This window comes from Eucyclogobius newberryi, unplaced genomic scaffold (genome assembly GCF_026437365.1).
Source record: "Eucyclogobius newberryi isolate DKJ021-1_F unplaced genomic scaffold, fEucNew1.0.hap1 SCAF_240, whole genome shotgun sequence".
Lineage (NCBI taxonomy): Eukaryota > Metazoa > Chordata > Actinopteri > Gobiiformes > Gobiidae > Eucyclogobius > Eucyclogobius newberryi.
In genome coordinates, this window is record NW_027315880.1 from 64,816 (window position 1) to 124,839 (window position 60,024).

The 60,024-nt window shown below is 40.4% G+C and overlaps 2 protein-coding genes across 10 annotated transcripts; both read right to left on the minus strand.

Annotated features, from left to right (window-relative positions):
- Nucleotides 1-8,119: 8,119 nt before the first annotated feature.
- Nucleotides 8,120-13,595, minus strand: LOC140372513 (gap junction beta-2 protein-like). Its single transcript, XM_072459627.1, has 2 exons — nt 13,171-13,595; nt 8,120-9,247 (listed from the first exon to the last, which is right to left on the minus strand). Exons 1-2 carry the CDS (start codon nt 13,243-13,245, stop codon nt 8,207-8,209), a joined length of 1,116 nt encoding a protein of 371 aa, XP_072315728.1. The 5' UTR covers nt 13,246-13,595; the 3' UTR covers nt 8,120-8,206.
- A 3,477-nt stretch (nt 13,596-17,072) lies between these two features.
- LOC140372514 (cyclin-Y-like) lies at nt 17,073-55,352 on the minus strand. 9 transcript variants are annotated; one of them, XM_072459630.1, is made up of 12 exons: nt 55,045-55,352; nt 27,942-28,016; nt 26,745-26,765; nt 24,706-24,740; nt 24,606-24,629; nt 23,409-23,509; nt 22,927-22,962; nt 21,824-21,881; nt 21,556-21,672; nt 21,223-21,389; nt 17,982-18,144; nt 17,073-17,453 (listed from the first exon to the last, which is right to left on the minus strand). In XM_072459630.1, the coding sequence occupies exons 1-12, from the start codon at nt 55,205-55,207 to the stop codon at nt 17,343-17,345; spliced, it is 1,071 nt and encodes a 356-aa protein (XP_072315731.1). In that variant the 5' UTR covers nt 55,208-55,352; the 3' UTR covers nt 17,073-17,342. The 9 variants fall into 9 exon arrangements, with proteins under 9 accessions (XP_072315731.1, XP_072315730.1, XP_072315729.1 ...); XM_072459629.1 differs by having other exon boundaries at nt 17,076-17,453; nt 21,556-21,675; nt 23,409-23,506; nt 55,045-55,351; XM_072459628.1 differs by having other exon boundaries at nt 17,076-17,453; nt 21,556-21,675; nt 55,045-55,351.
- Nucleotides 55,353-60,024: the final 4,672 nt, after the last annotated feature.

Genomic DNA, 60,024 nt, shown 5'->3' on the forward strand with positions numbered 1-60,024 from the left:
TTTTGAAATAACCAATCTGCCAAATGCCTATTATTTTGCAACATGTCAAATATATTCAGATTGTGGCAAAGTGGACCAATGCGTCCACTATTTTACTCCATGTTCACAGTTTGCACTCACATTTCCAACAACGCCACCTGAGATTCTGGCTCAGGACCAATCTAATCGAAGACACGCAAGTTCGTCGTTGGAACAACAGAGGCATGGTTTAAGTTATTGATACATTTATTAATACAAATCGTCGATGTTCACAGTCCGTTGTCTTCATAGGAGACAGGTTGTCATACGAGCGTTCACAAAAAGCGTTCAGTTAAAGTGTCCCAGACAAAAGGCAAGACAGGGTCCTCTCCGGGCACCTGGAACAGGATGGCTGCAGCACGGCGCAGCTAGCGCATGAGGCTTTACGCCGCATAGCCGCCCGGCCAACCGAACGCCGCACATCCCGGAGGTCGCACACCACGCGGGCCCATGGCAGCACCGCGGCACACTGAATGACACTTGTTAGACATACAATATTTTCTTATTCACATACAACTCAAAATACCTGGACTGAGGAGCGAGGTGCAGCACCCAGCAACCAGGAAGTGTGTGAGGTCAGAGGCCGACTGACGTCACCAGACAGCAATTTATGGACGTAGCTTGATCGATTCACCTATCAGGGGCGTCTAAGCAGTGGCAGGGGCCCGTCTGCAGGCTGTCCTGCCACAAGATGACAAGGTTATTTATTTACATGCGAAACATGCTAAAAGACATCAAACGGATTTAGGCTACTTGGATCATTTGCTTGTCTACATAGTCAATAAAGCTAAAGTTTGTTAATATAAGCAAGCAGCTGCTTGAAATGTGTTTTCACTCTGGTTTCCAGTTCTTTGTTTTATGGCGGTTGTAACATTACCGCCACCTACTGTAGTTGTACGTCTTGGACGTTTTTTTTTTTTTTTTACAATAAAGCGTAAAACACATACACATACACCTACAGTAGGTGGCGGTAAATGTACCTTTCCAGTTGGCTGCCAAACGCCATTAAGAAAATGCGCCGGTAACACGTTAAGTAATTGAGCTACTGTGTTATAAAAGTAACGAGTTAGAGTACTCAATCACCAGATTTGGGGGGTCACTAACATTTTCTCGACCACAGTCTCACAATAGCCTCTCTCTATTGGATTGTACAGCCAACAACGACCCTAAAACTGAACTATTAAAACATACTAAGCACTTACAAACATAATATGTTATGGAGTGAAAATCAGGCGTAATAAAAGATTGAAACTCAGTGAAGAAGCTGCGTCTCTCCCTAATGGCGGTGGCAGGAGTTTCTGCTCCACTTCACATCAAACTAGCAGGTTTTGTCCGAGTCTGACTGTTTTTAGACAGAACATGTCCTCACAGTTCCATGGCCCACATGCTAATAATAAGTAATTGGTTAGAGTAATATTTGCCATGGCTCTGGCAATAAATAAGGATAATGTGGAGCTGCGTTTAACATTGGAGTCATAAGTGGCCCGTTTATCTGCTCACTTTTATATTTTTCTTCCAAGCTTTTTTTTTTTGGCACAGTTCGAGGGATAAATTGTAGGTGACATGCTCTATTATATGAAACAAAATCAACAGGAATTTAGCCATAAAATGGAAGAAAACGTCCAAAACAGAGCTCGCTTTTGTCTGCCGCACTCACCTTCTGCCACCAGGGGGCACGCGCGAGCCAAAAACCCTAGAAGAAAACATCAGCATCGCTCCTATAATCTATATCATATGCCGACTATCCCTTTGTTTTGCTGAACACAGGGACATAATCACTGTGTTCATTCAAATACCAAATAAAAAAGCTAAGTAAATGCGTTTGTCTGAGATTTACTTATCTTTTATGTTGACAGATTATCACAATACAATACCATTCAATAAGCACGTGTAGGCCTGTCCTCAAGCAATGACAAACATCACTAAAACTAAATGAATGGATTAGTAAAAGAAAAAGGAGAAGGAGAAACAAAATAAAGAGAGTGAAAGAGAGGGAGGGAGAGAGAGAAAGAGAAAATAGACCACTCTTGAGCCTCACAATGTATTCTTACTATGTTTGGCATAAAAAAAAAACTTTCAACGTGGAAAAATAAATAAAAAAATCCTATTATTATTATTATTATTATTATCATTATTATTTTATATGTGTTTCTTCTTTACTTTTTGCGTAACGTAAGCAACTTGACCATTATGTGTTTGTCAGCACACAGTGTCTCTGTGTCCTGAGCATTCACAAATCTGCACCAAATCTGCTATAATTCTATGTCTGTAATCTGTCAATGCCTTTTGGCCAGTTAAAGGTTCCATATGCATTATTCAGCATCTTAAACTATTCAAAACAAAATATGCAAATATGTATTTATTTAGTGTTTTTTCTGCTTTATCAGTAAACATTTCAGTTATTTTAAAGAAAGTGCCTTTAATCCAATTGGGCTGATAATAACCAAACGAACAGTTTGAGTAGTTTTCTGTGCATCGGGGGGAAATCTATTAAATATTGCTTTTGACATTTGGTGCCACTGGAGGGCAGCATTGTTTGAATTCACAATCGAAGCATCAGCATCTATAGGCCGCAAAATGAGGGTCATTCTGTTCAGGCATTTTTGGGAAAGTTTTTCTGCTGAAGATCATCCACAGGGCAAAGCTTAGAATACAGCACTGAACTCACTCAGAACGATGTCAGGCTCATATTGAGAGGCATCAGGGGCGGACACTACAGAGTGATTATAGGTTATTGTCACTATAACTATAGATTATAGTCCCTATAGGTTATAGTCCCTATAGATTATAGTCCCTATAGGTTATAGTGACTATAACTATAGGTTATAATGACTATAGGTTGTCACTATAACTATAGGTTATAGTCCCTATAGGTTATAGTCACTATAGGTTATAGTCCCTATAGGTTATAGTGACTATAACTATAGGTTATAATGACTATAGGTTGTCACTATAACTATAGATTATAGTCCCTATAGGTTATAGTGACTATAACTATAGGTTATAATGACTATAGGTTGTCACTATAACTATAGATTATAGTCCCTATAGGTTATAGTGACTATAACTATAGGTTATAATGACTATAGGTTGTCACTATAACTATAGGTTATAGTCACTATAGGTTATATTCACTATAGGTTTTATTCACTATAGTTTATAGTGACTATAACTATAGGTTATAGTCACTATAGGTTACAGTTACTATAGGTTATAGTCACTATAGGTTATAGTTACTATAGGTTATAGTCACTATAGGTTATATTCACTATAGGTTTTATTCACTATAGGTTATATTCACTATAGTTTATAGTGACTATAACTATAGGTTATAGTCACTATAGGTTACAGTTACTATAGGTTATAGTCACTATAGGTTATAGTTACTATAGGTTATAGTCACTATAGGTTATATTCACTATAGGTTTTATTCACTATAGGTTTTATTCACTATAGTTTATAGTGACTATAACTATAGGTTATAGTCACTATAGGTTATAGTCACTATAGCTTATAGTGACTATAACTATAGGTTATAGTCACTATAGGTTATAGTCACTATAGGTTATAGTGACTATAACTATAGGTTATAGTCACTATAGGTTATAGTCACTATAGGTTATAGTGACTATAACTATAGGTTATAGTCACTATAGGTTATAGTCACTATAGGTTATATTCACTATAGTTTATAGTGACTATAACTATAGGTTATAGTCACTATAGGTTATATTCACTATAGGTTTTATTCACTATAGGTTGTATTCAATATAGTTTATAGTGACTATAACTATAGGTTATAGTCACTATAGGTTATAGTCACTATAGGTTTTAGTGACTATAGGTTATTGTCACTATAACTATAGGTTATAGTTACTATAGGTTATAGTCACTATAGGTTATAGTTACTATAGGTTATATTCACTATAGGTTTTATTCACTATAGTTTATAGTGACTATAACTATAGGTTATAGTCACTATAGGTTATAGTCACTATAGCTTATAGTGACTATAACTATAGGTTATAGTCACTATAGGTTATAGTCACTATAGGTTATATTCACTATAGTTTATAGTGACTATAACTATAGGTTATAGTCACTATAGGTTATATTCACTATAGGTTTTATTCACTATAGGTTGTAATCAATATAGTTTATAGTGACTATAACTATAGGTTATAGTCACTATAGGTTATAGTCACTATAGGTTATATTCACTATAGGTTTTATTCACTATAGGTTATATTCAATATAGTTTATAGTGACTATAACTATAGGTTATAGTCACTATAGGTTATAGTCACTATAGGTTAGATTCACTATAGGTTTTAGTGACTATAGGTTATTGTCACTATAACTATAGGTTATAGTCACTATAGGTTATATTCACTATAGGTTATAGTTACTATAACTATAGGTTTTAGTGACTATAGGTTATTGTCACTATAGGTCAGGGGTGGCAAACCTGCAGCTCGCGAGCCGCATGCGGCTCTTTGCCTGGTTTCATGCGGCTCTTTCACGTTCATATCAACATTTGTGTTTGTGTTGTGCCAGACGGCGCTCTGCGTTTGCGGAGGCGCCCGCAGGGTTTTGCTGCTGAAAATGGCCCGTGTGTTGGCCCAGCGGTTAGCGACACGGCTTTTATTGGTTTGAACATTACAAATGCAGATTCAGAAGATGGAAGTTGGATCATTTGTCATCTCACAGTTTTCACATTTAGTAATGAAAGTAATCTTTAAAAATGTCTCAATTAAACTTAGAGAAGGGAGGACATGCAGCAAAATTCTAACTCACAAACCTGCGTCCAGCTGCACATGGAGTCTGGTACGTGTGCTGCCACTTTAACCACTCTGCCGAGCCCGAGGGACATTTTTATCAGATGATTTTTTATCAGTTTTCAGACCACATTCATTTACTACTTGAGTACTATATTGTACAACAAAAGTATCTTACTCAGGTACACATTTTTCTTCCTCTTCAACAGCTTGTACCACTTTTCAGATTTAATTATTCTCTTCTTTTTGTGCTTATCCTTTGAAAATACCAGTTTGTGAATTGTTTAATGTTTTGTCCTTCAAAATACATTAACTTCACATCATGAATCAGATATTGTCGCTCGATTGTATAGTAGTTTACCCAGAACATTTGACTCTGCTTGAGATATTTCTAGCAAAACCGCTTTATACTTGGACTTGAGTGATGATATACCTATATTTTTAAGTAACTATAGGCTAGTCATTTTGGCCACAACAAACTGTATAGCAATCATTTCTTCTGCATTAAAGTCAAATTAAACTCAAAGATATAAATAATTTCTGATGGCGTTAGAAGACAGTCCTCTGGTTTATATAAGATGACAGCTGAGCGCCGGTATGTAAAGTGCAGATATGAGAAAGGTCCTCTAATCTCCTCAGGCACCACTGAAATAGAGTGACAAGCCTCCCCATAAATACTGAGCCCTATGGAGACGAAGGGAACGACTACGACAGGAGATCAGGCCAATTTGAACTGTTCTGTTCAGCCAACCGCAGAGGGCGCAAGGTCTGCAGCTGCTTGTGTGTGGAGGCCGTTTAAACCAAACTTACAGTATTTATTAGCTGCAAATGCTAATGTAGCTCAGTCTGGTGGTATCATGTATATAGCTTTTTATCATATTTACTTTATCTTTTTAGCTTACAGAATGAAATGTACTTTGTTTTCTAAATTGTTGCTTGTTAATGTTGTTATTTTTGATGTTTTGTTGTGCACTTTTTATATTGATTTATATTTATATAAATGTGCATTGCGATAATTAACTGGAGACAACAGACTGAATGAGGCAGAAGAGCTGTTTAAATGCACTGCTGACGCCAGAATATGAACAAAAACAAAAAAATAAAATCTGTTTCACTTAAATTGCTAGCGTTAGCCGCTTACGTTAGCTTGAGTCACGATCACAGGCAAAAAGTGTGAGACCCATGACTTTTATGGTGATTATTGGTCCATAAATATGTGTGTGCCAGACGGATTTGAATAATAAATACTTCGTAAATATATTTTTTTCACTCAGACGAGAAGGAGAAAGTGTTGAGCTTAGTGTCTGAATGGCTCTGTGACTGAGTGTAGAGTCTGCTGAAGAGTGCAGGACTGTGTAGTGAACGAGGGGTCAGGGGACGAGTGTGGACGTTCAGACGCAGCCAAATATGTTTAAAACAAATTCTTGATTTCAACTTGTCTCAGAACTCGCTCAACCTGAAGGCTATAATTTCTCTCTTTGCTTAACGAAAGAATGTTTTAAAGATGTAAATATTTGACTCATTAATTATTTAGTCTCCCTGTGGATTAATTAATGTAGATGCAGATTGTTTCTGAGTTCACTCCCTCTCACTTCCGATTGCTTGGAAAATGTCTATTTCAGTTTATTTGCCATTTGCAGTTAAAACATAAAAAATAAAAGCATTGGAAAAAAGGTGTGAGAAGCTTAAATTCATTCATTCAAAGGACACATTCCCCCTATCCCCGCCCACTGTTGTCTTTAGACATTCTCTGATCAGATATGGTGGTCTAATGTACAATCTGTCATCCATTTACTACTCCATCCTTAGGCCTAGACCAAAACAAAGACAACTAGAGGGCTAATCAGAGTGTGCTAATAGGAGGCATGTTTTCACACATGTCAGTGCTCTCTCTGTGCAGAGGTCCCAGTGTGCACTACATTTAGTTCTGTTTCCAGTTCTGTTCACACGCACCGCTCTGCATTCACCCCAAACCCCCCATGAACCACGTGAGTCGTGATCAGCTGACTGTATAAATGTGCACGCTCACTTCTCCGGTGCTTTACTTTACTACATGGTGCACGATCAGCAAACACCAGGCAAACTTGCCTTTCCCAGTTGTTAGTTACATACATCCAATGCTTGAATACTACATCTCCATATATTGGACCTGGTTAGCTAAACAACATGCTAGCATTAGCAGCATTAAAAAAAACATTTCCAAATAAAAAGGATGTAACTCTACACAGATGTGGAAGCCACATAGTAAAGCGGATTAAAGCTGAGAAAACCCACTGCACAAATATTTGGCAAAAGAGACCCTAGATTTAACCTTTAACCTTTGAGAGCTCACAAAGCAGGATGGACAGACTGTGGCAGATATAGCACAGGTCAAGGCTCGTCTTTGTCTAAGCACTCAGATATTGTGGGGAGGCATGCTAACAGAACCAACAGGTGCCATGTTTCCTTAAGGCTGCGGTTAGCCCAAGGACACTTCAGAGGGTCCAGTGTTCCCTTTATAGAACACTCGTTTTGTTTGGATGCAACAGTGGACATGACTAAGATTCCTGCCATTTTGTGTCGCAGACTACAACCTCAAGCCCACGTGAATGACGGGACGTCGAGGCAAATTTAGCAGGTGGGTAGACGAGCCAAAAAAGTACTCAAAGAAAAAGTACAATTATAGTAACTTGCATGATTTCTCAAGTCAAGTTTGAACATCTTGTTCATGACTCGCATTTCATTTGACAGATAGAAAATAGTTTGTAAATTATAATTATAAAGGGATCTTCATTGTGACAATTGTTTGACAGATTAAAAAACTAGTCTTTACTTGTTAGTAAATGAAAACGAAGGTAAAAGGTATTTCATTTTACAACAATGATTTGACATACTTAAATATAAAAAAAAAACTGCAAAAAAAGGCCTCTGCTATCGGTACGGGCTACTTCCTGGTATAGTTGGTAGTACAATTGCTTAACAACAGGAAGGTCAACGGTCTGATTCCCAGATGACAGTGATAGGACAAATACTTAAAATGTTGCATTTAGTTAAATAATACTGCTACCTGCTTCAAAATGTAGCCTTTTTTTATTTAATTACCAATTAGTAAATAGCAAACTTGGAATTCTGTGCATTTTAAAGCATAAATTACACAATCAAATCCTATACCATAGTACAGTTCATCTGAATAAATGTACTTTACTCAAAATGAGTATTCCGATTATGTATTCAGTTTCTTCCCAACACTGCCTGTAGGACATTCCTTCAGCTGGACCTCAACACTGGCTCAAAGTCTGGAAAGTGCAGCAGCGCGATCATCCACTGCTCCAACAGGTTTCCCCACAGGAAGTGAAGAACGTCAGCTGGAGATAACAATATCCAACAATATCAACCATTATTCAATTCAACCCACGAACAAGTTGTCAAAGTCACACCCACTCTGACCTCTTCTCCTCATCATTTGGCTGTGCGTCCGATCCCGTCTTTAGCTCCACCAAAGTTCTGTGATTCCCTCTGTTGGAACCGTCCAGAAGTGGAGCAGGTGCATCTCCTGGAAGATCCCGTCGTGGAGGAGGCGGCGGTTTGAGCCGGCCGCGCTTGCTAACACGGATGGACCTGGGCGTTCCCGGCGGACATAGAGCCACGTCACTTCCTTGTCTTTCCAAAACATCTTCCTGATTGGCGGAATACCCGTTGTTTCCGTTGGTGTTGCTGGCCGGAATTCCTGGCGAGCACGGACGAGATTCAGAGTGAAACTTGGCTGCTGGATCTCCTCCTCTGGAGCTTTTGCTTCCGTGGCGCTTGCGAAAATGTTCAACCTCTGTCGCATTGGGCTCTTTTGTTTTGGAAGAATTTGATATGATGCAGTCTTCTTCGTAAATCCTCTCTACGAAGACTTTCTTTTTTGTGTTATGTTTCACGGACCTCTTAACGGCGCAAAAGAAATCCAAAACGTTGAGGAAAATGGAAAACGCTCCAACGCCTAGCATGAAGTTTAGCATAACGGTCTTTTCCGTCGGTCTAGAGATGTAGCAGTCGACTTGGGTGGTGCAAGGCGGATTCTGGCACAAAAACCTCCTTGGAATGTAAAACCCGAAGAGGTAGTAGTGCGCCGCTCCAAACCCCGCCTCCAATAACATCCGGAATAGAAGATGCAAGAAATAGGCTGTGATAAATTTGGTGTTCAGTTGTTGCATGTCGAGTTCGTAGGTTTTGTGGTCGACTTGGAGCGCGTTGGTGACTTTGTGCACCACGTAAATGATGAACATAGTTATGGGCAGGCAAAGGGTGATGAGCTGCACCAGCCAGAAGCGGAAGAGGGAGATGGGCGAGAAGATGTCGTAGCACACGTTAGCGCAGCCGGGCTGGATGGTGTTGCAGACGAAGCGCTCCTGCTCGTCCTGGTACAGGGGGAAACCGGCGAGGAGGAGGAGGAAGACGCGGAGGAAGAGCATCACGATCAGCCAGGCCTTCCCTAAAAGGAGAGGTGTATCGGTTTGAGGATAAATGAACAAATTGCACATGTGCGACATGATTTAACAGCTATATTGCAGATACAGTCTTCGCAAAGCACTTTACATTGGTCCATGATCCAGGCTCTAGTTTTTGTAAGTTTGTTTCACCTCATTTACTCATAGATATTTGTGCATAGTAGTTTGCGATTCATGTAAAACTGGGTACGTGACGTGACATTCATTATTTTGCACTTATTTACTTTCTAAACCAAATGTCTACTCAGCGGTGCACAAAGATGTCTTCTATAGATTACACATACAGGGGTTTCCAGACTTTCTAGGCCAGGACCCCGATAATAACCATACAACCGATTTGGGACCCCCACAGTAAAATGAAATGGAGTGTAATGCGGTAATCCAGAAGATGTCCTGCCGTGTGACATGAAAAAACACATATTTAAAAAGACAGTTACACAAAAAGCTGAACAGAAGGAGCTCATCTTTCATTTCTGCGGCAGGACAAGCTCTGGGCTTCAGGGTTTAAGATAAAGAGCAAAATAAATCCTACTTTGATGAAAAACGTTGAACATGTGTCAGTCTGATGGTGTGACAGCTGAAAAATACAGTACATCCATCCATCCATCCATTTTCTACCGTTTGTTCCCTTTCGGGGTCGCGGGTGACTGGAGCCTATCCCAGTGACTTCGGGCCTTAGGCGGGGTACACCCTGGACAGTGGCCAACTTGTCGCAGTACAATTGTTAAAAATGATCATTAAACATGGACTGTTTATAAGAAATAAACTAGCACTATAAATGTATCAATTAATTTATTATATTTTTAACATGGCACATTGTTGTTGAATGTCCTGCGGTGTGACAGGAGTCGTTAAAATGAAGGAAAGCCTTCTCTGAAATCACTTTTGTATTTGTCTTCAAAGCTGCAGGACAGAAAAAGGCGTTACACCTCCAAATGTCAAGTACCCAAAGAATAAGAACTAAACTTAACTGTGCATCTTCAACAAAAGAGAATGAGGCTGATAGTAACAGAACGAGCATATGGCTCAAATTTAATTTAAGTTTTTTATTGTTCTGTTGTTGTACATTGTCTTGTGCTCATTTGTGTGCTCAAAGTTTTATTTGTCGAGCGAGGAACTCAAAGTGCTTTACAACAGTAAAAACATATTGAAATCAATGTAATATAAATTACATTGTTGAGACCGGTCCATGTTTAGTCCTGACTCTGGCACCAGCAGGAGGCCGGTCCATGTTTAGTCCTGACTCTGGCACCAGCAGGAGGCCGGTCCATGTTTAGTCCTGACTCTGGCACCAGCAGGAGGCCGGTCCATGTTTAGTCCTGACTCTGGCACCAGCAGGAGGCCGGTCCATGTTTAGTCCTGACTCTGGCACCAGCAGGAGGCCGGTCCATGTTTAGTCCTGACTCTGGCACCAGCAGGAGGCCGGTCCATGTTTAGTCCTGACTCTGGCACCAGCAGGAGGCCGGTCCATGTTTAGTCCTGACTCTGGCACCAGCAGGAGGCCGGTCCGTGTTTAGTCCTGACTCTGGCACCAGCAGGAGGCCGGTCCATGTTTAGTCCTGACTCTGGCACCAGCAGGAGGCCGGACCATGTTTAGTCCTGACTCTGGCACCAGCAGGAGGCCGGTCCATGTTTAGTCCTGACTCTGGGCACCAGCAGGAGGCCGGTCCATGTTTAGTCCTGACTCTGGCACCAGCAGGAGGCCGGTCCATGTTTAGTCCTGACTCTGGCACCAGCAGGAGGCCGGTCCATGTTTAGTCCTGACTCTGGCACCAGCAGGAGGCCGGTCCATGTTTAGTCCTGACTCTGGCACCAGCAGGAGGCCGGTCCATGTTTAGTCCTGACTCTGGCACCAGCAGGAGGCCGGTCCATGTTTAGTCCTGACTCTGGCACCAGCAGGAGGCCGGTCCATGTTTAGTCCTGACTCTGGCACCAGCAGGAGGCCGGTCCATGTTTAGTCCTGACTCTGGCACCAGCAGGAGGCCGGTCCATGTTTAGTCCTGACTCTGGCACCAGCAGGAGGCCGGTCCGTGTTTAGTCCTGACTCTGGCACCAGCAGGAGGCCGGTCCATGTTTAGTCCTGACTCTGGCACCAGCAGGAGGCCGGACCATGTTTAGTCCTGACTCTGGCACCAGCAGGAGGCCGGTCCATGTTTAGTCCTGACTCTGGGCACCAGCAGGAGGCCGGTCCATGTTTAGTCCTGACTCTGGCACCAGCAGGAGGCCGGTCCATGTTTAGTCCTGACTCTGGCACCAGCAGGAGGCCGGTCCATGTTTAGTCCTGACTCTGGCACCAGCAGGAGGCCGGTCCATGTTTAGTCCTGACTCTGGCACCAGCAGGAGGCCGGCCCATGTTTAGTCCTGACTCTGGGCACCAGCAGGAGGCCGGTCCATGTTTAGTCCTGACTCTGGCACCAGCAGGAGGCCGGTCCATGTTTAGTCCTGACTCTGGCACCAGCAGGAGGCCGGACCATGTTTAGTCCTGACTCTGGCACCAGCAGGAGGCCGGTCCATGTTTAGTCCTGACTCTGGCACCGGCAGGAGGCCGGTCCATGTTTTGTCCTGACTCTGGGCACCAGCAGGAGGCCGGTCCATGTTTAGTCCTGACTCTGGCACCGGCAGGAGGCCGGTCCATGTTTAGTCCTGACTCTGGCACCAGCAGGAGGCCGGTCCATGTTTAGTCCTGACTCTGGCACTAGCAGGAGGCCGGTCCATGTTTAGTCCTGACTCTGGCACCAGCAGGAGGCCGGTCCATGTTTAGTCCTGACTCTGGCACCAGCAGGAGGCCGGTCCATGTTTAGTCCTGACTCTGGCACCAGCAGGAGGCCGGTCCATGTTTAGTCCTGACTCTGGCACCAGCAGGAGGCCGGTCCATGTTTAGTCCTGACTCTGGCACCAGCAGGAGGCCGGTCCATGTTTAGTCCTGACTCTGGCACCAGCAGGAGGCCGGTCCATGTTTAGTCCTGACTCTGGCACCGGCAGGAGGCCGGTCCATGTTTAGTCCTGACTCTGGCACCAGCAGGAGGCCGGTCCATGTTTAGTCCTGACTCTGGCACCAGCAGGAGGCCGGTCCCTGAGACCCTCAGAGTCCGAGATGGTTCATATGGCACTAACATATCCAAGATGTACTTTGGTGCTAGGCCATGCAGAGACTTGTACACAAGCAGAGCTGCTTTAAAGTCTCTTCTCTGAGCCACAGGAGCCAGTGCAGAGACCTGAGAACAGGACTAATGTGATGGTACTTCCTGGTTCTAGTCAGGACCCGAGCAGCAGCGTTCTGGATGTACTGCAGCTGTTTTACAGCTCGTTTGGAGAGGCCAGTGAGCAGCCGTTACAGTCTAATCTACTGGAGACAAACACATGGATAAGTCTCTCCAAATCTGGTTTAGACACTATATTTTTGATTATGGCAATGTTTTTTAGATGATAAAAAGCTGCTGATGTTATAGATTTGATGTGGCCGCTAAAGTTCAAATCTGAAACCATTATTACTCCTAAATTTCACACTTGATTTGCAGGTTTTAGAGTAAGAGACTGAAGGTGACTGCTAACACCTTCTTTTAGTTTCTGTGGGCCGAAGACCCAAGTGTTCAGCACTTTGCTTTACGGTTGTTTTTAAGAGTTTACAAATAAAGTTGGATTCGATAAAAAAATAGAATGAGTGCAACTATTATGCAGAGGTGACCTTTAACTACCGTAATGTCATTTAATTTACCCATATATATTTACAGTACATTTTTGTATGTAGTCAAGTTTCTGGTTTGTTTTGTCACTTCTGTAAAACTGTTTTCTGAGATAAACCACCACAGAACAAAAGGCAGGTCAGGGCTCCATAACAATACATTGTGTTACTTTATCAAAATGTTTAAATCCTTTCCTGCCCTCTGTATATGTTGACAAACCTTACCCATCATTGTGATGCTCTGGTTGACCGAGATGAAGATGACCTCTGACACACTTGATCCCACCTCTGCCATTCTAGCTCAGGTCCAACGCCAATGAAACAGAAATCTTACATCCACTTTACGCCGACTCCTGCAGATTCACATGGCGCTGTGAACTTTACAGGATCCAGCCTTCTCCTGGCCATTCGCAGCCTTCTTCTGTAAAGCATTAGCCATTTGAGTGAGTGCAGAGAACCCCTGGGAGAAGTGTCTCACCTCTTCTGTCCCGGCTCAAACACTGCCAGTCCTGAGACAACAGAAGACACGAGTGAGGCCCATTGTGGAGCTATTCTTGTCCCACTCGGAGAGGCACGTCGCCCTCCTGGCATTGCACGGATATTTTGGTGCCACTGGTCGTCCTTCAGGAGAACAACAAGCCTCCTGACCCAGCTAAGCCCACTCCAAGTAACAGTTGGAACTACAGATTGTTTTAACCATAGTGATGTCACCATTTCAAATGTGCAATTACCAGTGTTAACATAACAAAAACAACAATAACATGAAAATGTTCTTTCCGTCTGGTTTTCCTAACACTTTAACAACTTTCTGAAAGATCAATTTGACATAAACAGGAAGATAAAAGTGCCCTTCACATTAAGGTTTACTTTTTTGAGAGGCTGAGCAGAAAGGACTTAATTCTGCTCCTGAAATCAACATTTATTCTAATTTAACTTAAAAAGACAAAAAAAATGTTTAAACTAGTATCACTTTTTTATCAATTGAATTTCCTAAAAACTCTAATTTTGTTATTTTCAACAGACATCTGCTCATTTTGGAAATGTTTTATTTATTTTTGAAGACAACGTCTGAAGCCAACTTTATCAACTGAACTGAACACTTTAAGTTGTGTTCATACATCTTTCACTATATTCTAATAATTTCAGTGCCAATCTTGCCTTCATCAATATCAAAGAGTTTTTCCACTTCATTTAAATAGTTTCAGTCCTCATTTCACCCGCAGAATAAGTATGCAAGATAAAAACCACAACATGTAATAAAAGACAACATAGACTTGTGACAACTATGTTTCGGATGCATTTAGCCATTTTTCATTTTATCAAAAGGTTGATGACGATATTATGTCCATCAAAATTATATTATATTCAAAGTTTGCATATCTCCCAGAAATACAGTTGAAATATTATTAATCTCCCATTTTTCCCCCCATGACCCTTGAACAATGTAAAACGCAAATAATAGTCAAGTGTACTTCAAAGATTGACATTTTTATTCTTCAACATTGCTTTTGAAAAAGAGTATTTTTAAATTACAAATGGTTTGGCAAAACTGGAACATGAAAATCTGATCTACCTTGAAACGTGAGATGATGGTTGCTATTTCCAGATGATTGCAAAGGGAGTTTTAGAAAATGGGCTTTGATACAATAAATATAATATGTAATTTCTGAAACAATCCAACAATCATTCATAACACTATTGCTCCAAACGTAAAGACAAAATGTTACAAAGGCAGGTTGATTGTAGAAAAGCTATTAAGGCATTGACAATTTCTAAACAAATAAGAGTATAACAGAGCATTTCAAATCATGTCAGAATGTTCACAATTACACAATGGAGGCAAAGGTGAAGGATTTAGATTAAGATCTGAACATTAACGGTTTTAAGTCTATAACAAAAATTAAACAATAGAAACCATTTTCAGTTTAGTGCAGTTTTCTTTTCTATTACATAGAATTGAAACTGTTCATCTCTGAGTTCCCAATGGATGTGATTGACAGGTGGATTAGCCAATCAGGGACAAGCGCGCTCCGTCACGATCAAAACAAACACGAGGAGAAAAAGATTAGAAAAAAATATAACAGGGACTGAAAAACCTCACGGAGTTCTGCAGAATTGATGAGTCCAATGAGCTCCTTTGTTTCACATGGAAATTAGGGAAATAAACACATCTGATTGCACGGTTCTGCTTGAGTTTGGCTCCATGCACGACGGAGCGAGAGTAAAACCTAAAATCTTATTCTTTCCGGTCACAATCTTCTGTTAAATATACAGATAATTAAATACATTTGTACTTTTCTTTAAACAAAGGTTTGACATCAGTTACATTATATATGTTTTATTTATTTTGTTTAATATTTTAGTTCTGATATTCTGATGTTAATCCCAGTTTTTCCATTCAAATCCTGACTTTTGCCAACAGTTGCCTCCATTCTGGAATTTAAAATGGATTTGTTTTCAACAGTGGGTTTCAGAGTGATGAAAATCTAGCACTCTGGCAATTAACAATTCAAAAATAAGTTCTCAAATATCACCGACTAAAAACAGGAAACTGAATCAGATGAAGAAGATGGATGACAAAAAGTACATTGGAATTGTGAAATGAGAATACAAATGAAATGTGCTGTAAATATAATAAAGACTACTTTTTTTTGTTTTACTATAGAACTGCAAAACAGAAGTAGCAAGATTTCTAAATGTAGTCTATGGAAAACCAATGCAAAAGCTATTATTTTAATGACAATCTTTATGATTAAAAGAAAATAAGTCCATACAGCAAAAACATACAGTAAAAGGACATTTTAGATACATGAATTTACCATAATGTAGAAATCAGAACTTGCTTTGGTTTAACCTTAGATAATATTTTCTTAATGAACATGGTAATATACTTTAGATTAATTGTAACCAAACATAAACAACTCAAATCAAAAACGTGTATTCTGAAATCAGTTTGATTAAGCCCATGCTACACATTTCACTTTTGCTCTGGTGTTTAAATCATCCAAAAATGTTTTACTTCGCTAACTGTTCTCATTCCTGTGCAATCAGCCACAAACAGACTTGACTGGATTCTTCATAGAAATATTAGTTTGAGGAGAAGGAAAAACAAATAAAGAACCAGGAAATTGAACATTTTCACATACAAATTACGGGAATTTCTTCTACCAAATGAAACATGAAATGCACTGCAACAAAGTGGTGTTTCCCATTCGATTCTTCACACTGCTGTACAATAAAAACAAATATAAATATTCTAACATGACTTTTTTTTTTTTTTTTTAATGGTAACATATTAAGAGATGCTGTATTTACATTGTAGAAAACATAATACAATCTATCTTTTTGTAAGCAATGCAATAGCAACATACAAACCCTGAACATACATGTCGTTAGAGGTTTGGAAAGATTCATATTTTTGTGCCGTTTAGGAATTGGAAGAACAGTATCAAAAGTTGACCAAAAAAAGTGTTTGTTCTGTTTTTTCAGACCACAAGAGGGCGACGTCTAAGATCTCGACAGGCACCGGAGGTCAGGACAATGGCAGTGAACAAGAAAACACTGGACACACAGCGAGGTCCCATTATCTTTGTCTCCTTCCATGTTAAATAGTCCCTCTGCATTGGTTGAATATGAAGCAACGCGAGTATTGCTTTTAATTATGTGTATGATGTAAAAAACGTTTTAAACACTGAATTAGAGCGACAACAACAAAGTTAAGTTATGACACTGCAGTTGGAATGTAACGTTTAGCAGTCCGGAAAATCTTGCAAAAAGCACTTTTAAGAGCTTTTAATACAATGTTATTATAGTTGAGTCATTCAGGCACGTTTGAGTCATCTTTATTCTCCTACATTCAAGATGCCATTGCTCTTGACATTACTGTTTTCACCGTTTTCACCGACCCCTCAGATACGCCCACTGCTCGGTTTTCTTTTCTTAAACTGTGATTCATGTAGGATTTGGCAGCATCTACTTATCATTTTGGCACATGAAAGCCCCACTCCTCTGCTCGCCTGCTCGGGCCCAGCAGGGGTTTGTCGGGATGATGCACCCGAAAAAGGAGCAGGAGGAAATCAATGTTGCAGTTTTCAAGCGGACTTCAGCTGACTTTTCAATCAATTAAAATAAATAGAAAAATAATGATCCTCCGGTGTCACAGATTATAACTATAGCAGACAAAAACATAATGTCTTCTTTAAAAAAAGACAAAAATAACACAGGAATGTACACAGTTGAACTGTGTTTTTTCACATTTAAAATCTCAGTTGTACTTCCATTGGCTTCCAGATGAGTTCGCCGCCATTTTGGTCCAGTGCAATCAGTTAGTGCGGCTCCTGTGAGCAGACTGTACAGTCCCACAGCTCACAGCTCACAGTTCCAGTCTCAGTGTTAGGAAATAATGGCCGGACACCACCGCACCACAGTCAGGTTGTCCGCGCTCATTGACTTCTTCTTGGATAACTTCTTGAAGTTCGTACCATCACATAGTCGGGAGATAGCCTGGAAATGGAGGTAAAGAAGAGTCAATAATGACCATTCCAACTTCATCCCAGAAGTTTGTACTTCTCAAACGTCCCATGAAAAACAATGCTTTCTCACAATGAAGTTGACTCTCAGATTTGATCTGTCACTTATCGCTCCACTTAGGCAATTACTGGTCTCCATGGAGATGGATAAGATGCTGTGGAATATTCTCAGCATAGAAATATTGTCTTTATGGTGACAAAAGCACCTTTAACACAGGGGTTATGTGTGAGGACCGTGCCAGTCGTAGACCCAAGATCACATTCTGATTTAGAATGATTCATGTACAACTACAGCCATCTGCTTATTCTGAATGTGCTTCACTGTGATTGGTCAAATCCACCTGTCACTTACTCTTACTAGAGTTTAATGGAGGCTAGCCAATTGGAGAAGTGGGAGGGGACAAGTGTGTGGGTGTGCATCAAGTCTTCCAGGTGGAATGGGGCAGATTAAAGTGAAAGGATTCTGACTGTGGAAATGCTGGTGACAGATTTAGAGCCTCACCTCCAGCTTCTGGGCCTTGTCCCGGCTGAGTGGCTCCAGGGGGACGCTCAGGTTGTTGGCCTCGGCCAGAGAGCGCAGGTCAAAGTAGTACTTGGCGTAAACACTAGACGGGACGTTTATGTTAAACTGTAGGAGCTCCCAGAACTGACGCTCCAGCTCGTTCCTGACACAGAAGGGAACACAAAGTTAGAAATATTTATAGCATGTCAACTATAACCTATAGATGAGGCCTAGTCAGCTTATGGCCCGTATTCACAATAACCTAATCTAGCAGTTGTGGTTATATTATTAGAATGAAAAGTGATGGCACATACTCTCTTACACATACTGTAAGAGAGACCACTGTCCTCAGGAAACTTAAGTTGACTAGCTCTGCTCTAGATAAAACAACAAAATGCTAATAAGTTTGAGTACACACTTTTTATGTTGATTTTTGGTTGAATTTTGTATTATGAACATGTATTATGAACTAATTACTTGGAAAAGGTACTTATGGGGTACAATTCATAGTACTTTACCCTTGCACTTAAGTAGACACCGTCTAAATAGTTGCGAATAGTGAACATAAGATTGTAGTGATATAGAAGTGCTGATAATATAATAGAAGAAGCAGGAACAGGAACATTCGACTTTCTCTCATCGACGCCAACAAATCAGTCTCATCTTAACCCTTTTCACCCCTGCACCTCCTTTCTCCAGACATCCAGCGAGCTTATCCAACCTAACCTTTCCATTACACCAGAGGAAATGGCAATCCAAGACCCGGGACTGGGATAATCCTCCTCCTCTGTGCTGCTCTTGTCGAGAACTGCCTTGTGTTTACTCCTCTGATCCATGGCATTAACAGCACTTTGATCCCTCCGATCCCTCTCCAGTCTTGTGCCGTCCCATCTCCCCTTTGCTTTTGTACCACGCCCACGCACACTTAAGAGGCAGCAGCAACAGACGGGCTAAAATTAGAACGCTCCATCCGCAGCTCCACGCAGAACGTCGAGTAACGATGTCGCTTCTTCAACCGCTTCTTCCGTCGTGCCTTTGCAAGAGGAGGTTTCAGACGCCCGAGTCAAGCATCGAGCAAACTTTCCAAGCAACTCACAAACAGGTGCTAGTTCAAATTGGTTGTGTTTGTAATCTTTTAAAGTGGTTTTAAGTCGACAATGTATGGTAGTGTACAAAGGACATGTTTGAAATGAGTAATTTGAGACCATCATATTTTTATTCCGAGGAAGATGCCAATTTCTTTGAATCCGGAGTATCCACAGGCCCGAAGGCTTCATTAGACTGGACAGTTTAGCGTGAAATTGGGATGAGAGAGAAGGGAGGACATGCAGCAAATGTCACGACGCTGCGGCCGGCTGCACATGTAGTCTTGGCATATGTGCGGCTGCCTTAACCACTCCACCGCCGGACAGCACAATGAAAATAATATCTAACAATGATTTTAAGAAAAATACTACCTAATCTATGAGTGCAGTGCTGTCTTTGGGTTACGGAGTGAAGATTCATTTGCAAGCATTGCATTTGGTCAATGCTGGAATGTCAAAGCCGATCGTTGGACTGAGAAAGCTGCCAAAATCAATACTTTGGCATTAATTATACCCAATATTAACTAATATTTATATTCAAATACATTCAAATGTATATGTGCAATTGCATGAAAACTTGTTTGTGCTCCTGTTTGTTGGTAGGGGTATGTAAATATGTCATAATTGTAAACCATGTGTCCTACACTATGCTATAAACTCAAAATAAACCAAATATAGGCATTCTAGCAGAGCGGAGCAGGATTAAAATGATCACCTGTTGTTATGGGACTGTCCTGTTATTCAGTAATATTGGACTGAAATTAACAATGCACAGTTTTTGACATAAATTTACTATTTCAGAACTTCTACTCAAAACTCCTGCTGTGGACACAATAGATGGATACCTTTGGAGAGTTCTTTTGGTTAGAAATAACACAAACATCACCATGATCAAAGACTGGCCTGACAAAGTCACAGACATCAGACAAATGGAAAAACTGACATTCAAACTTAATTTGGACATGGACACATCTGACCAACTTTGGACCATATGGAACATTTATTTTAATGCATCTGTGTCATGACTGTTTCTTTTCTTTTTCAGTTGATTTTTTTATTTCGCTCTCTGGTCCTGTCTATTCTGTTAAACTTAAAAAATAAATAAATGTTTTTTAAATATATACATGAGAATGATCGTGAGCGGAATTAGCACACAAAGTACTATTATTTTGTGTTGAAAATGTCATTCTATAATTTTAAACCTTAAGCCTAAATAAGAGCATTTTTATACTATCAAAATCAGATAAAAGAGTATTTACCTAGTAACCACATTGAGCTTAACAGGTCAGATGATACCATTATCATGTCATACCTAAAGAAAGATATATTGCAGATAGAGGACTCTAACTGGAGCAAAGTGTAACGGCTTCTCTGCCAAATGAAAGAGGATAAGCTTTGACTCATGAAACGTGGAAATGCACAGTTAGTTTTGTGTGTAATGACATCACCGGAACACTCGCCGTCACTGCTGCTGTAAAATGAGCTTTCGTTCCTAGTCTCCTCGAGTATTTATCTGAGCATCTCTTTCACGCTGACCTCTGGCTGCTCCCTCTCACTGAAATATCACAAAGTATCCAAGACCGAAGTATTCCCCAGCACCTTCCTTGATTTTATGTATATTTACTGCATCGTATCGTAAACGTCCCGTGATCCTGCCCCTCCGACACGAGTACAGGAAGTATGTGAGAACAACCCGAACACACGCATTGGGTTTGGGGTCTATTTAAACATAAAGCTTTAACCTGACTCCAAAGACATGATCTAATATACATCATTTAGTTTATTAAAATTACAGATTAAAATGTTCTGTATTATTTAAGGTTAAATACCAACAATCAGGAGGAAATTTCAATTTTAACAATTGGCTTATTGTTACCGTTTATTTTTTTTTACCTTTTTCAAGTAATACTGCCTTCCTACCATCTCATGAAAAACAAAATAATGAATAACTTTTATATATCAAATAAAAATCTTTCTCATATTGAAGTAATCTACAAATAAAAATAGTTTCAAATGAAAGGTAGGGTTTGTAGACTCCTGTAAGGCTCACTCTGCTTTCTGATCGTTATCACTAAAAAAGACGTTTTATCTCGTTTCCGGGGACACTGATAGACCGTGTTTATGAAATCTGAAATACAAATTGTCCCGTGACTTACATGTCCTCCACGGTGATGTCCTTGAGGATTTGGCAGTAGTCCACGTTCCACACCGCCTGGTCGTCCCACACTTTGGAGGCCAAGAGGATGGCTCCCAGCACGATTCTCTTCCAGTTGGCGGGGCAGATGTCGATCTCCGCGTACGTCAGAAGTCGTTCCAAATACACCTGTGGCACAAAACGAGACGTCGTCGAGGATTCGGGTGCAAAGATAAAACACGACGTTGCAAGATGAGGCTCTACTTGGCTCACTATACTTTGAAAGGGTAATAACCGCGCCATGACTCAGCACTGCCCCCTACAGTCACTACACTCGCTGCAGCTCCGCACTCACCAAAGTGACGATGGCGCACTCTGCGGTCAGCTGCGCCGCACTAAACAGAGTCCTGACGAAACGGTAGATCTGCTTCTGTTCCGGGTCTTGCTTGTCGTAGTCGGGAGGGAGCTCAGTCTTCTGACAAATACGAGAAATATGATTAATAATGCCAGTTGCATTAAACACCAGAATATTAAGTTTAATCAAAATTTTCTGGAAATCTTGTGCAAAATATGATCTACTGTTCATTTATAGATTGTACAAAATATAAAGCGGAATGCCTTACCGTGAGTGGATGCTGTTTCTCATCAAAAATCTCTAATAACATTCTTCCGTTAACTTCTCTGTAAAAAAAATTTATAAAAAAAGACACAAAAAAAAGTTTATTTGACCTGGTTGGAATTAAAAGACTGTACATTAACGGTTTTGCATAAAATAAAGATAAAATTGTTATGCCCCAGTACAGATATTTAGTAAAAAGTAAAAAAACAGCTCTTGGGGTGAAAATGAGACCGCTGTGCCCCGTTTGCATCTAATTATAAAGCATTTGCTGCATGGATAAGAAACACAGCGCTGACATACCAGAGTTTTGAGCTTTAAAAATCCAGGCCGACTGAAATGTGTGTGAATGAAACATAACAACACTCCAGGAAACGACGATACAGAACACGACAACAAATATCAGTTTAGGATAATATTGGCCATTTAAGTTGTACAATGTCATGTTTAGATTCCATTATGATTCACACACTAGTATTGGTTTGTTTATAATGCCTTTAATGAGGTAACTAAGGCCAATCGACGTCACACTTCTGACCAATAGGAGTGGGTGGGTGTCTGTTTGGGAATAGAGCTGTTTTTAATTAAAAAGAACTTCCGACAATCTGACCGAAATAACATATCGTCACAGGATCATGAGATTTGTAGGTATCCTGTCATGTGACTTCACCTGTTCTTTGTGTGCTAATGAAAGTCTTACATGAGGGCCTGTCACGATAATAGTTTTTGAAGTTCAATATATTTCTGAAGAAAATAGACGATAAACAATATTGAAACTCATTTATGCACTGATACAAAGAACCTAACTACTTAAAGCAGGATTAACCCCACAATTATTTTAAAATGTACATTAATGTTAAAATACAATTTTCAATAAATATAAATAGCAGAATTAAACACTATAGTAAGTTTAAATTCAAGCTTTTTATTCATTTTTTGACCGTCTACAGCTCAAATCTTATGATAGTACAGGAAAAAAGTAACACATCTATCATTTATTGAATGATAAATTGATCGTCTTATCGTGACAGGCCTGTTACATTAAATAAATAAAATAATGAATCAATTAATCTATCCAGAAAATAAATAAATCCAAGAGTCTCTCCTTACCTGTTCTTTATGTGGTAATATATTGCGAGAGAGACACTGTAAATACAAGAGGAGTAGTATTAAACCAAAAGAAATACATTTAACGTGTGTGAGAGTGTGAGAGAGAGTGAGAGCGCGCGCGCGCGTGCGTGTGTGTGTAATGTGTGTGTAATGTGTGTGTGTGTGTGTGTAATGTGTGTGTAATGTGTGTAATGTGTGTAATGTGTGTGTAATGTGTGTTTGTAATGTGTGTGTGTGTGTGTGTGTGTGTGTGTAATGTGTGTGTGTGTGTGTAATGTGTGTGTGTGTGTGTGTGTGTGTGTGTGTAATGTGTGTGTGTGTGTGTGTGTAATGTGTGTGTGTGTGTAATGTGTGTGTGTGTGTAATGTGTGTGTGGGTGTGTGTAATGTGTGTGTGTGTGTAATGTGTGTGTGTGTAATGTGTGTGTGTGTGTGTGTGTGTGTGTGTAATGTGTGTGTGTGTGTGTAATGTGTGCGCGTTACCATTTGATAGTGTACTTGAGGTTGGGCTGGCTCACGGTGCAGTCGTCCAGGAAGATGGTGGAGCAGGAGCTGTACTTGCGCATGACGGGCCCAAGGTGCTGCTGCATGGAAACAGTAACACACAGGCAGGTTATATCACGGTGTCTACGTGTGCGTGTGCGTGTGCGTGTGCGTGTGCGTGTGTACGTGTGCGTGTGTGTGCAGCTACATGTGAGCCCCTGCTAAGTACATTTGTCCTCTTTGTGGGTGTTATTCATGCGAGAATTCAATTACAGTGAAGGACATTGGGGTTACCAGTCAAGAAAGTGACGGACAAAAGGCTATTTCAAGTCAAATCATGCTTAAAACTTTGCAAATGAGCATATTTTAAACTCCTGTTTCAAAACACTCAAACGATGAGTCCAAAAACTAGTATTGAACTAGATCATCAGTTATCCCCATTAATACTAAAAAAATAAATACAAAAAATACAAAAATCACATAAACAAGACCAAATTGGACCTTTCCTGAATGATTTTGAGCTTAATCAGAACTAGTATAAGACCACAGAGTAACAGAGTAACAGAAATAAAGTACCGGTGCAATTATTTTGTGTTGAAAATGATAATACTTTTGTATCATTCTGGTGTTGTAATCAATATAAAGTATCGAAGTCGAGTTTGAAATGTTGGTGTCACGACAACACTTCTCTGTGGTCAATATCTCAGTTGTGTGAGTGAGCCACCTGCTTGTCTCCAAGGTGATGCCATCGCTTTGTCATGTTTCGTAGTATGTCATTAATTGCAGTATTTATTTCATTATGTAACTTGTCTAATTGGTGAGAGACATGCACCAGAAAAATTACATAGCGCGCCTTTAATGTATAACTTGTGTAAAACATAAATAACTCTGAATAAATCATTAGAGAGTGAAGAAAAAAAACTATAAAAAGACATATTTGCTTATGATAATTCTCTTATTTTGATCATGCTTGGAAAGTTAGTTTTCAAATACAAATACATTTATATAATATATATATGTATTTGTATTTGAAAACTAACATTTTATTTATTTATTCTATATATTACCGGTCTTATCCAAACCAAACAACACCACAAATGTGATTAAAACACACTTAAACATAAAAAAAACACACCTATAAAATGTTGAAACAATAAAATAAAAAATGAACGGGGATTTTTTATATATCAACATTACCTTACTTTCCGTAATATGTGTAAACTAGTAAAAAAGTACAAAGTCATTAACAACACATTTTCATATAGATTTAAATGCATGTTCTGTTCTGTTTACTTACATGGTTGATGTAAAGGCTCTTGCGCTTTTCCCGAACTAAAAAACACAAGATTCACATTATAGTCAGTAAAGTTGAATGCAGTGTTCTACCCTCACAGACAGGGGGCAGCATTTCTCCACTGCTCCCAGTCTCTCCCAGTCACTGTTCACTCAGTTACAGAAAAGACTGTTCTGGCCTAAACATAGAAAAGCAGACTTGGTGCGAGACACAAAAGCAACAAGTACACGTGCGTGAGCGTGTGCGTGAGCGTGTGCGTGAGCGTGTGCGTGAGAGCGTGCGTGAGAGCGTGCGTGAGCGTGTGCGTGAGCGTGAGCGGGTGCGTGAGTGTGAGCGTGAGAGCGTGCGTGTGCGTGAGCGTGTGCGTGAGCGTGTGCGTGAGCGTGAGAGCGTGCGTGTGCGTGAGCGTGTGCGTGAGCGGGTGCGTGAGTGTGAGCGTGAGAGCGTGCGTGTGCGCGTGTGCGTGAGCGTGTGCGTGAGCGGGTGCGTGAGAGCGTGCGTGAGAGCGTGCGTGAGCGTGTGCGTGAGCGTGAGCGGGTGCGTGAGTGTGAGCGTGAGAGCATGCGTGTGCGTGAGCGTGTGCGTGAGCGGGTGCGTGAGTGTGAGCGTGAGAGCGTGCGTGTGCGTGAGCGTGTGCGTGAGCGGGTGCGTGAGCGGGTGCGTGAGTGTGAGCGTGAGAGCGTGCGTGTGCGTGAGCGTGTGCGTGAGCGTGTGCGTGAGCGTGAGCGTGTGCGTGTGCGTGTGTTAAAACTATTGTCAAAACTACAAACTCATTTGAAAAAGTATCTATACTATACTGTACATATATATAGACCAAATTAAAATGTTTTAAACTTTTTTGCGATCGAACATAAGTGTGTTAAATTTAATAATTAGTTGAGGTTTATTGATCAGAAAAATGTTAACTTGTTTGTAAAATTAACAGAAATATTAACTTATACTCTTATTTGAAAGTTTAGAAGATACGATTTTTAAAAAAATGATGAGCACTTTTGTATCTTTTTTGTTGTTGCTGTAAACAATTAACTATATTCAAATTAGCATTTCATCAAAACAACATTCACAAATATGATCTAATTTGTTATATATTGCTCACCTGTACAATACAAACACACATGACAAAATGTGACCTTTCCTGAACAGTCTTAGAATGACCTTGAGCCACATGTAGGGAAAAGGTCGCAAAAAGAAAGTACTATTATTTTGTGTTGAAAATGACAGTGTAGTCATGTAAAAAAGGATCATTGTGGTATTGAAATCCATATCAAGTATTGAGCCAATTGCGTATCGGAATAGTTTTGAAATATTTGTATTGTTACATTAATTCGCAAAAGAAATTTAAAATGCTCATGCAAATATGGGTAGATTAGCCATAGACTCAAATACATGAAAGAATAAATCACTGAATACAAGTACATTATATATATTAAACATTATCAAGAGTTAAAGATTTTTTTGTTTAAAGAGTCTGAAATCCACTAATAAACAACAATCGGTCTAAAACAAAGGAAGTCATAATCTTATTTTAAAAAAACCTCAAATATTTATTTTATGCACATTAAAAAGTAAGGCATTTGTTAATAAGCAAACATATTGCATCTATTATCTAACATGACAAGCATCCAAGCACAATTATGGGTTGAATACATCGACGGTAAAGGATTGAAGTGCAATACACAATCATTGGCGACAAAACTATGAAAAATAGAGACAAATATAAACATAACAATAATTTGAAGATAAAAAAAATAAAAAAATAAGAGAAAATGTATAGATTTTTCAACATAAGAAAATCCTACGCTAAAATAAAATAATAAATGCATTAAATATATGTAAGAATGATCATTTACTTTCAGTCCAACATTCCTTTACTGTTCATGACCCAAACACAACAGTAGCTGCAGTAGAAGACAATAAACACTACAATATAATTCAGCTCCAGACGCCATTAATACACAGACATAAACGAGACTGATACTGTTATTATGACATTATTGCACATTTAAAACCATTTCCTTACGGAGCACAGACACGACGCTTACCTCGTTTGTTGGGAACTGGCACTACAAAAACACAAGTACATGTTTCTTTCAATGTTCGTTTAGGGCATTTACATAATCAACATGAAAACTGTTGGAGAATTCAATGACTTTGATGTAAGAAAAGCTCTCAAAATAGAGCTTGTATTTAAATCAATGCTGTGTTGTTGAGAAAATAGGTCGGGCGAGTTTTCCCACCGAATCCAGAGCATGATATTGAAGTCATTTATCCTCCTCACTGTTCCATTCCACTGCCAGGGAAAATAAAGCTGAGCAACTTGTCTTTGTGTGTGGATTTTGTCTGAACTAATACGACACATCCCACAAAATAACTTTATAAAGAACTGCCTGGCTTTTGACTGACTTTCAACACAGAATCAAGAAAGTAAGTTACAGAAGTCTATTTTAAGATTTAAAACAAATATTTGACTACATTAAGCTAACTGCGGCACAATGTCAACACAAACCAAGACAAACATTAGATCTAATCTTATTTTTTGCAATAGCTCTTGGAAAAACACAATTAACTACACTAAACTACACATGCACTCGCTCCGGTCACTGCCTGTGCTTAGGAGCCGAGAGCAGGATCCTTCTGACCTGGGGCTTAACTCAAATTAAAAGTAAATACAATTACTGATTTGAAAAAGTGCTAGATTACCTGGGAACCAAACACACACATTAGAGGACGCATATTAGGTAAAACTGACATTTTGAACTTTTGACCCCGTTTGAACATGTTTGATCAATCCTGGTTGGAAAATCCTCTCCCCTCTGAGCATCAAAAAATTTTGTTCTGAATCTCCTCGATCTGTGACGTGGCTCAGCGGACGCTTTCTGCCGTTTTTAAAGTCCGGAAAATCATTGCCAGAATATGAATTTCCTCGTCTAATCACAATCAGTACAACTGCGTTTGAGAACAGGAAGTGAGAGGCCAGCTTGAAACGTGCTCTGATCTATGTCCATCTTAAACTGTGTGTAATTCCCTCTGCAGCCAGTAGATGGTGCCAAAGTGGGAAACAGCAGAGATTCAAATGTCATTTTGATCGTTATGAACTTTTCTTTTTAGTTCTTACACATGAAATGCCAAACTAAAAGGTACTCAAGAGCATGTTTAAATTGTCATTTGTACAGCAGGCAGCTCAGGGCCTCGTATGACCGTCTCTACTCCCCTGGAACAGCACATGTGAAGGGGCTCACCGTCATTCTGGGATTTGCTGAGGAAGATGGTGCTGGCCCTGGGGTGGTCCGAGGGGTTGTACTCCACAGGCAGATCTGAAACACAAAACAAATGCATACTTAACCTTTCATTTGCTTGAAAAGAAATGGGATGAAGTTTGAGGGCCAGAGAGATAGAATTGTGTGCAATTTCCTTTACAGTAAAATAGGCTAAAACAAAAAGACTCATTACCCTAATAATAACTGGACTTGAATATAGAAATATGTTAATCCGATGTTCACTAAAAATATGTTTTAAATACATCTATTGCACAATATAGAAACAAGACTTTGGCTCTTTTATTCTCTGTATGAAACTGAATTATATGCAGATCATTTTGGCTTTTACTCATGTCAAATCCCTTTGTTTAGCCAAAGGGCACAATGTCGGCATGATACAGCTGGTACAAGAGGATTTGTTTGGTATTTACAGTCTCCTTGTGGCATGAGGTTGTAACTTTGACATATCTTATTCACCTTCTACTTAGTGATGAATAAAATCACTGCGACAAAAAACAAAACAAAAGCAAAAACAAAAGCGATAGGTCAGCCAAAAGTCGGCGTCCCTGGGTAAACGGCCGCTCGGAGATCGATGCCCTGCGCAAACAGCTGCGGCCCGGCATTGATCTGTTTTAGCGCTACAGTTTTGGAAAGGCACCAGCCGGCATCGTTAGCATTGGCACCGAGCCGTAAAGCCCCGAGCACATGGACACAGCGCGACACCACATCCACGTGTTTACACATCCAACACCGACGGGTAAACCAGTGAGAGCGCCAACAACTCCAGCTGCATGTGTCAAACTGCACAAAGGAGATGAGAATTAGTTTGCCATATGGTGTAACCGTGATGTCATGCAGAGTGTGATGTTCCAAAATAATAAAATCAAATCATATTGTGTTGACAGAATAAACTTAGGTAAACTGTCCCGTTTATATAGCTCTTTTCTGCCTCCAATTGGCACTCAAATGGCTTTATTGCAAATAACCACACAATACATTAAGTACAATATTTTGCACCTGTGGGTCAGTGGATCTACTGCTCAGGTTGTGAGTGGGATTTGAACCCCAAATTTAGGCTCCACGAGACAATCCTGGTCACACAATATGAGGTTTTGCGTTTTGCAGTTGTACAGTCCTTCTATAGAGAGCATTACATAATCTACTTTGGCCGTTTAAATCCCGGCTCAAAGCTACTGTTTGGTTGTGCTTACAAGTCAAATTTGGGTGCACTTTCTCTGAATTTTATGCTTTTGACTATTCACGCTTTAAAAGTGGTTTTATATAGTATTGTGATTTTATTGTATTTTTAATGTCAGTAAAGCACTTTGAATTGCATTTTAAAATGCTTTAAAATCTCAACAAATACATTAAAAATGTATCTGAACAATTTAAAAATACACTGTATAATAAAATAATATACCTTATAAATATCACAAATGAGTCTGGTGTGTGTTCTGATTTATCCGTAAACGTGCGGCTGAGTGTTTATCATCGAGTAAAATGCACGGGGTTGTGGACGGGGTCGTGGACGGGGTCGTGGACGGGGTCGTGGACGGGGTCGTGGACGGGGTCGTGGACGGGGTCGTGGACGGGGTCGTGGACGGCGTCTCGTACACCACAGGACCGGCCCCTCCCTCTGGAACACTACACCTCTGTTGTTTGTGCAGCGAATCGTATTAAACCGTGTTGGAGGCTGCTCGCGTTTATGGAGGTCATTTAATATCCTGAAGGAGCAGCTTTCAGCATGAGCTATATTGACACAAATCCACTCTACTGTGAGCAGCTTAGACATTAACTAAGTCACTGGGAATTAACGACAAAAGATATGCAGTTTGATGCGATAATTACACTATAATATTTCAACACACTTTAATAAGTAGGGATGGTCGGAAATTAATTTTTGAGCCGGATACACGTCCTAATAACCAATATTTGCCGATACCGATAACAAGACCACACATTATGTATGATATAATAAAGTTCACAAATTAACTTAATGTTTTACCGCCATGATTGTGTAAATATACAGACTAATTGGACAGCTATTTCCATTTTTACTCATTATTAAGTCAAATTTGATGCTGTGAGGACAAATTGAGGGTGACACATTTGGTTACACTGATTTAATTTGTCTCCTTAAATCAGAAAGCGAGGCACTGACAGCATCAACCAACCAGGTGGTCATTTCATCTGCTAATTTATTGTCTTTAAAATCACCTGAATATTAAAGGAGAGAAAAATAAAAATAAATAAAAAGTGAAGAGACCAAAGCAAGACACTAGAATTAAGGTGAATTTAAAAAAAGCATTACACCACATGTGCCAGGTCGGACGCAACGTTGCGAGCTTGAATCCAGTTCTAACAATGTGCTGAATGCCCTTCCTTTTCTTCTCGCCGTTTCACTCCACACTATAAAAGAATCAATACAAAAGTGTGGACAATACGTTTGCTTTCTACTTAATCACTTTTGGTATTGATTTTGTGATCGTAATCAAGCCACAAGGCCATTAAGACAAAAATGCCCAATTAATACAATCAGAATCAGAATCAGAAAACATGAAAGCCTTGAAGGGCAATTTATTTCATTAATTTCTCCAAAGCCTAAGCTCTGCTCCGAACCACACGCTTTTACTGACAGAAGATTGACTGTAGACACCGTCCATTGAACCTCCCAAGCACATCATTGACGAGAAGGCATGACTGAATTTCCATTTAGATTAAAAAACGATTAGTTTCACTATTCTTATTTCACACTAAAGACTTACAAGCTTGGGCTGGCGCTCGGCTGTATAGACAGAAGTGAATATCATTGTTTTATATCCTGATGACGATTCAGAAATGTGTACAGATTGTTTTTTATTACAGATGATGTACTCAATATTCAAATTTTGTGTATCTGCAAAACAACTGCGTCATTGTCCTTTTTTCATATCTAATCTCTCATTCTTATTAAAAGCATTGTTCTGTTGGACATTCATAGAGCGCTGTCACAAAATGTTCAGAATGGTACAGAAATCATAAAATAATAGTACATTGGTGATGTTCCATGTGGTCTTATACTATATCTGATAAAGCTAGATTAGATTATTATAGATTATTATTAGATTAGAAGATTATTCTAAAACTGTTCAGCAAATCCTTATTTTTCAGTATCAATACTTTAATTCATTTCCATAGTAATGCTTATTATCCATTTTGTATACTTTTGACAACGCAATTTTCATAAACATTTAGCTTTTAAATAATCCTAATATAAAAAAAAAAAAAATGATAAAAACAGCTTTGCATTTTCATTCACAGAAATAAAAAACGTGTAAAACCTGTTAACGGAGCATAACATCTAACCATTAACAGTCAAGCCCTTTTCATAACACAAGCCACAACGACAAACATTTGCATCTTTATCTGACGACGTCTCTAAAACAGGAAGTACTGAACAACGCCCTTGCAGTGAAGTCGCGCTTGTTGCATGTTGATTGACGGCATAGGAGACGGCGCGTACAAAAGCTTAAGCTCGAGGGCGAACGTGACATTTGAGATTTGCAAAAACACTGTTGGTCGTTTCCATGTCCCAGATCACAGGGAGGCTAGTGCACTGCGGGCCACACATCTAAACCAAGTCCATTGTATCTGCCGTCTTTTGAAGTACAGGCCCTTTTTGTGTTTGAAAGCCACTTGAACCTCCTGAAAAGACATGGAAGCATAATAAGACGCACAAGGATAATGCAAAAGAGAGGACAAGAGGATGTGTGGGGGTTATGAAGGGCAGAGCACGGACAGTTGGAGGTGATAAAGAATAGGTAAATGTTCTCAACAATAGTCTTAAAAGGGCAGAACAGTGGTTTAGTCATTAGGTGAGCGAGAACATATCCATTACAATGCTTAACTGTTTGTTAATTATAGACGGGCAATGCAGTATATTAAATTATAGATAATATTGTGACTTAAAGGTGTGCAAAAATTGTGGGCTACTGTATTAGTTTATCATGTTTAAAAAAATATGTTGTGACTGCGCTGCAATTTTGCTGTTTTTTATAATTAAAATTTGTGTATTTCACATTAAAGGAGATACAGGTACTTCGTATTGAATGATGACATAAGTAGATAATCATTTTACATTTTCTTCATTATAAACGGCAATATTGATCTAAAACAGCTCAGTAATAGAAGAAACAAATCCATTGACTGTTCAAAACTTCGGAACTGATAAGCCCCGCCTTCATAGTGACATTTCACTGTAACAAGCAGCAGATTGTCACATGTTTTTATTTTTGCAAAGTGGCTACGTGACATTTAAGAGTTCAAGTCAAAGCGCAAGGTTCAAAAAGAGATTTACAGAGAGAAGTTATACATATACAAGATAATTTTATGTAGAACTAGGGAAGGAAGCTGCAGTAACACCACTCACATAGTTAACATTTCCAATGTCAATGACTGCGGTCATAAAGCCTTTCTTAAAGAAGAGCAGTCTTGATGCCGCAGTACTGAGTCATTACCGGCCCATCTCTAATCTGACATTTTGGGGCAAAGTCCTTGAAAAAGTTGTTTACAACAGCTCAAAGATTTCCTCTTAATAAACAACTCATTTGATGTTTTTCAGTCAGGTTTTAGACCTCATTACAGCACTGGGACTGCTGTTGTCAAGGTGAAAAATGACATCCGCCTGAACACTGACACGGGCAAAGCCTCAGTCTTAATTCTGTTAGATCTGAGTGCTGCTTTTGACACTGTCGATCATGGGATCCTCTTACAGAGACTAGAGGACTGGGTGGGCATCACTGGCACTGCCCTAAACTGTTTAAGGTTTTTGTTGAAATTGGTAACTGTGTCTCAGACCACATGCCCCTGACCTGTGGGGTGCCCCAAGGGTCAGTCCTGGGACCCCTTCTGTTCAACCTCTACATGCTGCCGTTAGGTCAGCTGATACGCAGCAAAAATGTGTCCTATCACAATTGTGCAGACGACACTCAGATCTATGTTTCACTGTCGGCAGGTGAATAAGGACCAGTGGATTCACTCGTCTTTGGCCCATAGAAACAAAGATACAGTGTTAGCAGTCACGTCCAGTCTTGCTCTAACAACTACAAATCAAGTTAGAAATCTGGGGGTAATAATGGAGTCAGGACTAAACATGGACCGGCCTCTTGCTGGTGCCAGAATCAGGACTAAACATGGGGAACCTGCGTTTCAGTTTTATGCAGCTAAAGTCTGGAACAGTCTTCCTGAAGATGTGAGACTACTCTGACAATCTTAAAATCTGAGCTAAAAACAGTTTTGTTTAGCTGTGCATAGGATTTTCTTTGCACTCTTTCTGTTCTATTTCTGTCATTGTCTTTGTGATTTTAATGATTTTAATTTTTCCTGCTGTGTGAAGTACTTTGAATTGCCTTGTGTACAAATAGTGCTCTACAAATAAACTTTCCTCGCCTAGAATGTTTTTGTTAATAAATCACAAGTACAGTGATAGTGGCGGGGATAGGGGGTAGGTGAAAACAGGAATTTTCTGAGCACTCGAACCTCAGTTACAGGACAATACAGGATTACTTAAACATGCAGGTATCAATCTAAATACAACTTTGAGTAAACTAACGATGAGGAAACATGTTTTTTTCATGATGCGTCTTTAAAATCAAGACAAATGGGTATCCAAACCCTGCTTATTAGGAACTGTAGGACCACATTTTGAGAACAACTGAAACTTGTGATGTAAGCCAGGAAGTCCTCAGTCCAGACTGTGGGTGTGTCTAAGTGGTGACCTCCACATTAGGACATAAGGCCCACCCTGATTCCTCCTGTCGGACCTGGAACAACATGAGCACACCTCACTTCCCCCACAGCAGGAAGTGTAGAGGAAACAGACAAGGAGGTGGAGTGCTTTGTTAGAGGTGTGCTTATCGAGAGGGCACATGTAATAGGTCAGTCTATTGTAGAAAGACAATTCTGTAAGCAAAATGTGTCAATGCACTTCAAAAAGCTGAGTACTGGAACTCTGGATAACTGCAGCTTTGTACAATTGGAAGCGATCTCAGCACGTAGACCTTCACCAAATAGAAAGTATGCAGTTCTGTTTATTTTATTTATTATGGGGCAGTGTACATTCCTCATCATGTGTTAGTCCATCATGTAAATGTGCAATAGCAATGCTGGCACATTTTTATCCATATTCCCATTGGCAGATTGATGGCAAGACAGAAAATGGGACATGAAACACAGACACGTTTTTCTAATAATCACTTTTTTTTTGGTCGGCTAGAACTAGTGGCAAATAGTCAAGTAGTAGTAGATTAAAACAACATTAACAAACAGGTTAAATACAGGAAGTACAAACATACAGGAAGAGTTCTATTAAGCAATACCTCTGTAATTAACACAGTAACTATTTACACACAAGGTGCACATTTGACAGTTTAAACCTTCTTCAACAAAACAAAAGAGTTATGTATTTGTATTAGACTATATATATATACATAACTATTATGATATTTAGCTGAGTTGGCCTTGTGTACTCAAATAAGAAGAGCATATTTGAAAATATTTCCAAGAAAGAGTAAACACTTGGCAAAACTACTACTAGCTGTGAGGAGGTAAAATCTGATTTATAATTCGAAGTGAACATAATGTGAAACACTAAAACCTTAAATCTGGTATTTTCAAAGGATAGACACATCCATCTGCATCACAGATTACTCACAGTAGGAAAAGGAATCAAAACTTTTACTTAAGAGAACTGTTATTTCAAACTAAATGTTATTCAAGTAGAAGTAAAAGTAGGCAGTCTGAAAACTACTCAGAAAAGTACACTTCACAAAGTTACTCAAGTAAATGTAACAGACTACCCGCCTCTGCCTTTATGTACTGTATGTCATAACTGCTTCCCACGTTCCATGTTTTATACATTTTGCACCAAAACTCAGGCTTTAATCTGGCTGTTCAAAATCTTATTGTACCTTACCCTGAGGTGCAAGAACCCCAGGACTTTTTTTTATTTACGTACAGCTAGGAACATTTTCTACATGACATGTTCTCATTTAAATTTGGAGTGGTAGTCTATGTGGTAAATAATTATCATAGTTATTCATCCGTTAAGTTGCAGTTTGTGAAGAAAATCAGACAAATAAAAGTTAAAATTACAGGAAGTAGAGCCGAATTCTAAAAACAGAATCCCTCTGTGATGTCATCAAAAAGCGCATTTCCATCAAAAATGCACGCAACTTACACTTTTTTATGACAAACAAAATAAACTTATTCATGTTGTAATTATTTGTCAAATCATAACTATTGTATGATTTAAATCGATTTTCAATCACCTAGCAACCAGATTCAATCAATCTGGTTGCTAGGTAACAGTTGTGAAAAAACTTATGGCCATATTTTCTGGCCATGTCAAACCAGGAAAAACAAAAATTGCCAAATAGCTAAATGTTTGGTAAAATCTTCAGGCTTTTGTTTTACTGAAAGGTGTAGTCTAATGGGTCGTAGGACTTTAAGCTTCTGGAACCTCAGGGGACTGTTGAGCTCCACAGACGGAACAGGAGAGTCTTTGCAAAGAAATGAGTCATAGCCAAGTCAGAAGGGTCAGCTAGGGTCAAAGCACCAGAGTCTGAGGACTACGACAAAGTCTGAGGAATAAAGTCTGGCGGTAATGCAACACTTGGATGCCAACCGCCATAAAACAACAACAACAACAACAACAACAACAACCAGCCCAAACAGGAAGGCCCTCTGACCCACTCTGGGAACTCCACAGAGGAAAACAGCTGCTCCTGCAACACCAACACTGGCAGTTAGCACGTTAGCGCGTTAACTATAAACCCCTTCTCTTCTTCATATTGTGTAACCAAGACCGTGATGCAGGGAAATAACTGTCTGGTGTTTTGTGGAAGTGTTAGAATGCTATTTCTGGTTGTCTAATTTCAACAGGGTAATTGTGTTAGCGGGGGATGCTAGGCTAAAAAAAAAAACACATACTTTTCTCTATAGTGAAGCAGTTTACTGGGTGTTTTTTTCTTCAACATCGACTGAAGTTTGTGATGCGGCGTGAAAACAAGCACTCCACAGTGAGAAGCGCTGACATGTGGGTTTTTGCTGCCAGCTCCACAGCACACAAGAAAAGCAGTGTCTACAATGAGTCTCAGCTGGATTCAGTCAGCTCTCTTTTTATTATTTAGATCCATTATCCCTTTAAAATTCAGGAAAGTCGTACAATAAATATTGAAATACATGATATACTTCTTTAATCTTCAGGTGCACAAAGTTGCTTTACCATTTGGTAGTTAATCAAGTATAAGCAATAATGCAATAATTGTCAACTAACATGAAAATCCATTAATCGTCACATGACAAAATACGCCATTCGTAGCCATATTGTATCTGGTTGCTATGTAGTTCTACAACGCTAAAATGGCTTTTTTGCAGCAAATTATGCAAAAAATGATGGAAGTGAAGTGTACTGCCAGTAGCAAGAATCTAACCATTAACCTTGCGGTCAGTCAATACGTTTACATTCACAAAAGAAGTCGGACTGCGCCTAATAATCAATAAAACCCAAATGATCTTTTTCCCAAAAGTCTTTAGTTTAAATGCAGCTAAAATCTCTGCAAAGTTTTGATGTGACGAGCCTGAACTTCTCCGCCCCTTGTCACACCTATTCAGTTCTGATTGCTAATAAAAACTGAGATCCTACATATAATCACACTTTTGTCAAACATGGCTAGGCAATCTCTCTTATGTGGCGCTGTTGACTTTCAGACATGCTAGGAAGAGTACACGTCTAAACGCATAGCCAATATATCCATGGCTAATTCTTTGCAGTTGAATGTCTCTCCATAGTCTTTATTGGACTGCACTGTTTACATGCATCAGCAGTACAGACTACAAGAGGTCGGGACCATTTGTGCCAATAGTTTTTTGGGAGAACTGATCCACAGCAGCTCAATCGACGTGTCTGGGTTTACAGTACATGCAATTAGGACAAACCATTTGAATTGGACGAGGTAACTTATCCAATTGATCAATACAAGAAGATCCAGTTTTCCATGCAGGCCAGGAAAACCAGACTAGTCTTGTATTGATCAATCACATTTTTCAATTAAACTTTGTTCTGCCCTATATTAAAAACAAATAAAAATGGCTTTCAATATGAATTTGCTAAACATAACATCCTTAACGCAAAAAATGTTTTCGATTTCTTCCACAAAAGTCTAAAATTTGCTCCAAACCAAGTATTGGCAATAGGTCTCCTGATTTAAAAGACCCAAGCTGGTCATTGACGATAACAAATTATTGGAATAATATCTAACCAAACATGGATATGACAGAAACAATGAACACTTCACACACTGCGATGTGACGGTTCTACAGGCCTGTGCGCCGTGAACCCAACCCGCGCCCATGATTCATCGCAACATGAATGAGACTTCATTTACAGCGCACCCAGCTGATAGACACAGACACGCCCCTCCCATCCCAGCATCCCCTGCTCCCAGTCGTCATGGTAACGCAGACTAGAAACGATTCGGCACTTCTGTCAAAAAGGCAAAGACGAAACAGCTTGTAACTGTACTCTTTCCAAGCTTTTATTGGGATTGGCTCGCCGTCCCACCAATGTGTCTACGTTACGCAGGGCTAATTGCTTCTGAGGACTGGAATGGTGGCATTGGCGAGCAAGGCTTCACTTAAAAGAAAATGGGATTTGTTTGAGAGTGGGAATGAAACACCTGAGAGATTGGAGAGGAATGTGTTGGCAAAGATAAAGGCCAGTGTCGTTTAATTAGCCCGAATGACACGCTTTGGCTCAGACACACAACTGAAGCTTTACACAGTCCAGTTTACACAAGAGGGGCAGTCTTACCAATAATACAAACATATTTCTTAATCTGTCAAAGATTAACTAAATGTGCCAGTAAATGTTGTGGTTGGGATTAAAGTATTGCAAAAAAAAAACTAAATTCATTGATGTATGTATTGATGATGAAGTTAAAACCAAAACCATCACAATCATCACTTTGGGGCAATCAAATCAAAATGACTGCAATTTAAGTATCAAACATTTGGAAATGCATGGGAAAGGTGTAAAGACAATATTGATAGTTTGACCCAAAAGCAATGAAAAGAATGGAAATATAAAAATATTAAGGTTGCATTCACAACACAAACTGAAGCAGACTCGGTTTGACCAAAGTTCCAAAGGACCAAAGTTGCAACATTGTCTCCTTCGGAGCTGGTCCGGCTCACGTTCTAAATTCACTTTTAAGATGCCGCTCCCCTATGCCTGCAGAGACCATGTGTACAATAATATCAGCCAGAAGGAAAGACAGGGGAATGTGAGGGAGAGACCTGCTCATCACACAAACAAACTTAGAGCGGGACTAGTAATCATTCTAAGGTTTTTACGGATCTATCCCAGAATCTGCCCCACATGAGTGAGCTGTGGCCGAGGCGTCAGAATACGACATGTGTTTTCACGACAGGAGGAGCTGAGTGACAGGTGAGTACGAGGCAGGCTGCATGCCCTGGACCGCTTGGAATGCCCAGGTTAAAAAGAATGTTTTAACAATCTCAACTGTTTCATTCAACACAAGCTGTACGGGTAAATGTGATGATTTCAGATCTCATGACAGGCTGAATATAGGCCACTATTCCCACGTTAAAGCCAGCTTAAGCGTTATTTGATGTTTGGTTCCATGTAGCTTTAAAACCATCATTTTTGTAGGTATAATCACTGGATATGGTTATATATTTTTGCGTGCTCATCAGTAATTATATTTAAACCAGACTTTGACCTGCTCCGTTCCTTTCACGTCTTCTGATTGTCATTTGTCCCGTTATCGAGCTCACACAGGAGTTTGTTTTGATCCTAAGCCTCACGTGTGTCTCATTGTAACTTAATTGCTAGTTTTCTTCCGCTCCCTGGTTAATTTGCATTCACAATTTGGACAAATCAATTTAATTGGCCCGAGACAGACCTTTCTAACTGGACCAGATTTTTCTTCTTGGTCAGGATCAGAGTTTCATTGCGCGTTGACAATTACCCAAAATAACCATCAAGGGCAAAGGATTCCCGATTCAAATCAAAAGTGTATTGTGAATGTACTCTTAATGTGGGATGCAAAGTTGAAAATATAAAAAGTATGTTCAAAATTTCAGTTGATTTTTTTTTGCTGCTCAGACCAAACTTTCCAGTGTTGATTTTAAATGGGTTGGCAATACAGAAATGTTTAATTATCTTCCAAGTCTCGATTAGAAATCGGCCAATCCAGGTTTTTCATGGCCAATGTCGATACCGATTGTAATGAATCCAGAGAAACAGACGGATGATGAGCTTTGCGGATTACAGGACTTGTAAAAGTGCAGATTTTTGTCATTTACCCTTTATGCTATTTCAACTGACCACAAAATCACCCACAAGGCTGTTATACAACACACATGTGAGAGAACGTAGTCCGATTTTGTGTCAAAATATACCTGTATGCATTGTTCATCAGGCAGAAAGTCGGGGGTGAAAAAAGAAAGAAAAAAAAGCCTGTGCAGTAAAATTAAGTCCATTACTTGAAATTTGAGTTGGTGTGATTATAAAACCAAACGCTGCAATTATTTATTGTTATAATAGAACGTAGAACAAAATACCCTGTGAAAAAACCTGTGGGGCCTGTAGTTTACATTACAGTAGATCTCTACAAAGATGCAACCCTGATCGCAATTGCAAAACTGTTCTCTCCAAAATTGTGCAGCCCTTCCATCTTCTGTAAATGCACTAAACAAACAAGACTCACATTAGACTATAACATGACACCGATCAGAAAAGTCCTGCGGGGCTTGTGCACACTGAGTGCCCTGGTGCGTAATCACTTAGTGGTAACGTCCACACTGAGGCTCAATGACACTCAAGACAATATGATCCCAACTTCAGCTCTCCCACTGACCATATGTCCTCCAGAAATACACACGCTTCAGTGGCCGATGGAGTCAGAGTTGACCACATTTTCAACCACATTCAAGTCGTTTATAAGGATTTATATGCACAACTGCAGCAAGGGAAACCCAGTGAGAGTTGGGAATAGTTTTGGAAGAGACTGGACAGTGTAATCCAGCGTTTTACTTCTTTGTATAGTCATTTTTGTGTGAGATCGTGAACAATTTGAGAGCTTTTTCCAGGGCCATGCCCCCTATAGTCGATTAATAGATGAACGAGATATGTCTTTAGTTGATCAGGAAGTTTAAGGCGTTTCTTGGCCAATTTAATGTATTTTAAGCACAACTAACTTTTTTTCCTTTTAACACAAATTGAAAATTGAGGTAGCTATGGTTAGCATTCTTGGACATTTATACAAATTTGGGCTGTTGGATCACTTTATTCTTCTCCGTGTCTTTGTCTGCATTGGGTAAAATGCAGACACAAAAATAACATGGCAGTTTCGGCCGAGCGCCGCGGCTCTGCAGACACTCCCTTAAAAAAAAAGAGAAAAAAAGAAAAATGACAATAATCTAACTGTACATAGTGTTAAAAAAAATATATGAATTTCACGTGTTTTATGATTCAATAATAACAAAGTGTCTCTTAATTAGCTGAACACGATTCATGTGACGAACCCTATACAGAAAAAGATTTATTAAAAATGAAATGGGAAAAACAACATATTTCATTTTTGATTATGGCACAAATTGACAGATGGCCCATTTGGAAGCTTGTAATCACATAATAGTAGGCCGTCCCAAAAGAGCATTATGCCCAGTCAAGCTGTCTGCTGTTTGTATCCAGCCCAGCTCTGCTCCTCAGCGTGTTATTAGGCCCACACCTGCCCACCTAAGCACCTGCCCACCCAAACACCAGGAACACAACCCACAGACTTGGGGTTGGAGCAGTGTAATGTGACTCTCTAAATACACCTGGAGACTAGGGCTGCACTTTGAGAAAAAAGCAACATACAAAGCTATGTTTAGTATTACGATAATGTTGTTTAGATATTCTTTTTACAGGAAAATCCAAGCAAATTAAATTAATAAAAAAGGAAGAAACTTTACAATTCTTAACTGTGCCAAATTAGTTGGGTTTAAATACTGTGTGTTGCAGCTGAAAGATCATCACCTCTGCAGCAGTTATCCAGTAGGAGGAGAAGACCCATTCGCAAAGCTGAATAAAGTTGGCCACTATTTTTTGCCAGGCAGTGTACACAACCAATATTTTTTCACCATTTAAACATGAGTACCATGCATTGCACCTACAGACTCCTGGCCATATTGTGGAGGCAGCAGCAGCAGCAGCAGCAGCAGCAGCAGCAGCAGCAGCAGCAGCAGAAGCAGCAGCAGCAGAAGCAGCAGCAGCAGAAGCAGCAGCAGCAGCAGAAGCAGCAGCAGCAGAAGCAGCAGCAGCAGAAGCAGCAGCAGCAGCAGCAGCAGCAGCAGCAGCAGCAGCAGCAGCAGCAGCAGCAGCAGCAGCAGCAGCAGCAGCAGCAGCAGCAGCAGCAGCAGAAGCAGCAGCAGCAGAAGCAGCAGCAGCAGCAGCAGCAGCAGAAGCAGCAGCAGCAGCAGCAGCAGCAGCAGCAGCAGAAGCAGCAGCAGCAGAAGCAGCAGCAGCAGCAGCAGCAGCAGCAGAAGCAGCAGCAGCAGCAGCAGCAGAAGCAGCAGCAGCAGAAGCAGCAGCAGCAGAAGCAGCAGCAGCAGAAGCAGCAGCAGCAGCAGCAGCAGAAGCAGCAGCAGCAGCAGCAGCAGCAGCAGCAGCTGCAGCTGCAGCAGCTGCAGCTGTTTCAGCTGTTTCAGTTGGTGCTCAGAATGCAAAGACTTCCTGAAAAAGGCTGACTGACTGATGACAAGAACCCAGAGAGGAAGATTTCCCTGGACAAAGTCAAAGACCACTCCTAGATGAACAGATCAATTATTCTGTCCAGCTCTTCTGTCTTTTCCTGTATAGCAACTTCTCCAACCTCGGATAAACAGCATCTAAGGGCATATCAGTGTTTTCCCCAACCATTGTATTTATATTGTTTGCATCAAAATGATTCTTTTCTAAATCCGTTCCGCTAATTAGAAAATGCTATATTTATAAAAATCCTCCTCTAGTAAACACAACGCTTACAGAATGTTTTTTCTCAAGAGTCAGACTCCTGAGCGTTTGTGTGGATACAGCAGTCTTCTCGAAAGTGTAGTTATATTAAAGTCTGTTTGACTAGTGTCTGTTATGCAAAGGTGAAGGTTTGTCCTGCGTTGTTCTTGGCCTACACCACGTTTGTCCGTTTTGGTGGAGGAGAAGTCAATAACTAACTCTGGTGGTGCATTTGGTGATTTGCAACGTTAAAAGGTTGCCTAACAATGGTTAGACTAAAGTTTGTAGACAGTAATAACGTTCATATTAATGCTTACTTGCAAACTGGCACTATACTTTGGTTAAAGCAAAGTAGCTAAATGGAAAGGTTGCTAGAAATATTCTTCAAGAGTCTACTGGATTACTGTGGAAGCCAATGGTGTGCAGGGTGTGTGCAATAAAACACAGGCAACTCATTGAAGACTTTCAAAATTAACTGTGTGACATGTCTGATTAGAGTAAATTGAATTTATTAGAGACACAGAGTAACCCAACCAATCCCTTCTTGGCAACAGTGGAAAGGAAAAACTGCCTTGAACAGTCTGAAATGGCAGAAACCTCTGACAGAGCCAAGCTCATGGAGGGTGGCTGTCTGACTGGGCCAGTTGGGCTGGAGGGACAGGACGACAGACAATAGCAGCGTCTATGGGATGTATGCTAGCACACAATTAGAGTAGCGGAATGTTTCCATTTTCCTACTTTGATTTATCCGAAGTGTAGTGTCGGTTACATGGTTCATCAACATATTGAAGATGCTAACCTAAAGCCAAGCTATAGACATCCTGCTGATGTGCTGCTCTGGATTTAAGTGACTATACATGGAGCGGTAAACCATGCAGCTAATCCTCCAGCAGCTGAAGCTCTGACACCATGTCAAAAAATGGCTTTGCAAATATATGGATATACGGGTGAGAATGCTATAGAGAAGACATTTTATGCTAAGTCGGTTGTATATAAGCTTTGAACCCTACATATGTGACCCTGAGTCACATATGTAGAGTTTTCTGAATAATCGCAAGTGCAAAGAAGTGAGCAGATGCACACGGCAGCTGTGTGGAGTTAGCATGTTCTTTCCATGTCTGCATAGGGTTCTTCTGGGGGCTCCAGTTTCCCCACCACTAAAAACAATGTATATTATGCACCCACCATGTCTCAATAAATAAAACAAACAAATAAGTAGGAGACTTTCTGAGCGAGCCTTGAATGCATGACAATACAGGATTACTCAAACATGCATAAATGAGAAGGCTACTGGTGAGGGCACACTGAGAATCTGAAAGAAATCAGATGGGATTTCCCGTTTTTCTAGTGTATTGTAGATATACATTTTTACTAGATCACTGCCAATTATCTTAGTTGCATGATGTAGTTTAATAGCCTTCACAAGAAGAGCAGACTTAACACTTTCCTAGCGCCAAAATGACAGACCAGCCTGGAGTGACATGAGAGAATCGAACCAACACAGGTCGGACCGAACCACCAGAATCGAACAGTGCCCTTCTCTTATTGAGAGTGATTCATGCATAGTTGAGTAAACCTGGTATCCTGCTCACAGCCCTTTGAAAAGAAAAAGTTAACAGTACATAAAAAACGAAAAATATAAAGATTTAAATGTTTTTTTTATGACAGGTTTTTACAAATTTCAAAGTTTTACTTTAATTGGTGTATTTACACCTGTATATAGTTTTACACCAATAGTGCAGGTATTTGTAGAGAAAACATTGACAAATCTTTAGAAAATGACAGGAAGTGACATCACACTAGGGACACTCATTCCCGTCAAGGTTTATGTATAATTTACACAAAATAAACTACTTTTTTACTCTAAACATTAATTCAACAAAATAAAGCTGCCATGATATATATTTCTTTTTTTATTAAAAAATGTATTAAATTGTGACATTAGACGAGTTTTGGCCCAGTGTTTGCTGGGTAATTTCCTTGTGTGATGTCATTATAAACAGGAAGTGAAATTATAAACCAAAAAAAATTGCTCTTTTGTGACAAAATTTTGTAGCTAAATTCAAACTATATTTATCTTAACTGCATTTTAGTTCAGCACTTTAAGGGATTTAATGTCCTTATTTTGATTCTTCACATCACAACCTCTCATCATCATCATCACTCACTAATGGACACAGGAGGTTGACTTTTCTGTGTGGCACATAGAGTAATAGAAGAGTCCCGCTGGCAGCTGTGCCCATGTGATCTTTTGAGCCCCCCAGACAGCACATCTAATTGGCATCAGTCCTGCTCCCCTTGGGCAGCGTGCGTGGTATGAGGAGATGGAGGCACTAGAGCAAACGGGCACGCTGCATTAGACTGATTGCTGATTAAACCGTTGGAGAGCCCAGAGATGAGTACTCTGCAGCTCCTCGTGATGGCAAGCAGCACCATCTTGGACACAAGTGGAAAGGTTGGCATGGAGAACGAAACATACAAAGTAATTATAAGCTGTGACGAGTTTGCTTTTTTTTTTTTTTTACATTGTTGCAAGTACCAAAGATACTGTACATCTCGAGCGTAAAATGTATGGACGCATCGAACGTGCAAAAACATCACGATTTAACGATTATTCACGATTGAGACTGTGACCAAACAGTAACATCTTTCATTTTCCTTCATTCTCATGGTTCTTACACAGAACTTGGGGTCTCTTGTTGTGTCCCCCCCATCTTGTTGGGTGCCCCCCCCCCCATCTTGTTGGGTGCGCCCCCCCCATCTTGTTGGGTGCCCCCTCCCCCATCTTGTTGGGTGCCCCCTCCCCTCTTCTGTCCCTCCCCTCTTCTGTCCCTCCCCTCTTCTGTCCCTCCCCTCTTCTGTCCCTCCCCTCTTCTGTCCCTCCCCTCTTCTGTCCCCCCTCTCTTCTGTCCCCCCTCTCTTCTGTCCCCCCTCTCTTCTGTCCCCCCTCTATTCTGTCCCTCCTCTATTCTGTCCCTCCTCTAGTCCGTCCCTCCTATCTCGCCACACACGCTTCTGTCCTGGTTCCCTTCGCGCTCGTCTCCCTCCCTGTAAAAGGTTTCGCTTTTATTTTGGTAACGTCCTGTGTGACCAGAAGTAACGGTGAAACGAAACTTGAGAGTCAAAGAAAAGAAGCAAAGTAAAGTAAGCTACGGGTGACTGTGAAAATAGAAAAAACATGGTGAACGTTATAAAAAACCCAAGATCAAGCTACAGTCAACAGGGGAACAAGGTTTGTAATATGAATGTATTGTTTATTTGTGGAAGTGTATGGAAAACAGTTATGCTAATGTAATGAGCTAGTAACAGTGATTATATGGAGAAATGCGAATGATTCTTTATTTGTTCTTGTCTAGCTTTGATGTTGGTTGAATGACACGGAATGGAAACAATGACAACTCATTTAACCATCATTTTTTGCCTTCTCAATTCGACTGGATGCTACGCTCTTCTTGTTTGTGTTTTATGGCGGTTGGTATCCAAGCGTTACATTACCGCCACCTACTGTGGTTGTACATCTTATTCTTTAGACTTTATTCTAGAATAAAGTATTGACTTTATTCTAGAATAAAGTCTAAAGTCTAAAGAATAAAGTCTAATACCGCCACCTACTGTAGTTGTACGTCCTACGAAAAGTCTGAGGAATAAAGTCTGGCGGTAATGCAACAATTGGATGCCAACCGCCATAAAACAACAACAACAACGTCTTATTCTTTAGACTTTAAAGAATAAAGTCCCCCCCAACCCCTAGCCCCAACAACAACAACGACACAGTGGTACGAGTCAGCTCCGCGCAGAAAGCGGTCTGTGTGTGTGACGGTCGTGGTCTCGCAGTGGTTAAAAGTGATCCACAGTGACGAGAAGTAAGGTAAGTGCGTCTTCTCCTTGAAATACTGTATTTAAAGCAGTGAAGCACCAATTTTTGAATCTCCCAAGGGGGACATGCCAGAGGTTTAACACATACTATTCCTCAAGTTTGTGACCAGCTTTACAAAAAATATAACGCTCTGAAAAAAAAAAAAGTAAAGTTAAATACAAAAATAAAAAAGTTCTTAACATTTATGTCTATTTTTGGGCTAAATCTTGAACAAAAAACCCTTGAATTTGATTCTAAAAGTGTCACAATTATTATTTGTTTTGTTCTTACGATTACATTGTGACCTTGACATCCCACTGGTGCTACCAGTGTTTTTTGTTTCTGATACTTGTAACGATTGCAATATGCCTTGTATAAAATGTATTGAAACCCTTCTGCTTTTACCACAGTGCAGAGGGGTTATATCAGTCAGCAAGAGCCGTCCCCGATTGATTAAGTGTAGAACTCGAATCTAGAGTGCTACATATCAATCTGGGCTTAACCAGATTAGGTAAATTGGTCAGCAGCACCTAGCTGTACGTATGGTTATGATTTCTTGGGAAGCCCGAGAATACGCATTTTTACAAAACTTAACAGGATTTCAGATGGGGGCGATTGATCGGCAGAATTACCAATAAGACAAACAGATGGTCCATTTGTGTCAAAACAAACATAGTGACTTACGAATTTTTTAAAAAAAGACATCATGACAGAACTGGAACGATGTCTTAAGATCCAGCTCCATCAGTGCACTGTCAAATACGAGCATGAAACCGTCCTTTCATAAGATTCATCGCACATGCCACATACAGTGTCGAGGCATTTTTCTGCAGCGAGACAGGTCCAACACCACAAATCAGGCCATCAACCCAAAGCTGAGAAGTTGTTCAAATGTTTAAAATAAATCATGCATAGATGTTGCAGAGAAGAGAACCTAATTATTGTAAATGAATTGCTTTAGGTTGATGAGGGGAAACCTAGAAGATTAAGAGTAAGAGTCCAATTCTTTACATAAAAAAGTGGATAATAGATGAATGGGTAAACTATTAGTTGGGAATGTACAGGGTAGGGGACTTCACATTTCACCACAGTAACAATTAGGTCAACTAGTCTGGGACCCTCAGTTGAGATACAGCTTGCTCATCAGTGGCCCATGAATAATCCATGTCCAGATTTAAAGCCACACCCATCAATATGTGTGTGTTCCAAACATAACCTATTTTACACAACTCCATGTATTGTTCATTCCCTTTTTTCCCCCTCTTTTTACATTTGTCCCTGGCTTACCTTCAGTTAAGAAATGGGATTTAAATAGCTTTGGATTGGTTAAAGGACTGGCAGAAAGTGGCCTTGCTTTTTAGAGAGCTTCTTCAACGAGGCTTTATGAACTCAAATGGTCTGAAGGAGAAAGTAAAATGAATGTGATTTTCTTTTAAAAAGGGGAAAAAAGCAATTCACCTTTAGGTTTACTTTTTGACCTATTTAATTGAATTACTTCTTTGTGTTTTTTTAATTCTCACAATAAGGCCATTATACTTCAGTAAAAAAGATATATTGTGACCTGTGGACTCATGATTCATGTTGACATCCCTATGTGTGACAAAAGAATCTATTTTTAAAAATCTGCCGTTTAGTGTCAACAGTACACAGCTGGATGGCCTGTTGGGCAAAGACGAAGGCTGTGAAAAGAATTCTGACAATGCTTTCTTTGTGCAACATTGTGCAGTGTCGTCACTGGCTACAGCAGCTCTTCACACGCTTTAACAGCTCATATTATACCAAACTGACTTTGTTGGGTGTTTTAACCAAGTTCTGATGTTTTAAGGTTCATCAGAAAGTGCTTGTTATTTTGACAGTTTTTCTATCCATGGTTTTATGTTATACACGTCTAAATACCCAAGCTAAGATATCCAGAAGAATGAAGAGTCCTGTTGACATGTATTGAGCAAGCCAACAACTGTGTTCTGGTATATGAGCATTTTTTTCAAACCGATCACAATCAAGAGACTTGACCTCACATACAATAAGCTAAAATGTCAGTATTTTATATCAAATAAACGACACCCCTGGATACGAGTGCTGTTATTTGGAGTGGGGCTTGGACATGTGTGCACTCGTGTGGAGTCAGGCTTGAGAATTGGGTGCAATTCTTTGGGAGTTGGGCTTGGACACGGGTGCAGTTCTTTGGGAGTCGGGCTTGGACACGGGTGCAGTTCTTTGGGAGTCGGGCTTGGACACGGGTGCAGTTCTTTGGGAGGCGGGCTTGGACACGGGTGCAGTTCTTGGGAGTCGGGCTTGGACACGGGTGCAGTTCTTTGGGAGTCGGGCTTGGACACGGGTGCAGTTCTTGGGAGTCGGGCTTGGACACGGGTGCAGTCGTTTAGGGTTGGAGTTGGACAAGAGTGGAATTGTTCTATTAAGAGTGTGTTTTGAAACTGCCTATAATCTGTCCTTTCCTCCTGTTCTACTGCGTTGCAACAACGAAATTTCCCCTTGTGTGGACTTTATAGGATTATCTTATCTTATCTTAATTGCTGGAAGTCAGGCTTGGACATGGGTGCCCTTGTTGAGAGTCGGGCTTGGACATGGGTGCCCTTGTTGAGAGTCGGGCTTGGACATGGGTGCCCTTGTTGGGAGTCGGGCTTGGACATGGGTGCCCTTGTTGGGAGTCGGGCTTGGACATGGGTGCCCTTGTTGGGAGTCGGGCTTGGACATGGGTGCCCTTGTTGGGAGTCGGGCTTGGACATGGGTGCCCTTGTTGGGAGTCGGGCTTGGACATGGGTGCCCTTGTTGGGAGTCGGGCTTGGACATGGGTGCCCTTGTTGGGAGTCGGGCTTGGACATGGGTGCCCTTGTTGGGAGTCGGGCTTGGACATGGGTGCAGTCGTTTAGGGTTGGAGTTGGACAAGAGTGGAATTGTTCTATTAAGAGTGTGTTTTGAAACTGCCTATAATCTGTCCTTTCCTCCTGTTCTACTGCGTTGCAACAACGAAATTGCCCCTTGTGTGGACTTTATAGGATTATCTTATCTTATCTTACTTGCTGGAAGTCAGGCTTGGACATGGGTGCCCTTGTTGAGAGTCGGGCTTGGACATGGGTGCCCTTGTTGAGAGTCGGGCTTGGACATGGGTGCCCTTGTTGAGAGTCGGGCTTGGACATGGGTGCCCTTGTTGGGAGTCGGGCTTGGACATGGGTGCCCTTGTTGGGAGTCGGGCTTGGACATGGGTGCCCTTGTTGGGAGTCGGGCTTGGACATGGGTGCCCTTGTTGGGAGTCGGGCTTGGACATGGGTGCCCTTGTTGGGAGTCGGGCTTGGACATGGGTGCCCTTGTTGGGAGTCGGGCTTGGACATGGGTGCCCTTGTTGGGAGTCGGGCTTGGACATGGGTGCCCTTGTTGGGAGTCGGGCTTGGACATGGGTGCCCTTGTTGGGAGTCGGGCTTGGACATGGGTGCCCTTGTTGGGAGTCGGGCTTGGACATGGGTGCCCTTGTTGGGAGTCGGGCTTGGACATGGGTGCCCTTGTTGGGAGTCGGGCTTGGACATGGGTAGACTTGTTGGGAGTCGGGCTTGGACATGGGTGCCCTTGTTGGGAGTCGGGCTTGGACATGGGTGCCCTTGTTGGGAGTCGGGCTTGGACATGGGTAGACTTGTTGGGAGTCGGGCTTGGACATGGGTGGATTTGTTGGGAGTCCGGCTTGAACATGGGTGGACTTGTTGGCAGTCGGGCTTGAACATGGGTGGACTTGTTGGCAGTCGGGCTTGGACACGGGTGCCCTTGTTGGGAGTCGGGCTTGGACATGGGTGCCCTTGTTGGGAGTCGGGCTTGGACATGGGTAGACTTGTTGGGAGTCGGGCTTGGACATGGGTGGATTTGTTGGGAGTCCGGCTTGAACATGGGTGGACTTGTTGGCAGTCGGGCTTGAACATGGGTGGACTTGTTGGCAGTCGGGCTTGGACACGGGTGCAGTTCTTGGAAGTCAGGCTTGGACACGGGTGCTGTTGTTGGGAGTCGGGCATGGACATGGACATGGGTGCTGTTGTTGGGAAAGACCTGCACTCTGGTCTGGTGCCTGCAGTGGAATGCTTGTTGAGCTGCAGTGACACGGCTGGAGGCCTAAAGCTTAAACAAATATCTAATACAAACACTAAACCCACTGTGACTCAGCTTCTTTATCCTGCATTTCTGAATTGTTTAGTGAGAACTGCCCTTGAGGGAGACCTGCAGTCCAGGCACTTTCAGCAGATTCTAAAAATAGTCAAATGTTTGCAATATATCAAGTTAATAATGGTCATTTGGCTTGATAAGAGAAAGGCACTTTGTCCATTGCCGAGTGTTTGCGGTTAGGAGGGAGTTCGATTGCACTACAGTGAACCTAGACCTATGTTAGCTACTATACATATTTTTATAAATTCTGAAGAATCTTATGAACACATTTTTATTGTTATCTTTTAAAGCAATAGTGTGTAGCCTGCGGGCCAACTCGTCGCAGGGCCAACACAGAGACATAGACATTACAGACAGTTCACTCTCACATTCATTCACTAGGGCCAATTTTAGAGTCACCAATTTTGCCTAACACATGCGCTCTTGCTGGTTCAAAAAGCTACAATCACAACTGAACACTCTTTTTCTGACTAGAGTATTGTCTTGAGAACCAAAGCACCAAAGTAACCAAGAATAAAATCAGCATTACAATTGTTATCAGCATTACAATTGTTATCAGCAAAAGCTACATTTTATTTGAACATGTCTAACTCTTATCTGGGGACGCAGATTGGTCAAGTGTATGAAATTTGAAATCAGAATGCGACATGTGGTTGCATTACATATAACACAATGGCTGAATTCCCTGATGGAATGCCCTGGTCTCTCTTCCTAATCTGAGAGGACAGACTGAACTGACATACTGCAGGATTATGCATTACAGAACCTACATCTACTTATCACATAATATTAATGAGACAATACATTCCAATTCATCATCTACAGTTATTCTCCATTTTTTATATCAATACAAGCACAAAGGATAAAGGGGGGAAAAGACAGAAAACTGAGACACAACTGGTTGTAATAGATAATACTTCCCATGGAGACAGCAAGCATATTAGTAACTTGTTAACAATAACATTTGTGCTGTATAAGGTGGAAAAATAAACTATTTATTAGTTTCATCTCATGTTTTTTAAAGACGGTATACTTTAGGACAATGGTTCACCGATACAGTCTGCATCGGTGAGATTTTTCTGTAGCAATATCCCACTTCAAAATGTGTTATTATGACAGCCCTGTCCATATATACATATACACATGTATACATTTATTTCATATTGCATGATTTTTGAAGTTGACGTTTCTGTTGGCACTAGATCTTATAAGAATTGCAAGTCCACTTTTTTTTTTGCTCGGAACATAAACTTGCAGAACATTATAGCAGAATGCAGCGTGACATGATAACCCACTTTAGGTGACGGGGTAGCACATTGTACAGGCAGGTCACCATGTATCACTTCTCCCATGCAAAATAACACCAGTGCTCGTGTTTGATGATTATAAGCAAACATTTCCTCTGGCTGTCCAATTCATTTCCTCAAAAGCAGGTACCATGCTGTGATATCGCCTTATCATGCTTTTCCTCTTTTTGCGATCACCAAAGCTCATTTTTCAGCCTCATTAAAACCAAATTGCCTTCACACTTTATATCTTTAGTGAAGCGGAAAAAAAAAGAATTAACCGCTGTGAAATCAAAGCACCCAAATTGCACAGTTCTGATGGAGAAATAAGTTATGGTGGAATTTGCCCTAAAAAGTGTAAAAGGAAATGAATGAATGTCCTATTTACAACAATGGGCAGCTATTATCTTAGATCGAAAAGACAATACGTACAATGTATGCATTAAACAACTGATTAAAAAGACATAAAACTACCAGGGCTTTTGGCCCACTGGCCTTTTCAAGCTACTACTGCATTCAAGTTTACAGAAGAGGTTTGGACTATAATTTGCAATAAAATATAGCTTTGGTTTTAATAGGTGCCATAGGAGGAAGGTCCGTGCCAGCATTTCTCTGTGGAGCGTTATTGCTACGTCTGTAATGTTCCACAATATGGTGTCAAACTTATCCATCGCCATGGAGACAAACCAGCAAACTGATGTTGCCCCTGGACCTAATTAGTAGACTCGCCGTTCTATGCTGATGCTGTTGATCACCTAGCGACTTGGCTAGTCCAGAAAGACTTTAGAACTCTGGAGCCAATATTCTATTTCTATGTTTATTATTTATATATATTATATGTATTTTTATTTATACATTTATTATCTATTAACCTGTATTTAACCATCTAAGTGCCAATTGAGATTGAGAATTTTTTTTCAAGGGTGACTCTAGGGTATTATAGCAATTAGCATTGGCCCAAAACAAAAAACACTAATTATGAATAATCAAGAGTTTGGTAGAAACCCATCGACCACATTTATGTCAAAGCCTAGTTAAAAGTATTAATTGAGTCCTGTAAACATTTTGCTGTTTTATTTAAAGGCGTAATGGACGATTTTTCGGCGATTTGAGAACTCGGGTGGAAGTGCGCATGCGCACTCCCGTGTGGACTGATACAACACACACGTGCGTTTGTTTATTAGCGCAACGGATCGCATCGCATCTCTCGTCTCCTGTAGATTTCCGTCTCTTCTGCGTCAGCTCGAAAATTCCTTCAGCGTCTTCATTTTGTCCCGTACACTGAGGGAACTATATTATGATAGATCAATGCGCTTAGACACGCGGAAACGTACTGCTCGTGAGGACGAAACGCACGCGGCTGCAGGTGAGCGGTAGGTGAGTTCTATGATTAAGTGACAGGACTAATTGGCAGTCCACGCCACGAGGAAATAATACACAAATTTGGGTCAAAAAAATCGTCCATTCAACCTTTAAGATAATAAATAGTGTGTAAAGGCTAGCTGACTTTACGTTGAGATTTCTGCTGTGCTTCTGGTAAAACACTAGTGAGACTAAACATCCTCTTTTAAATGTCACTGGTGAAGAGAGCAGATCAATGACATAAATATCATTATTATCACATATACTTCAATATGGGGACTGGATTCAGGCAGAGATCTATGAATATCTATGGCTAGCCCAAGTTACAAGTCAGATCTGTAAGAGGATCTGCTCACAGTAAGAATGCATGCTTTTCCATGGTATTCAAGCAAAAGGGAAAAAAGCTATTACATAAATTCAAGATAAATAAACATACAAGAAAAGCAGTGCAAGGACACAATATGTCAGCATTTGGCTCTGGTGTGAATGTCATGCCGTATACATTACATTATGTGGTTGGTTGGTTGATTTATTGATTGATTCATAATTGAGAAATCTTGTAATTTGCTGCATTTGAGGCAATTTCCGCTTACTACAGGAAGCCTATCACTGCTTCTTTATTTACTTGCAAATATCAGGCTGAGAAATAGATTTTCAAAGTTAGGGGCCCCCAAGCAATTTCAGGGGCCCACAAGCGCGCGCGGCGTCATAAGAACAAGATAAGTGTGTTGTTTTAAACCTGGTTAATAGCATGTAAAACAATTTAAAGTACTTTTATCTGTTATTTGATAAGAAGAGCACAAATACTGAATCATATAAACCAGAGATCATGATCTTTAAAACTGTTTAATTCAATATAATAATATTTCTTAGATACAAAATAAATACTGTTTACAGCATTTGACACAAGGAGATCTTGGGGAATATATGAAATCACGTCCTACAAAATAAACTACTAACATATATACATTGCCCCGAAAATTAGACATGGCATTTCCGAGGACACGTGAACGCAACATGAACGCAGCGGCCAATCAGATGCCCGCTTTCATCGATATTACGTCACGGAGACCGCTCGGCCAATGAGAAGCGTGTCTGTCAAAACGAAACTTAAGCGATGAAAATGCCCCGAATATGGCCAAATTACTAGTTAAATCTTGATTTTTTTCGAAGAGGGGCACGGCGGGCCCCTCCTATTTCAAACCGCAGGACCGCCGGAGATTCAACTGCTTGCGGGCCCCGGGCCCCCGTCTAATTTGCAGCCTGATATATTCAACAATACAACTACATAAATGAAAATCTATTGATTTTTGCAGTGAAATGTTACTATGAAGAGTTGGGGTTCTGCAGTTTGGAAAAGGAAGTCAATGTACCCGTTTCCATTTTAGGCCGTTTTAGCTCAAAATGGTGCTTTACAATCACCAAAATAGAAAATAATCCTCTGCATACACTGTAGTTTTATAATAAATGCCTGAAAAAGAGCATAATATGTCACCTTTAATAATCTGATAACTCCAAAAATCATATCGGCCTGATGATTTATGGTTTGCATGTCGAGCTGGGTGATATGCCAAAACAATTATTTCACGATTTTCTTGGGGCCAGATCACAATTTTGCTATTATCACGATACGCAACAAGTGGGATATATATATCGAAAAAATGTATTATATTTAAATTGTCGGTGTAATCCCTCATTCATCCAGGCGTGTTCCATAGTAGAAAAAGCTTCAGTTGTAGTCATCTGGACTCAGTTAGAAAAATTAGACGTTTTGACTCTCATCCAAGAGTCATTGTCAATAAAAGAATTTAGGTCGAGAACTCCAATAGATATAGATAGATGTATTTAAATTGTTGTATGGGAAACATGCCAAAGCAGAATATATAGTGTATTCCCTATAATTAAAACTGAAGGGTAAGGCAATATTTCTGTACTTTAGGGGTTCATTTTTTGGGGTCCATTTCAGTTTTGCACGACATTTTAACACAAATTTTTGCAAATTTAAACACACATTTTTGCACATTTAAACACACATTTTTGCACATTTAAACACACATTTTTGCACATTTAAAACAAAGTTATTGAATCACGATGTGCCAATTTTACCAAAATGTCAGATTTCGGCAGGAATGAGATCACGATTCACTCTTTATAACCATTATTGCCCAGCCCTGCATGTAAACATACCTCAAGGTTACTTAATGTAACCCAGGTTCTTTGATAAATGGTTAATTAACGACGTTAGGGGGGAAAACCTTCCTGTAGCCTTCCTGTTTACAATAAAAAACACTCTCAGGACTGTCAAAAAGTCCTTCCACGCGGATCCTAAACCCACCCGCCACCCGCTGTCCCCCTGCCCGTCCCCCTGTCCGTTCTTACCGTCCAAGTTCTCCCTGTCACTGATGTGCTGGAGGTTGCAGCCCGTGTCCTCCCGGCTCAGCGCTGCCTCGCCTCCGTGGTGCTCCAGCCGGGAGTGGTTATTGTTGTTCCTCCGGTGGTGCTTGGGGCTCGACGCCACGCAACAGGACGTGCTATTGCCCATGCTGCTGTGCGCGGGTGACAGTCCGAGCACCGCGTCTAATTAGTCTTCTTCTTCTTCGTCTTTTTCTTAATTAATCCACGCACGTCTTGATTAAAAGACGCGAAGGGGAAATGCGAAAACTGGGCGGTAACGTACAAGAATATAACAAAAAAGCTGACGAAATTGTAATTCCAGATGTTTTTTTTAGTTTATGAGCCCTGTATGTATACAAGGGAAGTCATGTGCACTGACAAGAAAAAAAGAGAAATAAATCTTTAAAAAAGTAACGCGTTCCCCAAAAAAGGTATGAACTCACGTCGCTTTTACGCACCGCTCCCCCCGGCGTTAAAATCCACACCAAAGCGTCCGTTTGCGACTCGCTTTGGCGCACTGTGGATTCCAACGATCGAAATGAAAAGAAGACATGTTAAATGCGCGCGTGAGGCGGGATCACGTTCGCTCCGTGCGCTACATGTTTCCCCCCCAAACGCGCTGGAGACCGCAGCTGCTACATCCGCTGCCGCGCCGCCTTCACGCGCGCTACGCCAACTCGGAACTTTCACACAAAAACACAAAACTGTCAATTCAAATGTTGTCGGGTTTTTTGTACATTTTGGTTTTGAAGCGTACTTCAGCTTTTCTGACAAAAAGAGGCTTGTCATGCTTGAAATTACAGCAGCTTTAGTTTTATTACTCAATATATGTATAACCTTTTTACGAACGGAATTGAATACAGAAACTAGCAAGTGTTACGCAAACTTAGCAGTGTTGGGACCATAAGAAGTAAAGGTTCCGGTTCAAAATGGTCAATAATTAGACTGAATTGCTTTCAATGTTGCACAAATTACCATGCAAAATGTGTCATATGCTGTTAAAGTACTCGGGTATTGAATGGTTTAACAAAATAATGTCATTTTCACTAATAATATCATATTTTCAAGCTATAGTATGGAATTTTTCAGTGTTTCCTATTAATAAATGAGACTATGGTGGTTTGCCATAGTTTGATTTCTGCCCCTAAAGTCTAAAAACAAGCTGAACAAAAAATGCAATTGATACTATATTTGAAGTGGCATCCAAATATATTATCAAATATTATAAACACAGTATCTGAGTGTAATGCCACTTAGATAAAGATTTGACAAAAGGACTGGCAATCACAATTCATAATCACAACCAAGGGCTGTGGGCGGAGATAGGGTGAAGGTGAAAACAGACATTTTCTGAGTACTCCAGCCTCAAATGCAGGATAATACAGGATTACTCAAAAATGCAGTAATGAATCTAATACAAGTTAATGATGAGGGAGTATAGTTATGGCAAGATTTATAGGGCATAGTGGATAAATAGGACTTTTTAAAACCACTGAGCAGAAAGTCAGTTAAATCAGATTACAAGCAAAATATTCAAAAGTCTTAGTGAATAGGTTAATACTTTTGTTGTGTAAGTGTGAAGGTGAAGTTTGCATAGTCTGCACTGTATGTGCAGTTATAAATATGAACATGGATGGATGCTATTGTAGTCTGGGCCAATGTTATAGTGCATTCTACTGGAGGTTTGTTGCATCGCAATGATCAAATTAATGTTTTTTCCTGATTCAGTTGAAAATATTCCAAAAGTAGCCTAAATCATTGTGGTAAAATAACAGTATGTAACTTTCTGTGGGTGGCACTCACCTGCATGATTCCATGGAAATAGAAAGTCAAAACCATACTTTGGAAAATCTCCATAGAGATTTATTTAAGTTTATGCCGTACTATGGAATATTATAGCTAATGGAGCATTTTCTTTCTTTGCAATAATATTTTTCTTTTGCTTTCCCATTAAATAATAAAACAAGAGTAATTCTATTCAGTGTCTTACCAGCCAAAATTATATAAATAAAAGGTACATTTAAATATATAATAAATAATATATAGAGAAAAAGTGTGTCCAAAATATATTATTTTTAAAAATAAATGTGTGTTAATACACATTCAAGCAAATACTTAAAGAGAACAATCTGTAAAAATTGAAATAAAGTGCAAGCATAAAGGACAAAGTATAGTTTTTGTTTCTGAACAAAACTGTATAAAACTTTAAACCTCAGCCCCCTTCTAAAGGCAAATGTTTACCACTCTGCTAATTGTAGTTTGCTTTGGGAGGTTTAACAAATTTTTCAGCATTGTATACTACAAAACTGTTTATCTTCTGGAAGCTGTATAAGCTGAATCCAAACATACCCAACGTGTTACTCTAGCACCAAAACAGGCCCTAGGGCCATATTGGTGTTGGTGGTCAACTGGGTTTCGTCATCTTCGTATAGTATTATATGTCTTTTAGTATTTTGATTGTTGTGGTCCATGTCCAGTTCAAGATGTGGTTCCAGGATTTCCTCAGGGTTTCCGTCAACATTTCCAACTCTCGTAGTCATCAGTGGATTCCATCATATTGGTGAGTACCACCGGCCTGTGCCCGCTCAGAATGGACAGTCCATTATGTAGCCCTGGAGGGAGGAAAGGTCGTTTTCTTGACTTGACTTTCGGTTTTCGGTTCAAGTTTTTCAGAAAATGTTCTGTCAGGGGACAACGATGTTCTGCTGTTCGTCGGGTGGCAAACCTTCCATTTCATAGACTACGTTTTCAGTCTTGTGCTTTCAGCTTGAATGCTCAATATGACGTAGGAACATCATGACATTTGTCCTCATGCTCTTTGATGACGTGTTTTTTTTGGAGCAGAGGAAAAACATTTCCATGGAAACAAGCAGGTTAAGGCTCCTCCAGGCCAAGTACGAGTCAGGTTTGTGGATATGCAAGTCCGCTTACAGTAAATTTGTTTATTTTGGAGAAAAAAAATTGTAGAAAAATTACATAATGAGGCTTTAAAGAGACTTTATGCCTATTATTATTCAAGTTATACCATAACTTTACAAAATACAAAGTTATGATGGCTATACATTGGAAACCCACCTACAGAAATTAAATATCTCCAATATTGTTATGGAATATTGTGATAAGTATATTCAAACAATTATTATGGCAACAAAATGTGTTAAAACGTGTCATCAAATGAGTTGGTTAAAGACCCAGTACGTACGTTCTCTTCTATCCTACCTCTCCAAGAACTTTACAACTTCCTTTTCCCCTTGTAACACAAATCCACATGGACAGTTTGACCAGTGTGTGTCAGCTGACAAACATCACACACAGAGGTGCAAACAGGTTGAGTCACAGATGGACAGGACAGCATGTTCTGAGCCCAGTACACGGCTCACACACACATATCATCACAAATGATAAACATTAACCAGTAGGATTAGGATATCTGCAGTCCGCTGTAACTGAACTGAGAAGTAAAATACATTTGCACCTAAGGGTACATTTATCTCCTGCATTTCACCCTAATGCTGTAGGAGATAGACTTTAGTCCCATGAATATAATAGTAGGACTCCTAGAAGATCTGTTTTAGTAAACACCAAGTGTTGAATATGAATGCTGAACTATGCTTGACACACTTCAAATCAAATTTGAAATATAGAACTGAAAAAAATATGGCTATGAACAATAATAAGTTACTGTTGCATTCCGATAAATGGGAATTATTAAAATGGGACTAGAATACTGGTACTATATTTCTGAATTGAAAATTAAATGAAAATGCATTACGTTTTCAAGGATAAATGGTATGTTTCCCAGCAACATTTTGAACATTTTTGATCATTCAAAGAATGGAACGTTTGTGTTATTGATGTGGCAAAAGTACCTGAAGCCTAAGGACAGTTTGTGTGGATAGAACACAAAGTGTAAGTAGTGTGTGTGTGTGTGTGTGTGTGTGTGTGTGTGTGTCAAAGGTGACGTGAGTGTGTGCGCACGCGTGTGTGTGTGCGTGTGTGTGCGTGCGTGCGTGCGTGTGTGCGCGCGTGTGTGTGTGTCAAAGGTGACGTGAGCGTGTGTGCGCGTGCGCGCGTGTGTGTGCGTGCGCGTTTGTGTGCGTGCGTGTGCGCGTGTGTGTGTGTGCGCGCGCGTGCGTGCGCGCGTGCGTGTCAAAGGTGACATGAGTGTGAAATGGTTTGTCACGGAGATACTGAATGAAAATAAAATGAAAAATAAAAAGACTTTTATGAACATAGTGACAACATAGTGAGCTAAGTTTATGGTCAGGCACAACAAATGGGAGGATGAGTGTGAGGGTGAAGGTGGGGAAATACCTACAGTAAACCCACCCATACTCCCATAGTCCCAGACATGTAAACCCCACACAGAGAAGCCTCATGCAAACCATCGTATTTCCCCTGTACAGTAAAAGGCCCTCCCTTAGAAGTAGTTGTATAGACCCTTTAACACTTGTAAACAAAAACAATGGAGGTAAAAGTGGAGAAACTGGTATTGACTTCAGAATATCCCATAAAATGAAAAACCATGATGGTTTTGTCAAACAAAAGAGAAGACTGGTCTTTATCAGCCTTGTGTCACGAGTCAGTGGAAATCATTACCAGAGATTATGACATGCTCTTAAAACATTTGCACACTTGAGCAAACAAACGGTCTTTTGGAAAAGCAAATCTGCACCCACGGCTGAAATGAAGAGGTGAATGTTCTGGAGTTTAAGTGAAGGAAGAGTCTGAACCGTTTTGTATCATCGTTTTATGAATGAAACATAAGTAAATGAAGAGTGAGGATGTATGGTGACCACAGGTGAAGTCTCTACATCCTGGTGCGGCTCTGGCTCTAGTGCAAACTGACGATGTGTCCTTAGGCATGACACTTCTTGCACATGGCCCTAAGAGGACTCTGGTGTGTGCGTGGGAGACTGCTGTGGTGGGAGGGACCGATGATGCAGATTGGCAGGGCAACAGTGG

Coding starts and splice junctions, on each gene's coding strand:
- LOC140372514 (XM_072459628.1), bottom strand. CDS start 55,207: ATGGGCAATAGCACGTCCTGTTGCGTGGCGTCGAGCCCCAAGCACCAC. Junction 24,630..24,705: donor AGAGCCTTTACATCAACCAT/GTAAGTAAACAG, acceptor CTTTTTTACTAG/TTTACACATATTACGGAAAG. Junction 21,882..22,926: donor TATTACCACATAAAGAACAG/GTAAGGAGAGAC, acceptor TTTTTTTTACAG/AGAAGTTAACGGAAGAATGT.
- LOC140372513 (XM_072459627.1), bottom strand. CDS start 13,245: ATGGCAGAGGTGGGATCAAGTGTGTCAGAGGTCATCTTCATCTCGGTC. Junction 9,248..13,170: donor GCATCACAATGATGGGTAAG/GTTTGTCAACAT, acceptor CTTTTAGGGAAG/GCCTGGCTGATCGTGATGCT.